General features: G+C 32.6%; 3 protein-coding genes and 1 pseudogene across 3 annotated transcripts; 2 read left to right on the top strand and 2 right to left on the bottom strand.

Annotated features, from left to right (window-relative positions):
- Positions 1-21406: 21406 nt before the first annotated feature.
- On the bottom strand, positions 21407-22192 carry LOC114406448 (putative invertase inhibitor). Its single transcript, XM_028369155.1, has one exon. It carries the CDS (start codon positions 22099-22101, stop codon positions 21538-21540), a length of 564 nt encoding a protein of 187 aa, XP_028224956.1. The 5' UTR covers positions 22102-22192; the 3' UTR covers positions 21407-21537.
- A 5172-nt stretch (positions 22193-27364) lies between these two features.
- LOC114406449 (protein TRIGALACTOSYLDIACYLGLYCEROL 4, chloroplastic-like) lies at positions 27365-33234 on the top strand. The gene is made up of 5 exons (XM_028369156.1): positions 27365-27736; positions 29600-29849; positions 30394-30754; positions 31619-31929; positions 32864-33234. Exons 1-5 carry the CDS (start codon positions 27462-27464, stop codon positions 33059-33061), a joined length of 1395 nt encoding a protein of 464 aa, XP_028224957.1. The 5' UTR covers positions 27365-27461; the 3' UTR covers positions 33062-33234.
- A 2208-nt stretch (positions 33235-35442) lies between these two features.
- Positions 35443-39135, bottom strand: LOC114406450 (10 kDa chaperonin 1, chloroplastic-like). The gene is made up of 7 exons (XM_028369157.1): positions 38885-39135; positions 38729-38787; positions 38538-38588; positions 37525-37590; positions 37366-37413; positions 36549-36578; positions 35443-35737 (listed from the first exon to the last, which is right to left on the bottom strand). Exons 1-7 carry the CDS (start codon positions 38964-38966, stop codon positions 35669-35671), a joined length of 405 nt encoding a protein of 134 aa, XP_028224958.1. The 5' UTR covers positions 38967-39135; the 3' UTR covers positions 35443-35668.
- A 3395-nt stretch (positions 39136-42530) lies between these two features.
- LOC114405135 lies at positions 42531-59223 on the top strand (annotated as a pseudogene).
- Positions 59224-60948: the final 1725 nt, after the last annotated feature.

Genomic DNA, 60948 nt, shown 5'->3' on the forward strand with positions numbered 1-60948 from the left:
TTATCAGGCAGTATAATCGATTACCAAAAGACAATTTTGCAAATCAGCTTTTCAAAAGGGTTTTGAAATTTGAATTTAAAAGCTGTAATCGATTACCAGATGTTTGTAATCGATTAAAAGTAACGAAACTCCTGAAATTCAAATTAAAAAGTCATAACCTTTCAAAATATAACTGTGTAATCGATTACCAGAAACCTGTAATCGATTGTCAGTGAAGAATTTCAGAAAAAACTTTTTGAAAAGACACATCTCTTCTAACCATTTTGAAAAGGCACGATGGGCCTATATATATGTGTCTCTGACTTCAAAAAGGAAGAGAGAGATATTTTAAGAGAACTTAATTGTCAAATGCTCTCTCAACAACTCTTGGGCAAACAATTGCAAATCTATTGAGAATTCATCTAGTAACTTCAAATTGTATTATCATCTCTAAAAGAGAGAAATTCCTCTAGGATCTTCAATTTGTATCATCCACTCTAAAGGAGAGAAATCTTTCTGTTCATTTAAGATAGTTAGTTGTAATTAAGAGACTGGTTGTCTCTTTGATTGTGAGAATTGTAATCAAGAGACTGGTTATCTCTTAGAGAATCTTAAACACAAGGGTGAGGGATCCCAAGGTATGTTCAAAGCCTGTAAAGGATTTACAGAGATAGTGGAAAATCTCAAGTGGGTTGCTTGAGGACTAGACGTAGGCACGGGAAGTGGTCGAACCAGTATAAATCGAGTTTGCAATTCTCTCTGCCCTTACCTCATTTATTTGATTACAATCAATTTTATCTTACACATTTAAAGAACATCGATTAAATTGATTGTTGCTTCTTCTTCTGCATTTTGAGTCTACCATTTAAAAAGGGGTTAAAAGTTTGTTAGTGGAAAATTTTGTAAGACTTAATTCAACCCCCCTCTTAAGTTATTGAAGCCACTTGTTCAACACACATACTATATATATATATATATATATATATATATATATATATATATATATATATATATATATATATATATATATATATATAATTTTCATTGATTTATCAATGAGATCCTTTGGTTGAATAATGGTCCCATTTTATGTCCTTACTATAGGTTGAAGGTAATGCTATCTTGATTCTTAGTGCATTTGTAATGGTGGAATGGATAGAACTAAATGTGATGGTCTCATTTTAAGCAATGATTTTCAAAATTTGTCTAGTACACCTATAGACTATAATGAATTTTTGTAGCTCAGTCTATGTTCTTAATTAATCGTTCTCTATCACCAAGGAAACTGTATTCTTGCGGATTCTGGTTAAAAGCAACTTGAATTTATTGCTTTCTCTCAAAGGACAAATGACCCCAAGTACAAGGAAAAGGTAACCTCTTATTGCTTTTTATGTGCTTCCTGACTATTTTTGACAATAAAAATTGTTAACTTTGTATGACTTTGCCTCTTATTGCAGATTCTAGTTTTTTCACATCACTAACCATATTGATTTTGAGAATTTTATGATTTTTCCTTTTGATTATTTCAGGCTGAAAAGGTCATTAAGGGCCTTTATGAAACTTTTCCAGAGGATGGGTTGCTTCCTATATACATTAATCCACTTACTGGAACTAAATCAAGTGGAGTAATTACATTTGGTGCCATGGGTGACAGGTAGTGATACTGATAACAAAATAAAGAATTAGGTTGCATCTTGTGGCTAAGCTGTAAATTCTCTTTCAGGCCTAACCACACAACATTCTAGTTTTATATTTGATATAATTTTATTTTATTTTTTTTCCAAAAAGGAAACGGTTTTGATGATAATTTCTAATTTGTGCTTGAAATATATTGGTTTCTATTGCTATTTTTCTTTCAAACTACACTAAATTCCAATGCATCCTATTCTGCAGCTTGCATGGACTTGCTACAATTTCTATCAGCTAACACCAACTAAATTGGCAAGAGAGAACTATTACTTAAGCAATGGGCAGGTTTGAATCTTTAATGCTCACATTGGTAGTCAAATCCCCCACAATGTTATGTGCTAAGGTTAGGAAAATTGTAGGATATGAGTGTTGGTATCTCATGGAATATCCAAAGGTTTGAAACAATTGAGTCTTTATTCTACTTTTGGAGTTTCACTGGAAACGAAACATACCGAGAATGGGGTTGAAATATTTTCCAAGCATTTGAAAACAATTCTCAGATTGAGACAGGATATGTTGGACTCAAAGATGTAAGAAATTCATAAGGTGCTTCAATATTTACTCCTGCATGATTTACTATGAACCCTAAAAAAGTTGTGCATGCATTTGTTAATTATTCTCATATTAGGGTGAAATAATCATAAATTATGAATGTTCAATCAAGAACTAATTGGATTCATAGATTTATTCTTGCTTTCTTTCTCTTTGTTCACTTCATATATCATAAATAAAATTGCACAATGAAACATTTTCCTGTTTTATACATTGTGCACTACTAAACAAAATTATGGCTAATTGCTCAGGTGAATACATGTGCAAAACACAATATGATGCAGAGCTGCTTCCTTTCAGAAACACTCAAGTACCTCTATCTCTTGTTTTCTCCTCCAACAATCATTTCTCATAATGAATGGGTGTTCAACACATAGGCACGCCTCTTAGGAATTATTACTAGAAGTGCGCATGAAGAGAGTGGTGACCAAGAAGAGGTGTTTCCACTATCTAGATTCTGGACTAGTAATTAATTATGCATCCAATAGTCAATGTGTTTTCTAGTAGTGCTTATTATCATTTTTAAAGTGAATGTAATTGCAATATGGTTATTAGGCTATCTATATCTTATTTATAATGTCATATAATGAATTAATTATGGTTTGATTTATAATATGGCTATTACTCTGGTATGTATGGACTATTGTATCGATTAAAATTATGGTTATTAGGCTATCTATATCTTAATTGGTTTGATTTATAATATGGAAAAAAATATAAATAAAGAAAGAAAATGAAACAAATTACTTTATAAAATAATTTATGAAGCAAAAGAAACAAATAGGCAGAGAGGAATTGGATATGCTGATCGGGTTTCTAAAATTTTTTAATTTTTTTTTTAAAATTCTTAGACGGTTCTCTGAAAAACCATCCTAGAATGTCTACATTCTAAGACAGGTTTTGAGACGATTTTTGGAAAAATCATATTAGAATTCTCAATTTTTTATTTTTTTATAAAAAAATATATTCTAAGATGATTTTCAGTGGATGTTTAAGAGAACCGTCTTAGAATGTGGTCATTCTAAGATGGTTATTTTCCGAAAAACCATCTTAGAATAATAGCTTTTCTAAGACGATTTTTTAAGATCTGTCGTAGAAAATTTTGACTTTCCACGATGTTGTTTATAAAGACGGTTCAAAATCGTCTTTGAAAGTGTTATAGAATCGACATAGAATCAACTTTTTGCAATAGTGACACAACTTAAAATCAAATAAAAGAAGAAAAAAATACTTTTAAATTTAACTATAGTTTTTTCTCAACTTATAAAACTTAGCATTTTAGTAGAAACAAAATAATAACATTTAATCACTAACAGTGATCTCATAAACTCAACTCATCATCAACACCACAGTTCAATTTCTAATTATCGTCATAAAGCATCAAACATTATGATTCACTCTTAAACATCCATTATCAAAAGTCTCATCGTAATTCAATCATCACAAACTATGATCACAATTGATATACACCAAAAGCCACTAGGCAACCTAAAACATCAAACTCTAACTCTACTCCATGATGTTTCAACACCATATGAGTGATGCCCATAGGCCTCATTCCTTATCATAGTCTCCTTTGACCATTCGAAGAGTCCCTTGGGCTGACCTTGTAAAAGAAGTGCAGTTTTGTTGGAATAGATGGGTATGGTATTGGCTCACCTTGGTCGAGCCCCAACCTATAAAGGGGTTCACCTACCCATTTATTTTATAGGCCTATTCCTTTAGCCTCGTAATTCCTCCAACACATAGTTGAGGTTCCATTTGACAAAATCTTAACCTACGTGTTTACTCTTGCCTATGAACCAACTGTGTATATACAACAATTGTGCACCCATAATGTAACAAAAAAAAACATATTTGGAACCCTTGTGATCCTAGTTACGACACATTTGTATTTGTCATCTTCAAATGTCTGACTTAATGGTCCAAATACATCTCATCATTATTCATCCCATCCTTTACCACTTAAATGAGTCCACAAGTCTTTTATGATTCAATTTTGTTACTTTGACACGCCAATCGAAGTTAAACACCTAGGGTGGGTACTTAGAGGATATCCATTAAGCGAGTCCCCCAAGTTGTTTTAGTGAATCAGAGTTCTGACGTATAACTTTCCCTCCTAAAACAACCTAACTTAAAATCTTATAAAAGAGCAATGTTAACTCATTTTGAAGTGCATAGGGATAGTCTTGACACCAAAGTTATTCACCAACACACATGTCAGTAAATTCAATAAATAGAAATCATATTTCCTCATATAAATATAAACACCTCGACATAACATAATCTTCTTATAATTCAACATATTACTTTTGTATACATGTTCATAGAATTCACATATCATTCATCCATCTCACAACATCATCAATTCTTAACAAATGTGGATTTCCTAATAGAGCACTAGGACCCATTTATGGCAATTCATTATCCTTATACAATAGAAAAAATTCCAATTGAAATTCATTTAGAACCCATTTATAAAGTGTTTTGTTAGAAACATCGCTTAAGTGCCACCTATATCTTCCTCAAGGAAGATTACTCCTAGGGATCATATTGATCTTTGCTTTGTTCTTGCTTAAGCGTTACTTAAGTCTCACTTAAGCAAGAATTTCAAAGACCAATTTAATCCTTTTTAGGTATTCTTGCTTAAGCTAGGATTTTTCCTCACTTAAGCTAGAATAGCATCTAAACTCACCCTTTGCCACTTGTCTCGCTTAATCTAGAATGACCCCTTGCTTAAGTGAAAGAGTTGCAGAACTTCAAAACTCTACAATAAACCTCTAATGGCAACCAAAACAATCCCATTCGAAATTCACTCCTCAAATATGATTTACATATCAATACAAATCAAATAAGCATCACAATCAATTCAAAACACATCACATAGAATCAAAGATAAAGTAAGCTTTCCTTACACTATATGTAGACCTGATTTATTGAGGAAGAACTAAAGGGGGGAACTCTATGATCCAAGAGAGAGAGATTTTCTCAAGTCCCTTTGCAACTCCAACTAGACAAATCCTATACCAAGATCAACACATGAACAACATACTCTATTTTATTTAGTAGTTCATTAAATAATATAATTTTAAATTTAATTCCTCTTGTGGTGTTAATTAAACACTTAACATACATTATGAAAAAACCACAATGTTACACCATTAACAAGTCTCCCTTGAGATATCTTTATTGACACTCTAAGGCTAAGTGGATTTGGCTCTCCAAAGTCTTGGACAGTTTGGCCTAAAATACAAGAATCAAAAGCTTAAGATATATATGTGCAATACAATTTCTTGATCTATATCATTTATATCCTAATTTCCTTTCTAGCAATGAGTTTCAACATCTCTTCGTCCTTATATATAGAGCTTTAAGAAGACAGTTTTTCCTTCTCTAAGAGGCTTGGAGGTTAAGAAAATCCGTTGAGTTTTCTCCATGAATACAAATGATTTCTCCTTCTTCCTTAGATGGAACGGCTTACACAGTTTAAATTTGCGGTCATTATTTGGCATTTGACTATATACATACATACACATTTCCTCCTTATACATTTGACTAATAATGTCTATAAAACCTTTACATAATTTTCACTTGATAAAAAGCTGAAGCTTGTGTCACCAGCAACAAAAGGAATCATGACCTTTACCTGCACATATAGTAAAAGGGAAGATATTGCCACCATCCCGTTTTGTCTATTATTTTGAATTGTCTATTCAATTCTCTCTAAATGAAATGTGCGCATTCCGTGTTGTTACTATCGCACAACCAATTAATAATTTAATATAACTACTTTAGCATTTTTAGAAGTTTTTTTTCAAAAAAAAAAATTAAAGCACTTAATCTCCCTGAATTTTATCTCTTTTGCAAAGAAATTAAATACCCTTATAAACTTTAATTTCTACTTAATTAATCTTTAAATTATACTCCTTTTACAAATTAATAGCTCAAACTTTAATTTTTTCCAATTTATCCTTAAAATTGATCTCTTTTTACATATAAAAACTTCATTTCAATTAATCCTAAAACTCCATCCATTTTATAAATAATCTTTTATATTAAACTAGTGCATGTGCCCACCCGATGCACAAGACAAATTATGTGTAGATGAGTAATTCTTTTTATTATTTTAAAAAATTAAAATTAAAACTTATGAAGAATAAAAAAAAGTATACTTTTATAATTAAAAATAAAACACCTATTTTCCCCTTACATTAAAAATATAATAGAAAATTTTACAATGACAGAATTAGTATAATTCATATTCAAATTTCAGCTAATATATATTTATCTGCTTAATGTTACATTCAATTATTAGAGGAATCAAAACAACTCTCGTCAAAATTTATATAAAACATAAGTAGTCTTGCTTCCTCTTTAGGTTAATTTCATTCCTCTTGCTTCCTCTGTCAGCATTCAATTTGCACTTACTAAGCAGTTGTATCAAATAAAAAATAGAGGTAACCAACGTTGTCCAATGTGGGAAAAAAAAACTCATATTCAGTACATTTGTTCTTTTATTTCGGTTTATGAAAAGAAGCAACGACAAAAATTAATAAAAGAAAAAAAAATTAGGTAAATTAACTTGTTTCTTCAAATTTATGGATAGGGTCAATAATAAATCGAACTAACTAAAAATTCCTAAAGTTTGTTTTCATTATATCCGATATCACTCTATCTTTTTACATTAATTAATTTGAGCCTCTTGGGGAATTGAGTTTGATTTAACATTTTTTTACGCCTAAGAGGGGTGCAAGCCCAAAATTAAGGAGTTTTTTTTTAGGTTTAAGAATGAATGAATATTCATTACTACAAAAAGAAATTTTAATGCCAGTTATTTTAGACTTTCAACATCGATTTTGAACTGATGCTAAAATGATCATTGTTAAAAGTAGGTTATTTTTAACATCAATTGTAAAAATCGATGTTGAAATCCCCTATACAATATCGGTTCTCCCCAGAACCAATGTGATATTGAAGTAGCAAATAGAAAAAATAAAGCATAAGCTACATCGATTTTGTCAAAAGTGTTGTTTTTGCATTTTTAAATAGTTTGTTTATTTATTAAATGAACCCAAACCTGCAAATTAAAAACAGAACCAATCCAGGCTAAAACCAAATCAATCCAGGCAATATATATTATATTCAAATTATTGTTGAATAAATATTATTAAATATAATAATGCCAATACATAAATATCATCTATAACATAAGAATTTACACAAGTCTAACATTTGCAAAATTTCTTAAACACTACTTAGTGCTTCATTTTTAACTCTTAGTAAACATCTTGTCCACTAAATGTAAATTGTCTTTATTCTCTTTGGTTCCAATGATCTTGGATCAATAAAACATTGTATGATATAATAAAATATAACTTAATCGATGTAAATAATAATAACTATAACAAATGAAATTAGTTTTGAAGTAAACAATTACTATTTCCTAATTATCCTTGAAACCTCCTAAGACTATGGCTGACATCCAATACATGACGTAATAGCTACACTTAGTGCTTCCTCTTTGCATATTACACTAAATTCAATAAGATGTTCAAAGTTATCCCAAAATTAGCGTACAAAGTAATAAAATGTCATTTTGAAGAGATCAAACATTGTTTAAATGACTTTTAACTGAAATCCATTTAGCAGTTGTCTTGGATTTACTTTTGCGATTATCATTGAATCCCTTCAAATCATTGGTTAAAAGAAATATGCATGTATATTGTACAATTAAAATATTGGTGTTAAATACCAATGATAAAGTAAATGTGTTACAAACTAGAACGGACATGTTAACCATTCATTTCAAGTAGTTGTCGAGATTATTATGCAAGAAATAGAACCAGGCGACAACATTGTCCTCAGGATATATAACCACCAGTTGCCAATGTCCACTGTATTGGAGAATATTAAGTTATTATAATGCATATATTATTTAAATTGATTTGTTCAGTTTTATTTACCCATTCAAGTAGGCTCCTAGGTAGACATCTCTCTATGAATTATGCATCAATTTCTTAATATAATCCTTTGATTCAAACTACGATTGCCCAAGTCTCTGTATGGATTGTGTCTCAAAGAATTCATACACAAAATGCATTCCCCAGTCACAGACTTAACTCATTCATATGTCTATTGTTGTTAAAACAAAGTAAATTTTGCATCAATTTAAAATAATCAATTAGGTAATGGACTGTAATTTAAATTTACTTACATGATCCACAATTGTATAAAGTGATGTTTAGACATTGACTACCATGCGCTATTTTCCTAAGATCTTCATGCTTTATGTACAAGGGGACATTATCATTCTACACCCCAAACATAGTTGCATCCCACACCACCTGCATAGGCTTGAGGAAAAGTTGTGAGATCATCTATGTCATCTGGTATATAGGATCATCATCAGGTTCTAGCCTATCAACAAGCCTTGCCTTGCCATTCCCTTTGGTACATGTTTATCCTACACAATTTATAAACACAAGTTAATGACAATCAACACTTTATTTATAACAAATCTTTTTTTAATAATAATAAACACAACAAAAAGAAAATACTTTTTCTGAAAAAGACTATACAAGATGTGTCAGCCAAGCAAGGAAGGTGTTAAGGGCTTGTCCCATTAACTGAACCACTTTAGTGGTATAGGGATTCTAGCATCAGCATCTCAAACTTCTTCAACACCCACCTTCACCAGATCATTGCCCAAAGGGACATGGTACACATGGCGCATGATTGTCGACCACTCATAAACTCTTCCAAAGGAAACCAGGCGAGGAGGATTGTCATCAACATACAACCCACGCCTGCCTAATGCATCTATGTTTGGGTCCTGCCCCGAGGGATCAACACAGCTTCCCTTTGTGCTGACATCAACACCCAAAGGATCTACTTCAGGCTCAATAGGAGGTACAATTCCCTGGGATTGCATTTGGCTGAAGGACAACATTAGTTGTCTCGTCACTTTTTCAATGATTGACTGCTCAAGCTCGTCCATGATATTCTATGTCATTTTTTCCTTAATATTTTGTTTGAGTCGATCCATCTCTTCTAGGCTAATCAACGTAGATGTGTGGGAGCCTGTTGAAGCTGGTCTAAAGTATTTCATGATTGTCACACCGGCTCCAGCAACACGGACACAACTAGGGTGCTCTAGTAGCCCAATGATAACAGTCAGTACATCCTGACGTCCATGAGCTTCAAAGCTACCCTGTGTGGATTGCTCTTCTAGGGAATCCTGCAATTAACAAAATATGAAATTGTTTATGGACTATTATTGTTATTATAAACAGAGTCAATTGAAACTAAAAATTATCTTACAATCCTATCAGCAATTTGGTGTGCTGCCTCAAATGTCATTTAACCCAATTTTTTTCGTGTGAGCCATTTTCCACTTCACATGTTGTCTAATGGGAGATGGAGGATCAAAGATTGTTTTAGTGCTCCCAGATTGAGCTGCTTGCCCCAATCATTTCTTTTGATTTTCCTCCATTAACTTTTGTTCAAGTACGGGAGGGGCAACATTTTGTTTCTGCATGGATTGCGCCTTCTTTCCAACATCCTGTGAGAAATAGACAATAAATAAAAAAAAATACTTAAATCAATTACAAATGTCAATGTCAAAAAGTTGAAGGATCACAACTAACCTCCCATAAAAGGTCGCTACGACTTTGAAAAAATTGGTTCCACTTCTCTTTGCTAAATTTGTACTTCTCATAGACTTTGTCATCGTCGTCCTCCTTGCCTTCTACTAGAGCCCATTTGAAGGTCAAATCAGACTTAAATTGCCTTCAACGTTCTCCTACAATTTGCAGGATTTTCTTCTTTGTCCTTTTATCGGACGCTTCAAGAATATCAAATTCAGCCTTAAATACAAAATGAATTGTAAGAGTTAGTGAATCACAAAAATGTACCGGTTTAATATATCAAATTCAGCCTTAAATACAAGTTTTAATTGAAATACCTGAATGTCCTCCCTAATCAAATCCTTCGAAGCTCCAGAAACCTATTTCTAGTTAACATATGTAACATCCACCTTGTCTTGAGAAATAAACCCTAAATAGGTCCTTAATTTGTTTTTGTATGGACCATCAACTTTCGTAGCGGTAAGATCCACATGAACTAGTGATCTCTCCACCCCCACGAGTTTGACAGACAATGATATAAGTTGTGTGGCTTTTCTAGCCCTCTTCGATGTAGTCAATGAAGGTACTGACTCAAGAGGGGGGAGCTCAGTGGTGTAACCATATGGCTGTTAAAAACCAACATTAATTAAAGTCAACTCAAAAGTATAGTAAGTTATGTAATTGTAAATATGGAAACAAGTATATATAAAAAATGATTACATTATACAATGTTAATTAATTCTCCTTCATCATGATCATTACGATTTGCATTGACGTCATCAACTTCTTCTTCTCCATTGACGTTAGGCACATGTGTGGAGAAAGGAGTGTGATAGGGTTGAATCATCATCTTCAATATTAACACCAATGAATTTTTCGTGTAGAACCATTGACCACCTTTCACCACAAGGATCTTGAACATAAAACACTTGTTCAACTTATTGTGTCATGATGAAAGACTCATTCTAACAAGCTATGTTCTTTAAATCTTACAAAGTAAATTCGAAATCATCGGTCCGCATACTGATATTGTTATCAACCCACTTACACTTAAAAATACATAGTGAATTTAACATAATTAAGCTCCCAGATTTTTTTCAATGACTCCAAAGTAAGGCATGGATGCTAAACGGGGATTGTCATTATTTACAGTAGCAAAGTGTTGGGATTCAGCCTTAAGACTAACCCAACTGTTTTACACTGTACTTTTGTCATCTTGTGATTTGGTGTAGAACAAATACTTGTTGATATCATATCCCTACCATTTCTAACATTTCTTTTAGGCACATATGCTAACTTTCTCAACATTTAAGAAGCATTATCGTCACCAAAGATTGTATCTTTAAACCAATTTAAGAAAGACTTATTATGCTCTTTCAACACCTTATTCTTGGTCATTTTTGGATTACTTTCTTTGACTAATGCTTTGTGACGAACTATGTATGTCACAACTTCATTACTGTTATTCAATATATACAAATGAGTTTGTTTCAATTCCTTCAGACATGAAGTTATTACATGCAGCCTTCGGAGTTATTACCTCACACTCTCTCGTCATGCCAAGACTCAGGAAGCTCAATAGGTTTTGCCTTTTCAATATACTTTGAACACAACTCAATAGCTTCTTCTACAATGTACCTTTCAACAATGGATGTTTCAGGACGATGTAGATTCTTTGTATATCCTTTTAAGATCTTCATGTATCGCTCAATCGGGTACATCCACCGTAAATAAAAGGGACCACACAATTTCATTTCCTTCACCAAATGAACAATTAAGTGAACCATGATGTCAAAAAGTGAAGGAGAAAAATATATCTATAATTGACACAAGATAATAACATCCTTATTTTCCAAGTCATCTAACTTTAGAGGGTTAATGACTTTGCTACATATGGCATTGAAGAAAAAGCACAGGCGAGATGTGGCATGCCTGACTTTGTTAGGCAAGATGTCTCGTATTGCCACGACCAAGAGTTATTGCATCAAAATGTGGCAATCATGAGGTTTTAAGCCAACTAATTTCAAATCCTTCACCTGCACAAGACTCTTAATATTTGAAGAGTATCCCTATGACACTTTCACACGTTACAGACACTGACAAAAACTTGTCTTGTCATTTCTAGACAAAGTATAACATGTTAGAGGCAAGTATATTTTCTTATCATCAGACATTGGATGTAACTGTATATTTTCTACCATTAGTTCTTGGATGTAACTGGTCATATATACCCATCTCAGCTAGATCTTGATGAGTATTTAAATCATGCTCTGTCTTGCCTTGAATGTTAAGAAGTGTATCGATGACACTATCACACACATTTTTCTTCACATTCATAACATCAATACAATGTCTAACATCTAGATCAGATCAGTGTGGAAGATCAAAGAATATCAACCTCTTCTTCCATATGCAAGTTTTAGTTGCCAACTTCTTTTAAGTCTTTCCAAATATAGTATTGATGTCCTCAACATGCTCAAGAACCTGCTGAATTAAAGGTATCAATGCAATTTCATGCTCTTGACTTTCATTAAAAGCTTTTTTCAATCGCCGATAAGGGTGATAAGATTTCAGAAAACATCGATGCCGAGTGTACATCATTTTTCTTCCATGATTCAGTTGTACGTAGTGTTGGACATTTTAGTGTAATTGATCTCTTTATTATGTTAAAATAAGAGTGCACGCTTGTTTTAATGTAATAACGAGATTTTCGGTTTAGGCAAATTTTGGAAATTACATGGAAGTGACTTTCAGGAAAAGACAGTTTTTAAAAAAGATAAAACTTCCATCAACCATAAAAAACCACCTGTTCTTTGATCATAAATAATCATTCTGGTTCAGAAAGCATTACGGGTGACAAAACATACAAGACCAAAACAAAACTCTTGAATTATAATCTTCTGATTTTATCCGATTGAACAATTTTGGTTGAACCCCAAAATTTGATTCAATCTGAAAGTGTTATACACGACTTCAGATTTATCCAGTATTATCTCGATTTTCAAATTAACCAACAAAAGATTGAATCGAATTTTTTCGAGATGACGAACGATAGTTCGAAGATGACAAGCAAGTTTGCGAAGTTGGACAAGTTTGAAGGGCAGGATTTTAGAAGATGGCAGAAGAAGATGCACTTTCTCTTGACAACATTGAAGGTGGTGTATGTGCTGAGTACACCAATGCCGGTGTTTATGGAAGACGAAACTCTGGATCAAACAAGGAAGCGTTCGAAATGGGAGAACGACGATTACATTTGTCGTGGACACATTCTGAACGGTATGTCTGACTCTCTCTTTAATATTTATCAAAATGTTGAGTCTGCTAAGGAATTATGGGACTCTCTTGAATCCAAGTATATGGCAGAAGATGCCTCAAGTAACAAATTCTTAGTTAGTAATTTCTTTAATTACAAAATGATTGATTCGAGGCCTGTTATGGAACAATATAATGAACTGCTGCGGATTTTGGGTCAGTTTACTCAACATGATTTGAAAATGGATGAATCCGTTGTAGTTTCATCTATAATTGATAAACTGCCTTCTTCTTGGAAAGACTTCAAGTATACCTTGAAACATAAGAAGGAAGAGTTGACTCTGGTTCAACTCGGTAGTCATTTCATGATTGAGGAGTCGCTGAGGGCTCAGGAAATTGACAAAGTCAATGATAAAAACGTAGCAGGTTCCTCTTCTGTTAATATGGTAGAGGAAAGTGGAACAGTTAAGCAAAATTACAATGCTAAAGGTAACAAACAAAAATTTCAAGGAAATAAGAACAAAGGTCCAAACAAACAGACAAAATTGTCATGTTGGAAGTGTGGAAAACCTGGTCATTTAAAGAGGAATTGCCGGGTGTTCAAAGGAAAGAACAAGGCTGGTCCAAGTGGGTCTAATGATCCTGAAAAGAAACAAGGTCAGATTGTAGTGAATAATTTTAATTCGAATACGAATTCAAATTATGTATCACTAATATCTGATGCATTCTATGTGCAGGATGATGACGTTGCTTGGTGGTTTGATTCGGGATCAACAAGCCATGTATGCAAAGATCGTCGTTGGTTCAAGGAATTTAGACCAATCGATGATGGCTCTATTGTGAAGATAGGCAATGTTGCAACTGAACCAATCCTAGGATTAGGTTGTGTGAATTTAGTTTTTACTTCCGGAAAAAGTTTGTATTTGGATAATGTCTTACTTGTACCTGGTATTCGTATTATTGTCTGGTATGGTTTTAAATAATTGTGGTTTCAAGCAAGTACTTGAAAGTGACAAGTACATCTTGTCAAGACATGGTTCGTTTGTTGGATTTGGTTATCGTTGTAATGGAATGTTTAAATTAAACATTGATGTTCCTTTTGTTCATGAATCTGTTTGTATGGCCTCGTGTAGTTCTATAACTAATATGACAAAATCAGAAATTTGGCATGCTAGATTAGGACATGTTCACTACAAAAGATTAAAAGATATGTCAAAAACAAGTATGATTCCTCCTTTTGATATGAACATTGAAAAATGCAAAACTTGCATGTTGACCAAGATCACTAGGAAACCTTTTAAGGATGTTAAAAGTGAGACTAAAGTCTTAGACCTTATTCATAGTGATTTGTGTGATTTGCATGCTACTCCATCATTAGGTCATAAAAAATATCTTGTTACTTTTATTGATGATGCATCAAGGTATTGTTATGTATATTTATTAAATACAAAAGATGAAGCTCTTGATAAATTTAAAATTTATAAGAAAGAGGTAGAACTTCATCAAAATGGGTTAATCAAAACTCTTCGTACGGATAGGGGAGGTGAGTATTATGATCCGGTTTATTTTCAATCTACTGGAATAATACATCAAACTACAGCTCCCTATACAGCACAACAGAATGGTGTAGCCGAAAGGAAGAATAGAACCTTGAAAGAAATGGTGAATTCCATGTTATCCTATTCGGGTTTAAGTGAAGGATTTTGGGGTGAGGCTATGTTGACAGCCTGTTACTTGTTGAACCGAATTCCTAACAAAAGGAATAAGGTTACCCCATATGAACTTTGGCACAAAAAGACACCAAATTTGAGTTATCTCAAAATTTGGGAATGTAGGGCTGTAGTCAGGCTTACAGAACCTAAAAGGAAAACCATAGGTGAAAGAGGTATAGATTGCATATTTATTGGATATACTGAACATTCTAAAGCATATAGATTCTATGTGCTAGAATCTAATGATTCTGTTGCTGTGAACTCGGTTATAGAGTCACGGGATGCTATCTATGATGAACAAAGGTTTACATCTATACCTAGGCTAAAGGATATGAATTCCATGTCGAAAGTCTCAGTTAATATTGAGGATATACCTTCAACTAGTACTGAAACTAGAAAGAGTACGAGAGTAAGAAAGGCTAAGTCATTTGGTGATGACTTTCAACTCTATTTGGTTGAAGGGTCAAGGAATGATATTGAATTTCAATATCAATATTGCCTTAAATGTTGAGGAAGACCCAAAGACTTTTAGTGAAGCAATGGATTCAAGGGATGTTGTATTCTGGAAAGAAGCAATCCAAAGTGAGATGGATTCCATCATGCAAAATAATACCTGGAAATTGGTTGACTTACCTCCTGGATGTAAGCCATTAGGATGTAAGATGATCTTTAGGAGAAAGATGAAAGTGGATGGTATTGTTGACAAGTACAAAGCCAGATTGGTTATCCAAGGCTTTAGGCAATAGGAGGGTATTGATTTTTTCGATACATATGCTCCTGTTGCTAGGATATCCACTATTAGACTGTTGTTAGCACTTGCTGCTATCCACAATCTGGTGATTCACCAAATGGATGTGAAAACTGCATTCTTAAATGGTGAATTGGATGAAGAGATATACATGAAACAACCTGAATGGTTTGTTATGCCAGGAAATGAAAATAAGGTGTGTAAACTGATGAAATCTCTTTATGGCTTGAAACAAGCGCCTAAACAATGGCATCAAAAATTTGATGAGGTTGTGTTGTCTAGTGGTTTTGTTCTAAACCAAGCATATAAATGTCTATACAGCAAGTTTGATACTCATGGCAAATGAGTTATCATTTGTCTGTATGTAGACAATGTGTTGATCTTTGGTACCGACCAAGATCAAGTTGATGAAACTAAGGCATTTTTGTCTTCTAAGTTTGATATGAAAGATATGGGGGAGGCGGATGTGATCTTAGGAATAAAGATCAAACGTGGAAACAATGGAATTTCCATCTATCAATCACATTATATTGAGAAGATATTGGAGAAATTTAATTTTAAAAAGTGTTCTCCGGTAAGTACTCCCATTGATCCTAACCTGAAGCTATTACCTAATAAAGGTGTAGCAGTGTCTCAACTTGAATACTCAAGGGCGATAGGATCACTCATGTATGAAATGATTAGTACTAGGCCTGATATAACTTATGTTGTTGCCAAACTTAGTAGGTTTACAAGTAATCCCAGTTCTCATCATTGGCAAGCTATGAATAGAGTATTCAAGTACTTAAAGGGAACCATTGACTATGGTTTGACATATATTGGATTTCCTTCAGTTATTGAAGGTTACTCTGATGCAAGTTGGATAACCAATATCGAAGATTATTCATCCACAAGTGGTTGGGTATTCCTCCTTGGAGGAGGTGCTATCTCTTGGGCATCCAAGAAACAGACCTGCATTACAAATTCAACAATGGAATCTGAATTTGTAGCTTTAGCAGCAGCTGGTAAAGAAGTTGAGTGGCTAAGAAATCTGATCTATGAGATTCCATTGTGGCCCAAACCTATACCTCCCATGTCTATCAGGTGCAATAGTCAGGCTACTTTGGCTAAGGCATATAGTCAAGTGTATAATGGGAAGTCTAGACACTTGGGTGTTAGACACAACATGGTTCGGGAGTTAATCATGCATGGTGTGATATCAGTGGAGTTTGTGAGAACTCAGCATAATTTGGCCGATCATTTAACCAAAGGGTTAAGTAGAGATCTCGTGAAAAGGTTGTCTGTGGGATTAGGATTAAAGTCCATCTGAAATCTCTTATGTTAAGATACCCAATTCCCATCTAATATGACATTAGGTGTTGAATTCAATGTGGAAAGCTTAACATGTAGAGATTGGAACACATCATCGAAAGTATCCCAAAAGGTATGTGTTAAGTTCTGTAAGTTAAGGAGGTTGAAGTATAACTCCTCAATGGTTCTTTTGAAAAATTGCATTTGCAGGTGCAAGAAAGAAAAGGACTACCTATTTAAGCATGAAGTTTAGCCGCTTCAAGAAGCTGGGACTTGGCTTTGATATGCTTATGAAGGATAGGAACACAGGCTAGTAAACTAGTGTCGAGCAAGAGTAATGTTATAAACTATTGTGCAGATTATCTTCATGTATTCATTATGAATAGAAAGGGTTCAATCCTTAGTGACACCCTGATATTCGAATATTTGAAACGTGTAATTTGCTAAGATGAAATTCAATCATCACGATATTTCATCTATGCAGTAGTTTGTGGTATGTTATGACTTTGGTGATTTGATCGGTAATTACACTAAAATGGGGGAGGTTTGTTGGACATTTTAGTGTAATTGATCTCTTTATTATGTTAAAATAAGAGTGCACGCTTGTTTTAATGTAATAATGAGATGTTCGGTTTAGGCAAATTTTGGAAATTACATGGAAGTGACTTTCAGGAAAAGGCAATTTTTAAAAAAGATAAAACTTCCATCAACCGCCAAAAACCACCTGTTCATCAACCGCCAAAAACCACCTGTTCTTTGATCATAAATAATCATTCTGGTTCAGAAAGCATTACGGGTGACAAAACATACAAGACCAAAATAAAACTCTTGAATTATAATCTTCTGATTTTATCCGATTGAACAATTTTGGTTGAACCCCGAAATTTGATTCAATCTGAAAGTGTTATACACGACTTCAGATTTATCCAGTATTATCTCGATTTTCAAATTAACCAACATGTAGCTTGTGTCTTCTTCATAGATAGGGCATGCATGATGGCCCTTAACATTATATCCACTCAAATTCTCATATGTTGAAAATTCATTAATGATACAAAATATCATTGCACGTAACTTGAATGTCTCATTTTGATTCCTATCAAACACATCAACCCCCTCGTCCCACAATTTTCTCAAGTCTTCAATCAAGGGACTTAGATAAGCATCGATATCATTTCTGATTGTCTTGGCCCTGATATCATCATAGACAACATCATGTATTTTTGTTTCATGCACAACCAAGGAGGCAAGCTGTAAATTACTAACAAAACAAGCCACGAACTGTGCTTAGTGCTTAAACTACCAAAGAGATTCATTCTCTCATCTACTTAAGTTTACTCTATAAACATATTTGGTGTAGCCAACCAATTCCTTTCGCTCATAATAAAGTTCCCAGGTTGTAAGAATAAAAGAAAAAAAAGTCCAAAAATCTTATGATGCTTTAAAATATGATCACACTTAAGCAATGAAATGCCAAAGCTTAGGGGAAAAAAGTGAATTTCAAGTCCAGATTACGAAATAAGTCATAAGAAAGGACTTGTTTCTTGAGAAAAGATGAATTAAAAGAGTCCTTTGACATTATGATACAAACTGGATCAAAACACATTCAGTTATGGTGAATCTACTGTGTTATTCTTCTTTGGATACTGATATATCAGTCTGAAATCAATACCTGTGTGAAGGCTTTACAAAGGAGTTCAACGAACTAAAACAAAAAATAGATAGCACAGTATTTGAGAGACCTTACACTCTCCCTCACTCTCCTCTATTTTTTCTTTATCCCTATTTAGAAAATAGATAGCACACTTTTCTCTCTTCTCTTCCTATTTAGAAAGTGTGTTGTGAGAATTTTGGTAAGTAAAACTAGTATTACACAAATGATTCTAATAGTCATTTTAGCTATTATTTAGAAAGATGAGGATAACAAGGACAGAACTTTAGACCACAAGGCCGTTAAAGTAGTTTAAAAATACTACTATTATAAACTAATTACTCCAAGAGCTTAAAATATATATGGTAAAATTACATAAAACAGTGTTATATCTAACAATTCACTGGTATTTTGGTTTTTGTATCTCAATTGGGAGGTCCATCATGGAATGTTGGGTTAAGCAAAAGAGATTCAACCACGGCAAGTAAAGATTCTGCCACTACGGATATCCCATCCCTACTAATGGATCTTAGTGCCCTTATATCTGCTTTTTCAAATAAGAGGTTTAACACCAAGGAAATGGTATCCCTCTCAGGTAAATATTAGAGGATCTCTCATATTACTCACTAAGACTTTAACTTATTAATTAATGGCATTAATATAAGTAAGATTATATATTATGTCAACAATATATATTATCACACATATATGAATCTTGTGTCATCTAATAATTTTTCATGCATAAATAGGAGCTCATACCACTAGGCAAGCCAGGTATCAGCTATTCAGAGGCAGGGTTTACAATGAAAGCAACATTGAGTCAAACTTTGCAACATCACTCAAGTCAAACTGTCCAAGCACTGGTGGAGACAACAACCTTTCCCCACTTGATGTCACCACAAGTGCTCTATTTGGCACTGCTTATTTCAAGAATCTCATCAACAAAAAGGGCATGTACATTCTGATTAGCAGTTATTTAGTGATGGTTCTACAGATTCTCAGATCACACTACCTATAGCAATGACCCTTCAGCTTAATTTCTATGCAGACTTTTCTAGTGCCATGGTCAAAATGGGAAACCTTAGCCCCTTAACAGGGAAAAGTGGCTTAATCGTACTAATTGCCGCAAGGTTAATTAATTAATATGAGCAAAAGACATGCTCATTCAGTCACAATATATATGTATGGCCTTTTATTTCCTAGTTTATGTTTTGTCATAATAGTCTAAGAATATTGAAGTGTACGGTGTTGTGGTTAGAAGCTTTAGTCCTCTTAAAATAGAGGGAAATAAAGAAAAGTTTATGTGGTTTGTTAAGTCTTGGATCAATGTATCATCCATTACCAACAACAAAATTTCAGCTCTGCATATTTAGATACTATATATTTACCAAATTTCTAAAAGAATATAACGACATGTCGATATGGACGTACATATAATACAAGAGATAATTGGACACAAGATATATAATATTTCTGTATACTTTGCTATAACTTTGTAGATCATTAAATACTTGCTATCACTATCCGAAAAGAGTACAAAAATAAATACTTTGAACAACGAGGGTTTAATATCTATGGACACATTGGAGTAGTGTCCAAGAGAATTCATCAGCCAACACATTTTAACTGAAGGAGTTGAAAAGTTTGAAAATGAAGTTATAACACAAGAAGCAATTTTCTCACCAACCCTAGTCAGCAATAATCAAACGACTCTCTGAACATCTAGACAAGAACCAACTTCCTCACAAAGCAGCATAACTATTGTAATTGTACAACTGGATCCTTCATAGCATCATCACCCTCACAAACCAACAATGGTCCTTCACCACAAACATCATCATCCTCATCAGAGTCATCACCAACCAACAATGATCCTAAACCAGCACAAGTCTCACTTCAACCAACATTACCATATAGACAACAACAATCCTCACAAACACAAAGCGTAACTATTGAACTTGTACAACTAGATCCTCCTCCACAACCCTCACCTCAACAAATTCCTTCACCATCACAAACCAACATTAATCCTGAACAAGGACAACCCTCAACTCAACAAACACCAACAAACAATAGTAATAGTACTCCACCAGCATCACCGAGCAATGGCCACGTCCAACCACTAACATCACAAAACATCATCACAAGTGAAAACCAAGGGCATGCTAATAGATGGAACAGGTTTGAGAGGTTCTGCAGAATGTATCTGCTAGACGACGGTAACTGGATGGTGGACATAAAGACAAGGGAGCAACTAAGGGAGTAAGTTTAAACCTGGTTTGAGACATGGTGGCGGTGACGCAGTGGCAGACACACTGCGACTCTTTTCTCCTGTTAGATCCGCTTACAGTAAAAAAAATTTTAAAAAAATTGTTATTCACTTAAACTATTAAACATTAGCTAGAATGTCTATTTGATTTTGCCAATTACTCTCCTTCGTAGAAGAAATTATTGGGTGATCCTTCTTCAGAGTCATAAAGCAATAACAAAAGTACGGGATAGAATAATTTACTAACAATAACGTACAATAATTTTTTATTTTATTAATTAGGATTGACTATATAAATCATATAAAATCATTTGACATGATTCAAAATTAATAAAGCTTTAAAATAAGATGTGTTAGTCCTATGTCTGTCAAAGTAAAACTATTGAAAATAATAATTTTCATTTAAAAAAATGTTTTGGAGTTCAACTTATAACTATGCTATCTTTCAAGCTAAAGACAATATGAGATCACTATTGCTTGAAGTCACGAACTCCAATAATCATTATTTTATACATTAGTTAGTCTTTCAAGAGAAGCAAACACAAGAGCCAACATATACAGTTTTAGAGTCCAAGGCAAACACATAGCAAAACAATTTATAAAAGTATATTATATAAATATTTGAGTCAGCCAGAATCATACACCACCACCAATAAGATTATTCTTTAATTGAGTAGATAGAAAAACACTCATGATCTTTGATTTAGGAAAAAAATATATTAAACACCCAAATTATTAACCATTACATGATGATCAGATATATACACCCTTTATTTATCCGTATTGATGAGCATGTTAACAATGGAAAGTGCTATAGCGGAAAGCTGAAAGGTATCCTTGTTTCTTTTCGTTAGTGGCGAAATGGCATAATTCTTTTGCTTGAATCCATCTTCACATGTCGTAGAGGCATCAATTATTGAGCTTAGCTTGACATTACAATCGGCATAACGTTTTGCCTTGTAATCTCTAATGGCTTCTCTAAATGTGGAAATGGTGTCGGAATAGACTTCAACGCAATCATCTAAGCATTCTTTGATAAATGGGTCCAAGCTCTTGTTTTTCTTCAAAAGCTCATTGATATGAGCATTAGTATCCGTCACGTTGTGCCTTGTTATCTTGATGGAGATTAGTCCTAGTTCTTGGAGGTTTTTGGCGTAGTGGCTCCTATGGTCTGATTGGAATGATGTAACGCAAAATTTGTAGCTTATGTTGGGGTCATTTTTTGAGCAATTCTTGCATGTTTGTTGGATGAGACGGTTGGCACAAACAAAAGAAAGGAAAGAACACAAGAGGATTGTGAGAGTGAATAAAAGGGAAGAAGAGGGAAGGATCATTTTTTTCTTTGCTTAGACTTTAGAGATTTTGGATTTGGCTATACTTAATTAGGGTTCCAATGTAGCGTGGTAATTTATAGATGGGAAAGTTGAATGTGCAGTGATTGGAAAGAATGTTCTTAATTTTTGTTTTATTTATTATTGGAGAAGAAATATTTATAACATGGGAATGAATTTAAGTTGGCGTCTAAACAAGAAGGAATTACAAGCTAAGTTAATTCGGCATGATTAAAGGTTGAAGAATTATTACGGCTAAAAAAGTAAAAGGAAGTACGACTTTTGTTTACGTGGAGATTTTGAAAGGATTAATTCTAGCACAAAATATTGAAGTGGGAGAGATGTGGAAAGAGCTACGCAAGCTTTATTCAATTACCTTGCCCTCTAAATGGTTTATAAAAATTATTTAAGGACAAAACACATTTCACTCCCTTTATGCATAATAAATTATTTTCTATAATAAACATTAGCTACTGACACCAATAAAATAAAAATATAATAAAATAACCGCTAATCAACTTGTTAACAAGCCAACTGACCTCCTATGATCAAGGGATTTTATGATTATCTGTTTGTTACTAATTTGAACTGTATTTGCTTTGAATAGTAGATAATATAGCATTATGTGCATCGCATGGGACACACGGAGACATGTAAAATTTATTGATAAATTATAAATATTATATTAATATTAATACTTAGTGATTATTAACATTAGTGTTATAAGTATTGATAATAATAATAATAATGATGTGATCCTGTAAAAAAATTATTAATGTAACTTTAAGTAAATTGTTTATTCGCGTGAATTATGTTAAAAAATTTCTACTTGTTTTTATGAAGAAAAAAAATCCTCATGGGTTTTATTTTATATATATTAAATTATCACAACAATAATAAAAAAATATAAAAAAAAAACTATAATAGAATATTTTTTTTTTTGCAGAAATTTGAATAACATGAATCTTATCTTATTGTAATCTTATTTTTGTACATATACACTTCCAAAGCAATAGAAAGATTCTACCATTATCATTTGATTCTCTACATATGGTATCAAAAAGCCAGATTCGACGGGACGACGTGTGGATTATTTATTGGTCCTCATCATATGCAAATTTAAGGACAAGCGTATGAAGTTTATGATCTCTAGAAGATACATCTTGATTGCCCACCAAGTTTAAGGAAAAATATATAAAGTGTAAATTAAGGTCAATAAAAATAAAAGTAAATATATTACCGATGCTTTGAAGATTGAAAGTAGAAAAATAATATTGAAAAAATGCATTTGTTGTATAAGTTATTCAATGTCTTCTTTAGTTAAAAGTTAACTAATAACAGAAGAATCAGGGTTGCTTACGCTAAAATGGGCCAAGTTGACGGGTTTATAATATAGATTGTTATTGCTTCCTGTACCAAAAACTTGCTTCCTGTACCCTTTCTTAGCTTCCAGATTTTTAACTAATATATGCTTTCGGAATGGTCAATTCTGAAGGGGAAAAGAACATTCTAGAAAAGTGTAGGAAAACTTTTTTGAGGTGCAAGAAGCAACAACCATAATACCCATTCCGTCCAACAAACACAATATTGGGCTTGACACCTTTTTGCTTGGTGTTCCGTATATCCTAAGAATAATGTTTCAAGATATTTTTTTAAAACAAACCGTAGACACATAGCATTAATATATTCCTAAATGCATATCAGAGTTTAATATCGGTTTGCAACTAATCTATTAGACACATATGTAATGTATTAGTCTAATGACATAATTTTTAAATTTTATAATTATTTACATTTAATCAAAATTATTAAGTCATGATTTCTCTTTATCACTTAACATAACCTTAATATTAATATTATATTAAAAAAATTAAACTAACACTTATTACACCTATTAGTTGAAAAAAATAAGGTTTAAATATATTTTAAGTCTTTCCAATTTAGTACTTTTTTGTTTTTCATTTTTGTAAAATTATTTTTTATTTTTAGTCCTTACAATTTATATTTATTTTGTTTTTAGTCCTTAAGACACTTTACATAACACTTTGAATAGTAAAAAATAATTTGCAAAGCATTATCTAAAGTGTCTTTAAGAACTAAAAACAAAACAAACATGATTTGCAAGGACTAAAAACAAAAATAATTTTGCATGAACAAAAAAGTATTAAATTGCATGGACTAAAAATGTATTTAAGTATAAAAAAATAATTAATATTACATTATAAAGTCAAATGGGACATTTATTTTGGAACGAGAGGAATATTTATTATTGACTTAAATTTATTGGAAAAGGAAAGTACAGAGACTTAAATTTATTGGGAAAGGGAAGTATAGAGACTTGGTGAGATATAATCATTAGGAAGGGCATTTTTTCCACATAAATAAAATGGGAGGTGCAAGATACAAATTCCATGTTATAATTATTCATATGTCCCCCCCCCCCCCCCTCTTTTTGTGTGCTTCAACATTCCCTTTAGCACCAACTTTCTCAATTCTCTTATCACGAATTGCTTAGAAAAAGTTATACCTTTTCAATAAATACTATTGTTTATATGTGTGTGTAATTCCTCAATAGTCTAACATCACATTACATCTATACTGATCAAAAAAGCATATATTTACCATGTCAACCAATTGCAAAATTTCATTTTTTTTAAAGTTTAAGTCTTATTTTACACATACCATGAATTGTAATTGGTTGGAAGTATAAAAAAATTTGCATTCACAATATATAACAATTAAACTCTTAAACTAATTGGCAATTTGAGAATATTAAAAACAAACTCTTTATTGATTGAAATTTATTCAAAATTATAAATTTTATAGATTTTATTTCTTATTTAATAATTAATATGTTGTTGGTCTAGTATTTGACTTGAATTCTTTAAATAAGGTATTGGGTTTTGGATGAGAAAAAAATGTGGTTAGGAAGGGGAGACTCGACCAAAGATGGTTAGTCTCATAGATTACTCATCAACAAAATTGATGGATATTCGCATCAATAACATGGTAAAAAAAAAAAGTGACACTTATATTTTTATTGTTTCCAAATTTAAGTCAATAATAAATACTCCTCTCATCCCAAAATAAGTGTCACATTTAACTTTTTAATGCAATATTAATTTTTTTTCCACTAATAGGCCTAATAGGTGTCAATTTAGTTTTTCAATATAATATTAATATTGATGTTATGTCAAGTCATAAGATGAATCAAGATTCTTAATAATTTTGATTAGATAAAAATAATTATAAAATTAAAGTTGTGTCTTATATACCATTAGACTAATACATTGCATTTGTGTCTGATAGATCAGACAAATGCAAACATAAGTTAATCTCTAATATTTATTTAAGACTACATTAATGTTATGTGTCTACGATTTGTTTTGCAAAGAATATGTTGAAACATTAGTCCTAGGATCTATCAAAAACCAAGGAAGTAAGAGAATAATCAAAGACTTAAAGATCAACATCTCTCTTATTCTTAAAAAAAAAAACGTGTTCGCTATACCTGTTGCGGACAATACCTTTTTTGAACAAAAGTGTGTTTTGAACTCTGTTGAAATGTGGCTCAAAAAAAGATAAAAGAGTGGTATTTCAACATGGACTGGGCGTACATTTAATGTTTGTATTGCACCAACAAACATCTCTTCATATGCAAGCTCAATGGAGGAAAAAAGATCATTTGGAGACAACAAACAATTTCTAAAAAATGACCATAAATACGAGAAGTGCTGGAGAGTTGAAGCCACAAACCTACAATTTAATGTTTCAAATCTATCTTTCCATCTTCTTTGATTTATCTTTATGAAATTTCTTAAATTGTAAAATACTTAACACTTTGTATATCTTGAGAGAAAAAAACTAAGTGTTTAATTTGTATATTCATTTGTAAGATGCTAACACTAGTTAGTGAGCAAATCATCATCAACAAACCTTTTTATTTGTTTAGAGGCAGAAGTGACTTGGTAGAACAATGAATAATGGAGTTATTTTAAGCTTGAGGATAAGCTTTGTTGTAAGAATTAGAAGTAATCGTGAATAATACTTATAATCATGTTAAAGTTAATGAAACTTTGTGAGTTATCAGTAACTGACATAATCTCAATGATAGAAACAAAACTAATATAAAATTTTGTGTCTAATTTGTTTATCTCTTTTGATTTAACTGACAAATAGTTTGAGTTTGATTTTGTTGTGAAAAGTGTTTTTACAAAATCTTTTGGATATCATTTGACTAAGTTTGTTTGTGAAGATCTTTTTATCTATCTTTTGGTTTTATCAAACGATAGTCTCTTTTACGAAAAAAGCTTACAAAAATCTTTAAGATCGTAATTCAACTCTATTCTTGTGATATTTGTCTTTACATATTAGTTTTATCAAACCATTATTCTCTTTTATCTATATATTTATTAGTTTTTGTTTGTTTATGTAAAACAACTTAAAATAAACACTTATTTTAAGACCATAAAGTAATATGTTAAGGAGACTCTATTTTTAATGCTCCTAAAATTTAGAATAAAAATAGTATGCATGTTTATAGTGTAAATGTTTTTTTTTAACATTATTAACTATTTACAAACTACCATTTGTGGTAAGTTTATTTAATAATATTCATACTAAAAGTCACACCAAGGAAAGATTTTTAATTGACTAAGGGTATAAAATGTTTTACACTGATAATGAATATTCATTAAAGTCAAAATTATATTTTTTTAAGAAAAAAATATAATTAAACATAGTTATTAAAATTTAAAAGATAAAGTTAATTAAATTTTTAGTCCTTAAACCTTTTTGAAATTCATTTTTTAATTTATAAATTTGTGTTTGATTGGTCAAGGTCCTTTAACTTTTTTTCATTGAAGTTTTTAGTTACTAAAATTTTGTTTAAGTGATCAACGTCTCTCAATATGTTTCATTAAGATTTTTAGTCCCTAAAATTTTAAAAATTTTGATTTTTAATCCTTGAAATTTCATTAAATAAATAAAAAAATAATGAATTCAAACTTTTGTTTAGAAATTACAAACTGAAATTTTTAAAAGTTTAAGGACCTTGACTAGTTAAACAAAAATTTAAGAAGTAAAAACTTTAATAAAAAAATAAAAAATTTTAACCAATCAAACAAAAAGTTAAGAACTAAAAATCAATTTTTCAAAAAATTTAGGAATAAAAATTAACCCAAAAGACAAAAGTAAAAACAAGATTTTACAATTTGAACCTTTTCTTTTTAAAAAAACATTAAAGTAAGTGGATAAGTTGCAGCAGAAAGGTTAAACCCCGAGACAAAAACCTCAAACTCAAACCCAACGAACGACCCACCTAACAATCTAAGCACAGAGACGAAATCATCATCTCATCATCAATGGCGAAGCTGAAGACGGGCATTGATTCTGCGTTCTGGGACTTGAACGTGGCGTCCCCTCAGCTGCACGACGGATGGGCCAAATCCGTTCCGGGCGACCCGTTTCCGTTGGACGGCTCCGTCGCCAGCAGAGTGCTCCGGCCACGGCAGCTCTCCGTCATCGGAAACGGCTTGCCTCTTCCCGTAATCATTCCCTCGCTCTCTCCTACTTCGCCCAAGGATTTGGGTTCCTTCTCTCTCCAGTCCCTCCTCCTCAAACTCGCCAATCCTCGCTGGTAGGTAACTAACTAACCTTTTTCCACACTCAAGGCTCCGTTCGGTAGAGTCAAATGAAAGTAAATTGAGATCAACGTTTCGAATCGGAGTAGAGTGTAAAAGTGTGGGTCCTATGTCATTTTACTGTGCATTTCACTTGGTCATGAACCATTTTTTTTTTTTTTATGGTTGTAACCGTTTATGTAATTTGGTTGATGTCAATGTCAAAGGAGTTTGGGTTGTTTTCATTGTTTTGTTTTGAAGGAAAAGAGTGTTGTTGTTGTTGTTATTATTATTCTGTTTGGGTAAAGTTATCCAGAATCACTTCTAAATGAAGAAAATAAGAAGAAAAGAATTAAATGAGCTTCTCCATAAGTTCAAATTAGGTTATACGTTGGGTTAGCTAATTGTAGAAGTTCTCTTATGTAGCTTCTTTAAAATACGATTTTTAGCCGTGGAGAAGTTCTTCTCATTATTTTTCTTCTTCTATAAGTGTTTCTGCATAAGCTTACCCAAACATACCCTATAATTTGAAGAATTAGAAGTGTTTACAAATTTAGAAAAGTAATACATGGACCCAATGTGCAAGGTTTTAAATTGTGGCTTGATATTGTGGGAAATTGTGAACAAATGTGACAGCATGAGCCTTGACTTTGCGTCCAAAATCTCAGTTGTGGACCGTTTTTTAAAACCTTCCCAATGTGCTATTAGATACCTAGAAATAGATAGAGATAGGACTGTTTATTTAATTTGGTAGTTTGAATCTTTTGTGGCTGTTTGGATTTTTAGTGATGAGAAGGGAAGCTGTTTCAATTTTGGGACTGGTTGTGCTTTGGGTTGAAAATGAGGTAGAAGGGGAAGAGTGGTTTTAACTTTCCAACTTCCAAGGGTATATTTAAAATGAAAATAGTTATTTTGAGGCACAGGAGAAAGCTATTTGTTTCTGCTGCTTCTTTTTTAAAATTTGAGTAATTAGGGTCTTTAGTGTTGGTTATAGTCTTCTTTTTTGAGTACTTATGTAGACAGGACTAAAATAAGAACTTTTATATGAAGTAGAGATTGTTTGATAATTCTCATTTGCTTTAGCTTAAAAGAGATGGTTTGATGATAAAGTAAGTACTTAAGGGGCGGTAGGTGTAGCATAGAAGCAAATTTGGCTCCTGTAAAGTAAATAAGGGTAAAATAATCTAAATCGTTGATGAAAAAGCCAATTAATATTCTAACATATTCATGATTTGTTATGAATGTGCATGTAATGTCAATCCTTGATTTTCTTACCAACAATTGAGATCACTTATTTTACCCTGTAAAATGAATTGCTCAATTTTGAGGAGTCAGATCCAATAGAAGCTGCCATATACATAATACATAATAGAAAAGAAAAATGGGGTTTCACTGCACCTAGTTGGATAGTAAGATTTTAGTGTAAAGGGTTCAGTTGAACTCTTTCTTTGGGTTCTCTTATACTTTATTCATGTATCTTTTGTTATTATTTTCTGATAAACACAAGGTAATATAAAGCAGTGCCTAAGTACTTGTCTTCACTCTTTATTCATGTGTCTAATTCCACTTAATATTCCAGAGAATTCACAAACCTACCTTTGAAATATATTTTCTACATTCCAAAGTGAGAAATTCAATGGACCTGACTAACTTTGCATCTTTGGTTTCATCCCTACACTTTGTTCAAAGACTAGTGGGTGTAATGAGACCCAATGACCATAAACTCATTAGCCATAGTTCTTCATTAGTAGAAATATGCTCAGAGACACAAATGGCAGCCAAAATTACATTATGAACTGATTATATTTTTACATAATATTAACATCATTTTAAATTCAACTCATCAATGTACTTATACAGCTTAATTATAACCAATACAGGTGGCTTACAATGACTGGACAGTTTCGTCCCAGGAAGCTGATTGCTGATGTTAAAAATGAGATCTCTAATGCTGAAGAATTCGATCTCTCCACAGTCAAGGATGTTGTGAAGCATTTCATTAACAAGTCACTTTATTCTTTTGGGTTAACCTCACAGTTCGCTTTTCCTCCTTCAACATCCTTGCTGCTTGCTATAGAAGGCCATGGTGAGAAAGAAAGATTGCGCCGCAAAGTGATGGTTTTTCACAAGGCATGGATTTACCTGCTTGCTATAATTTTTAATTATCTGATGTGAAAATATTTTCCTGTTTTAATCGAAAATCACAACACTTTTTTTTTATTAATTATTATAAAAATATCACCGTGTTTCCATTTGTTTCTTGTTTTCAAATATTTGAATAAGATATCATCATAAAGCTTATCATTATTCAGCTCATTTCATGGTTTCCTTTAGGTTCTCTCACTGACAATGCAGTGTGTTTAAAAAGCTTAATTGTATTTGTGAGTATGTCTGTCTTTGTTGTCATGTTGTGTTCTATCCTTTTAACGTAGTCTCATTGGTATGAAGTATTTATTTGCCTTGTCCTTTGTTTGTACTCCTTCATTCCTCTATTGAGCTGTCTTCATTCGGTAAAATGAGTTTGTTTCTACTTACTCTTTTATCTATTTTTCATTGGAACTCCTTCATTCACATGTGTATATAAGTATATTCCTCATCTCAATCTTGCTCTGTTATTGCGTGCCATGCTTTTCTTTCATCTATAATGAAGCTGAAAAGACAACATTCCTTGCAGCTTCATGATCATGATCTTACGTTGGAAGCAGCATGGCCTCAATTATTTGTTGACCACAAAGGAAAATATTGGGATGTCCCTGAGTCTTTATCTGTTGATTTGTCATCCCTTGTGTCTGAATCTGGATTGCGATATCACTTTGGGATACATAAAAATGGTGGTAATCCCCAGGCAATGAATGCAACCGATGGTAACCCGCCACTGTCTCTACTGCCAGGGTTATGTGCGAAGGTTGCTGTTAGTTATGAGAAGATCAAATACTTCTGGAGAGATAAAGGTGCTGCAGAACAAGAGAATGAAGAGGCGCTTCCATATGATGTGCGTCTTAAGGAACCTCACGCAGCAGTATCTGGAATTATTGGTAATTTCTCTAGATTGATGTAATTATTACTGTTTGAGATGAGAGCAAGTATGTTCGCATAGTGTGTCAGTCACTCTTTTTCATATTTGTGGTATTTGTTTTTACATGTTTTTCATAATTGCTTTCAGGCATACAACTTTGTTTTTTTTTCATTTCCCCTTTTTGTTTTCTTTCCTTTTTTCTTTCATTTTGTTGAAATTATATGGCTCAGGCTATGAAACACCGACACTGACACGGACACCAGACACGACACGGACACGGACACATGAACACCTGTCAAACACATCAAACTCAACCTGGACACGGGCGTCGTTGTCGTGTCGGTGTCGGTGTCGTGTCGGACACTGGACACGGCTAGGGGCTGGGGTGTCCGTGCTTCATAGGGCTCAGGCAGGGAAAAAAAAGAAAGAGGAAAGGATACTTGCGATACAATAAAATTATATTGATAAGCGTGTTATGGTGTGATACAAAATACAAATCATTAAGAAATATAATGAAATACAAAAGTTACTCCTTAGAGATCACTTTTAGATCCTCTAAATTATTCTAAAATGTGATCAAGAGTCAAGACATTATGAGATGTTTTCTATCAAATTTATTGTACAAGCAAAATCCAAACAGGTTGATAGCGAGTGCTTTGTGTGCATAAGTTACAAAAAGTAGGTAGTTTTCATATATGGATAGGAATGCATTATTGCATTTAAAGAATTCTTCACTGGATCATATAAATTTCCCTTGATTAATTGATTTCCTTACTAACATTTTTTCATAATTGGCGAATTGATGGATGATAGCTGGGTGGACAAGTTTGTGGAAATTATATTATATTAAATTGTTCTGTTGCTGGTTCATAACACAATGTAGGTAGCACCTTTGCTTCCTGGATTTGGAATGGAAGGAGCTTGTCTAGCGTCGATTCAAGAGAAGATCAAGTGGTGTCAACAAGCAAGAGATCTCGACATAATGCTGATTTGTTTGGCTCAGTTTGCTACTCCTTTCAGCATGGAAAATTCACAAAAAAATATGGGGACTTAACCAGGGTAGATGCTCGTCTAGATATATCTTCAGCTTCAGCATTTGCAAAGAAGATTCTGAATGGTTCCAGTAGTTCAACTGCTGATGTTAGCAAACAACCATCAGCCTCACCCCGGCTAAATTTAATCTTTCAACAGCAGGTAAACTTTTTCCTACTTGATAAGAACAAGTTTCTCCTTGTGTATATTAGTTTGAATGTCTTTTAAGTTTTATCAAGAACAAGTTTTAACTGCAAAGCTTGTTAATTGAGTAGGAAGAGTGTTACAAGAGTTTCCCTCTGAACTAGTGTATATATAGCTTATCCAATAAAAGAAAAACTCGAAGCTAGAATATCTATCTATTACAATGTATAAAAGTTGAGGCAAGCCTTTGCAATGCCGCTTAGACTTCTTGAACTTCTATCATTAGCCACCTACAGCAAATTTTACATATTCTATTCTTTGGTTGAGTACCTTTTTTAGCTTTCGTTGAACAACTCTTAACTTTGTATATGACTGTAAATTAATAACTTCAATAATTCTTTAACTTTATACATCAATGTCATTTTCAATAAGTTTCAATTATGTCAGTAATTCAATATCACTACATTGAAAGCCTATACTAAATTATAAACAAGTTCAAAACTAGTGTTTTAGGTTGCAGGATCAATTGTAATTTGTGCCCTCGAAGGTCTTACAAAAGATTATGTTTCTTACAAAGTCTTGCATATTTGTTGCATAACTTTCATACATTAATGCTTTCATTTATTTTTCCTTTAGTTCTACAACGTGTATTGTATGTGTCAAATATGAATCAAACCCCAATGCCTTGCCTTTTCTGCATTTTTCAAATTTAATTGATTTTTTATTTATTTATTTTGTAGAGTATAATGTTTGATCAAACAGGTATATATTTTGCTGAGTTAGTTATGATATTCATGATTCTCATAGTAGGAACCGGAATTGTACACACCTTGGCTATATTATTTATGAAAACATCATGTTCTGAATTGGCATATGGTAGCCTATTCACTATACCTATTATGACTCATTCATATAGGAAAAGAAAATAATTTTTTTAATTGTCCACTTGTAGGTTGCAGGGCCAGTTGTTTTTCGAGCTGATTCCCGGATTGCCCTTGAGTCTTTCGCCAGGAAAAACGGTGTGTCAGTAGAGGATTTTATTTGCAGCCTGAGTTACTCCTTGAAGGATCTTCAGTCTGGAAAGATCGTTGCTTGGTATTCTCCAAAAAGAAAAGAGGGAATGGTTGAATTTCGCATGTATGAGTTTTAGCAGAATGCAACAACCCTCACATTTTTGTAACTTACGCTTAGAGATCTTACAATGCAAGAAGCCCCACATGGTTGCTTTATAAGATTCATTTATTATTTAACATTTGATCTGCTAAAACTTAACATCACTGATTTTGTAATGCCAAAAGGTGTTTAGTTAGATGTTTTGTTTTTTATTCATCTTTACCATCAGGACTATCAAAGCCAAGTACATTTGACATATAAAATTCAAAGGTGAATCAAAATAGCACGCTTGAGAGAGGGTGGAACTGAATCAGACTCTTAACTCATGGTAGACTAACTGTGACCAAATTAAGTTGGAATAAAAAAAATGGATAAAAATTGATCAAAGGGCTGATTGGGGGTTATTCTTCTTATTTCTTTTACACTTAACATGTTTTTTTACTCTTTTTTACTTCTTCATTCCATCCTTTTTTTTTTTCTTTTCTTGTATAGCCTATGGATTGATAATTTGTAATAACACGACGTTCTAACTAATTGACGTAATAGGTCAATTATTTTAAAAAATAATTAGCATCGCTATATATAATACTAAAATTTTTAATGTATGTTTAATACACATATAAGTTTACATAATAAATTTTATAACAATTAATTTTGATCTAATAATATATTTTTTTTACGTATATAAATTTTAAATGAAAATCATAAGTTTAATAAAAATTTGTTATATATAACAATGCTAATTATTTTTTTTAACATAATTGACTTATTAATTTAGTTGATTAGAGTGTTACATTAATAATGTAAAAGTCACATGTTGGAGACCTACATGAACAATTAATTTTAGATTATTTCGTAAAATATATTTTAATATAATATGATTATTTTTGGGTTTTTCCTCTTGGTTGTATGAAGAAAATCTTGTATTAAAGAGCATTTGATAAGCGTCAAATTATTTAATATATCTTTATTTAATATAAAATGTAAATGTGGCTATTTTTTACTTGAAGTGTTTTTTTTAAATAAATTATAAATGCATTATTTTTCGGAAAGATTAAAAGTACTTATTTTAAATAGGAATATACATGTGAATATAAATTGAGTTAGCTTAGTTTGCATTTCGTTGCATTGTTAAGTTAATTCTCATCTTCTCCATAGATACATGTTAGAGAAGACAAAAGTTTGACTTCTGTTGACTTTATACTTGGTAAATGATCCTCCTAATCTCATAATGTCCAATGACTAATTGAATTAATGCGACTAGATAAAGCCACTTGATATTTAGGCTCATACAGCAATTCTTTAGATGAATGCTGACAATCCTGACATGCCATTAATACCATACTCAGTAGTATTAAAAAAATCTTATTTTATCTCTCTTTATACACACAAAAAAATGGTATTATAAGCAAGAGTTATAAGATTTTCTACATCAGCAGGTTATTCACATTAAAAAGGTTATCCTCTAGAGCAGTTATTTTTGTTGTCTCCATGCCTATTTGTAAAATAGGATTATTTTTATGACTTAAATATCTTTACTATCCTTTTAAGTTAATATTTTTTATTTTATTTTTTTTAGTTCTTATATGTTTTTTTTTTCTTTTTTTTATGAAACTTTAGATAACTTTTTTAACTTTTCAAAATATTATCTAAAATATTTTAAGAATTAAAAATAAAATAAACATAACTTAGAACTATAAAAAGAAAAATAATTTTACAAGCACAAAAAAAACACTGAAACTACAAGAGCAAAAACGTATTTAAACTTTTATTTAAACTAATGTAAATCATAATGTTTTGTGTGTTTTAATCATGATAATCGCTGGCGTAAGCTATGATGTTACCGTGTAACCTCTCTATATATAGCATAGGCTCTCGGATGTATCCGTTTAGCTTTAAAATAAACCTCTATTTGTAAAATACAAGTTCATCCTAAATTCATCTCTTCTCTTTGAAAACCAAGTAAAATGTTTCTATCATAGTTTCCTCTCAAAAGATGCAAGTACTACACTTACTCTGAGGGATGCTTCTATCTTAGAACACTGAGTAACTGGATTGCATTTTTATGCTTAGGTATTGCTTGAATATGACTCAAATGGTACAAAGCAAATACGTTTAGTTGAACTTAATTTTAAAAAATAATAGCTTAAAGTGCTTTAAAAAAAAATTGGTAAGCTTTTAAGTTAATTTTACCAAAGATGCATATCGTGCATTACTAGTGGTAGATATTCGTGGAACTTGGAGAAAGAGGTGGTTAGTTGTATTTTATTTTATTTTAAGGCTTAATTGAAAATTTTATCACTAAATTTTTATTATTTTATGAATTTTACCACTTAGCTTGGCGTTCGAAATTTTAAATTTATTTGATAAAAATAATAAATAATTATGTACTGTTAATGAAGGCCATTAGATTCGAAGTGAACGAAATTTAACCTTAGACTATTGGAAAGAGTAGATCGCAAAAGGCATCTTTATGAGTAGTGTTTTGAATCAGAAACTACCTGGTGGAAAGCAAGTTATTGTAACATAAAAGATAAAATTTTAACACCAATGAAAAAAAATGGTTTATTCTACTAAAAATACACTTATCAAAGATATCACAAAAAAGATTGCTCCCTTTTTGTCTCGTTCAATGGCCAAAACCCTACTCCACAACGGCCAATAAGTCACTTGCTTTACAGAAGCAGTGTTTTGCATCAGTCCCCAAATCCACCTGATTAATTATGATTGACAAAAGCATTCAATTAGTAATGGCATTAGAATGCTTAATGCTATCAATTTTAATCAGGTAAGCTATGTAACAATTTTGTTTCTTTTCTAGTGACCAAAAACTTGATCACATTGCTAACAAGGCAGTGTTTGAACAGAAAGATTCAATTCATCAATGCAATCCCTACTATTCACAAGAAAACAGTAATTTATAACTGGAAACAACAGTCCTAATAAGATGCCATTACCTTTCAGGAGACTGAAAGGAAAAGACATGACAAAAAGGAGTAGAAAAGGCAGCATCATAATATAATGAGGTCAAAAACCAATTCGTGAGTACAGCTTGTGCACATAATCTATACCGTGAAAATTTTGCATAAAATGGAGCTGGAGAAATAAGTGAGGATATCAATGTCCAATTAAGGAGCAGAAAGTAAAAAGACTGTTTCATAATTTGTCACCGGTCAAAGACAATTTCATCATATGTATCAGACAAATCACCGTAAAAATAAGATGAAGTTTTAAAACATTTTCCAGACAGGAACTCAAAGTTTAAACAAATATGAGATATACTGAAGACAAACAAGAACATAAAATGGTTTGGCATAGCATTTGTTCTAATCTTGGCTACCCCAATGTTTGAAGCATGTGGGCCAGAAGTATTTTCCCCATAAGTTGCCTTTCTGAATTCTGATATAAATATTTCCTCGGCCAGTGATTAATTCGCTAAAAACTTTCACCAGTTAATGTTACAACTTAGAATTATTCTATTAGATATATAACACCTGTAAAGTAAATATTTTAAAGTCCCTTACCTCATAAGCATTCATGTCAGTGAATAGTACCTGCACAAGAAAAATTGAAGTTTACATTTGGGACAAATTCCAACAAGCTCAAATGATTCAAGCAATGCTAGATTCTAATGTTATCTATAACCTTTGATTACTTGAAAAAAAGCAATGCATAAAAATCTTTATTACATTTATTGGAAATATCTCCTACTTTGGATTGTAAATATATTGATAATTGATGATTTTCACTTAAAACCTGATTTCATCTGTTCTTTTAGTCTTTTATTTTATTAGGATTCATATCCTATGTATGCATCTTGTCTATATAAATTCAGCTGCCGCCTGCCATCATCTGGTAATTCATAAACTGGTCTGGTCATTAAAAAGTTGATATCAAAGCCTCAATATGACTAAGTGGTTTTAGTTTGATCCTTGTCAAACCACAAGGTAAAGCTCAAAGGTCTCTCTTTCCATGACAGAGTGTGTTCGATATGAAAAAATAAAACCATTCATGAGCTTCACCTAAAAGCTATAGCTTTCGGGAGAGTTAGTCCTTAAAACATTAATTTATGATGCAGTTGTAAACTTGGAACTAGGATTTGTAGTTGGGATTTAAAGATTAATTATCAATAATTCAGGAACTAATGATTACATGTTTTGGATCTTGGGATGACCTAACCTGGTTAGATTCTGACTATATATTTGAATCACCTATACAAGCATATTACCAGCCTCAAGGATGTTAGTGCATCAATGAAATTGAATGTTGAGAAATGTTCATATTACTCTTGGTCATTTTCCCATTTCTATTTCACCTCCTTCACGGTAGTTAAACTAGTACCTTTGTTCCAGCCTTTAGTTCTCCAGCCTCAGCACCAACAGTTAGGATCTGAAACAAATATGAAAGAAAATGACCATATTATATCAAAAGCAGACAAAAAATACTAAAGAGAAAAAGTTTAAAGACCCAGAATACCAAAGGTTATCTATGTCTACTTACTTCTCCCACAAGATAGCGCTCAAATTTAACAGCTGATTTAGGCAGCAAAACTCCACCAACTGTTTTCTGCACCAAAAAACATTCACAAATTAGCTATGCAACATGGAAAGAGTACCATATACATTCAAACTTAACAGTTGCAGAAAACCTTATTCTAATTTCTAACCATATAACAAACTATTGCAAACCAGTAACCTAAATGATATCAAGCTAAATCATAACACAACAAAGCAACCGACTAGTTCTAATCATGCATTAGAATCCTACCAAATACCAATTGAATAAAAACAATGATACATACAAGATAAACCTTTCATCAAATTAAGTCACCCACATGGCATCACAGCACCAATCTGCATATCTTAAATAAGCTGTAGAACATATTTATACTCTATACCTTCTAGTTACATAATTCCTTTACTTCTAGCTACTATTACACATGTGCATAAAGACAGCAACTTATATTGACACATTTAAATAGCAATTACCTATCCTAAACAGCATCATTGGGTCTCACTAACAGATAAACATGAATGTTTTAGTTTTAAACGACACTGACACAACAGAAAACCAAGCTGAGAACATTGTATGAAGAAACCGCAGAATATCCTTTAAAGCACTTCACATGTGCACAAGTGGCACCAATATTCTGGAGCACATACAAAGGGATATTCCATTGGCAACATACATTAGCAACCCACCAACGGAACATAACTTGTTATTGTAATACAATAACAAAAAGTTCCATTTCATGGCACAATCTTGTCGAATTTCTCAAAATCACATGAAACTGCAAGTTAACCAAATAAAGAAGGCCCACAAACGAGTCCTACATTCAGCATTACTTTCAGATAAGGACAATAATAATATATATTAGCAATTCCAAATTTCCAAGACTTAAGGAAACAAATGGGAGAATAACCAATATTTTGAAACTGATATACTATAAGAATAAGAATGAACAACACCCCAAGTAAAAAAAGATTTGGTTTTTTGATAAGTATATAGCATACATCTGAAAGCTCCTCCAAACGAATAAGAACTCTATCAGCCTGAGGCACAACCTGCATGCAAAAATCATCAAAACTTAAAAGCAAAAAAAATCGAACATTTTGAAATTTAAAACATGGGAAATGAAAAGGGAATTAGTGGGGTGGTGTAGGCTAAAACTAAAACAAATTCGAAGAAAAGAACAGAAAAAAACCTTTGTGGGTTCCCATTTTTTGGTAATTGCATGAATCTTCAGAGAGCTCCTCTGCAAAACTGCATGAAACCCAGATGAGAAAAAGGTTAAGAAATTGTATAAGTTGTCGAATTTGGTGAACAAAACTGAAACTTTTGGTGAATTGAAGATACATACATGAGGGTCTCTTGTTAGAGAAATTGATGGCATTGGTTTTGTGTAGGAAGGGAGTTGGTAGGGTGAGAAACGTTGATGCCATGGATAAGAGAGAAGAGACCAAACAACAGTTCGAGGGAGCAATGAATGGATTAAGGAAAAGAGGTTAATCCCTCTTATTCTTAGGTTTATCTATAGTGTTGCTAAAGGCCAAAGAAAAGACAAAGTGGGTGCCAAAAAAAATGTATGTAGAAGATTTGAGAAACTACTGGAACCTGGAACCAGAAGAAGCTACCATTGATAATTATTAGGATTACACCTAAAAAAAGAATTAGTAGGATTAGGATTTTAACAGACTTAAATTTAAAAGAAATATTTTTCCTTTAATATTTTCCTCTTTAGTTTGGTTTAAGAGAGATATAAAAAAAGAAAATAATAGCAAAATAAATTAGATAGGAAAAGTGATAAGATAAAATAATAAGATTTTAACTTGTTTGAAATAAGAAAAATATGAAAGAAAGTTAGCAGAAGGACAATCTTTTTTTTATTTATTTAGTTAAAAACAAATATAAAATGATTTTTTCTTGAATAAATAATTACGTATTTGAATTAAATATGAATTATAAAATATAAGATTAACATTATTCTTGTACTTTATTTTATTTTAATATATTTCTTAAAAAAGTTGTAGATATGAATACAATATTATTTGATAAATAAAATTAAATAAATATTTATTTATGTAAGTATTATATGTTTTAAAATTTAATTTATATACATTATTAATATAAAATACTTTTACCTATACATTCAATAACTATTTATTCTATTAACATACTATATTAACGACAAGTATTGTGTCACAAAAGGATTATTAAATTTCGTTAAATATTTGTATAAAAATATTTCTTATTAGTAATGTATATAATTCTTATTCTTATTGGTGATGTGAAGTCATTACAAGAATATATCTATTATAAATAACAACAATAAAACTCTATGTTATTAGGTGAAGTAATTTACATGAATTGCGTGGTATTATATGATTTTAAAAAGATAAATTTTAGGAATATTAATAATCATGAATTTTTTCCTAACAACTTTCAATGCAATTTATTCTTATTCTTCTTTATTAATGATTCCAAAGAATTTTTTTATACATAATTAAATCATCATAATTGATTTGGATAAATGATTGATTTTATGTGAGAGCATCTATAATACAAATACATAAATGAGTTGTTTAAAGTTAAACAATGTTATTTAACAAAATTTTTTATTATAGTTGATGACTTGACAGTGAGTTGTTCTCATAAACAATCATCACTTAATTAGTTATTTTCAAAAAAAGAATAATTTTTTTGATCCAAAATTTAATGTGACTTAAGTTAAGTATTTACTCTAACAACTTTAACATTAAAATAAACTTTTGTGTAAAGTTATTTAATCCATGTGATATTGTAGGACTCATAAATTTAAAATAAACAACACATTTAAGCAATCATGCATTGTAAATACTTTAAAAGTATGAGCCATTATCAATTTAGTTTATGAAAGTAACAAAATAACAAAAAGATCCCTAACAAAATCCATGAGTGACAGGTCTTTTTATGGATCATTTTATTATTTTCAAAGACTAAATTGATAGCACCTTTCAAGAATGAGATCAATCATTTATCCTAATTAACTTTTTAGAATCTTCTTTTAAAATAATGCTACGACAATACATATAAGGTCACATCTTATATTTTCTTTTATAACTACTTATTTGTCTTAATATTCTCATTTTTTTTTTACTTTTACTTCTTTTTTGTCTATTTAAAGTCCAATATTAACTATAATAGAGTACACTCAATTGGATAAATAAAACTTTTCTTTGAGTTTGTGCCTTTATATATTTTAGTCATCTTGTTTGTATCATGTGCATGACATCATTGATAATTTTTCCATAATTTTTGTAATATGGATTGCAAAGCTAAATACATATAAAACATTTTCTCTTATTTTGACTTCTAAGCTCTAATCACTTTTCTCTTGTCTCTCGCTATAATTATAATGTATATATTCTTATTTTTACTTGAGCTGAAATCCTTTACTTAATTGGTATCCTTAATTCCTTTATCCAAACTATATCATAAAAAAAATATGCAATAAAAAATAATTAGGAGTCTAAATGAATCAAGTGGAACCAAACACTTGAAGTTTAAACTTGTGAAAAAAAAATATGTTTCTTGAACATAAATTAGAGCATCCTCTTTTTTTTTTGTAATTATTAGAAGAGAGGAATAAGTGCATGCTAGGAATGAGATGAGTGAGAAAAAGGTAGAGAGAGAAGGGGTGGTGAGAGGCGGGGAGTGTGAGGGTGGGGAAGGCTGAGTAATGATGAAAAATCATAGCAGGATTATGTGGAAGGAAAAGCATGGTAAGGAGGCAAATTTGACATATTTCTTCTTCTCTAACTTTCTAGAAGATCATGACAAGGAAAATATGTGTAGAAGCAGATAACACAAGAAAGGAGGTTGAATTATGATTTTAGAAATTGAAAAACCTTTTAAAGACTAAAATCATGTTTTGTCGTTTGATGCAGATAAAACCAAAACACTTAGACAAGTTTTGATTTAGACTTTATCAGACGATGGGGAAAACAATTTTCTTTGAAAAACAAAAAGAGATATAAGATCTAAAAATCAATTCAAACTATTTTCCAATTAAACAACAAGAAAGCACACAAAGAATTTATATTAGTTCGTCTCAACCCTGAGACTATGTCTAGTTTTTTGCAACCACTAAGTTTCCACCAACTTATCAAAGTTAAAAGTATTGTTCACTGTTACTTTTGCTTCTTACACTTGCAAGCTCTATCCTTAGCTTGACTTAAACCCCAATACTCTTTGTCCTACCAAGCCGTCTGGCTCTAAACTAATCAACAAGATTTTTTTGGAAGTTTGTTCATTTACTAAAGTAGGATAGTCTAACAGACAAATATATCACTTAACACTTTTAGTCTTTTCTCTCAAGGTATACAAGGTATTTTGAGAGCTTAATATCTTTATAAGAATATACAGAAAGCTTTATAGTAAAGAATGAAAGAATGATTCATGTCTTGTTTCTTCAAAGTTTTTTCTACATATAGCTTCATCTCCAAGTATCTATTGTCTCACGACAGTTGGATTTTTCATTGTGATATTTGTTTGAAGTCTTGAGTTCGTTGAAGTATTTAATGCTTGAATTAAATGCACATCACTTCTTCATATAAAGTCCATGCTCATAGGTTAGCATGCCTTGTACTTTAATACGGAAGTCACTTATTTCATCCTAGCAGGTCTGCAATGACAAAGCGCCCCTTTTGATGAGGATCAACGTCTTCTAGATTGTGGACATCATTTATTCTTCATAGGACTTTGATATATCCTAGGAGAATGTTTTCTGCATGAATGAATCTCAGATACAGAGTATAAATGAAAGTCTTAAATGAACTACTTAAATGTTACATCAGATTGTCTGAAAACTTCAGACACACAAATACAGATCATGATTTGATTGCGCATCAGACATAACTTTTATCATTTTTAATTATTTTCATCTAATCAAAATAATTAAGAGTCATAATTTGTCTTTAAGACATAAATTTATTTTGACTTAACAATATGATAAATATTTTTAAACTATGGGTGGATGCAAAGGAGGTGTTTATCTCTTGGAGAAGAACAAAGTTGGGGTTGAGATACGAGTTTGTCCACTTCCAAGGAGTTGAGAATCCATATCACATGGAAAGACAACTAGATAGTATTGTTATTGAAAATAGGAAGTTACACATCAATATACCGAGGTTTGGGAATAATCCAATCCCTGCTCAAACTGTTGAGCAACACTGAGTTAGCCATCAAACCCAACAAAAGAAGGATAATAAGCCAAAAAAGATGCCATGGAATCAAATGAGAAGGCCTAGACTCTCTTATGCGAAATCATTGCAATATCAAGGATGTAATGTGACCAAAGTGTGGCAAAGGAAGGAGTCACAGAGGATGAAGGATAATAGCTAGAAGGGCTGGGAGTTCAACATGGAAGAAATAAACCTTTCTTGGCTGAAGAAATGTATGGTGGGGAAGGTACACAATGCAAGTGGGTTCATGGATATTCAAGAGCCATTTTTTTATGAAGGGTTACAATACTATAAAGGTTCAGTACATAGGTGATAACATAGTTTTTCTTTCAGGAGAAAATGAGGATATTCTTGAAGATATATTCGAGGGAGAAACGAGTGGCTGGAAACCATGTTTGAACCTATAACATTATGGAATCCTTAGAAGAGTTGGGACCACAAAATTGCCTCGGTTCGATGCTATGGGTTACCTTTTCATCTTTGGATTGAAGAATGTTTCACTAAGGTCGTGATTTTGTATGTATCATTGCTACATATAGATGTTGAGACAATGTCTATGACTTGTTTGCATTATGCGAGGTTAACGACTAAAGTTCCTCTAACCACTTGCATCTCTTTTAAGTACAAAGTGCGCATTAATGGTAGCATTTTCACGATCAGAATAAAAGAGGAAGCTTCACTTTCAATGGATAAATGATGTAAATGTCTCCATGATGATCAGGAAGGTGTTGATGAAGCTTCCTCTACTGCAAGTTCGGAGCAAGAAGTAGATGATGTCTCGACATCAATGGAAAAAAGAAACAATGGGCATTGGGATGCAAATGGTGAAGGCGACAGTTGGGATTCTCCTATGGGAATTGTAAGTAGGTTTGCAAGGTTGTGACCTAGACAAACCCTGTCAGAATAGCTCAACCATGCCTTCTACTACAATACAAGAGCTATTTAATGCAAAAAAGGGACATTACCAAGGTAGTCAAAGACAATATGAAGGTTGGGGAATGCGTAAAGACTTTGGTGGATGACCCAATGGAGCATATACATAAAACATGAATGATTGAAAACATGGAGAATTTGAATAACGGGTGGCAGGAGGATTAGGTGTTAGAAAACCAGGTAGACTTGAAGGATGATCTAGAAGAAAGGAATACAAGAGTAGGGCCTTCCCATTATAAGGAGGATGGAATTAGGAACTTTATGGTTAGAGAGTAAGGAAGCTTGATTAATGATGGAATTAGGAACTTCATGTATAGATGTTCCTCCATTTAAGGATGTCCAAAGTGGCTTGGTGGGCGTATCCAACAGTTCTAAAAAAAACAACAATGCTTATCAAAAACCTAGATATCACTGGAGATGCGATAAAAAGAAGATGACTTTCAAAAGCCTTTTGAAGAGCTTTGAGACAATAGAGGAGAAAAAAAGGGGGAAGAAGATTATCTTAAAGGTGACATAAAAATCTTTATGGAAAGGGTGGATCTCTTTCTAGAAAAATGTTGAAGGTAAATGTAGAGGGGTATGTAGTGAAAGGGTGATTGTTATCAAGCCAAGGAAGTCAAAATTGGGAGCATTTCTGGGAACAAAATATGAATGTTGTTCCTTACAAAGGAATAAATTTCATAAAAGAAAAGAGCTTCACAAAGGGTTGGAATAGAGGGAGAGTTTTTATCGATGTTCCTAATCATCAAAGACCAAGAAAACAATATGGATTAGCAACTAGATACAGGAGGCATCCAAGCTAATAACCATTGGTACTTATTTGGGGGTGATCTTCGAGGAGGCTAACACTGAGCCAATTGGTTGTTTGGTGAGAATGGAGCACAAAGATAACTCAAAAGCGGCTAAAGATAAGAAATCAGCTGGGAAGGACAAACAATTAAGTTGTCTATGAAGGTAATGAGTTACAATGTAAGGGGGTTAGGGTGTAAGGTGGAGAGGAGGCTACTATAGAAGCTTATACAGAAGGAACAACCAAACCTAATTTGCTTGTAGGAAACCAAAATGCAAGATATTGATGATATTTTTTGTGCAACGACCTAGGGTAACCATTTGGTGGATTGGAAGGCTTTTCCTGCATTAAATTTTGTATGAGGCCTTCTCTATCTATGGGGGAAAGGCTTACTGGATGTTTCTGAGGTATTTTCTGATGTTTGGTACCTCAGAGTTAAATGATTATGGAATGATGATTTAGAATCTATTTTTATTGTCAATGTTTACTTTTCATGCAACTTTGAAGAAAAAAGGTTTTTGTGGGATAAATCGAGGAAGGTGAGATAGTATATGGCTTGTAAGCTATGGTGTGTGGACGACAATTTCAATGTGGTCAGAAATCTAGAGGAAAGACATGGTACTAGCATACCTTCTTTGCTAGATCATTTACAGGTAAGGGAATTTAATCATTTTATCGATGATATGGAACTTATTGATGTGCCAATAGTTGGTAGGAAGTTTACATGGTTTAGTGTGGGTGGAAAGGCAAGCAACATAATTGATATATGCTTAGTTTGTTTGCGGTGGCTAGCCAGGTGGCCCATGCGACATAGTATGTTCTTAAACGCAGCTTGTTCGATCACCATCCTTTGATCCTTAAGCATATTCATCAAGACTGGGGGTCCAAGTCCTTTCGGGTCATAAATACCTAGTTTTCCCATCCAGTGTTTCTAACTTTTGTTAAAGAATAGTACAATAGTTTCTATGTTGACGGGTGGGCAACATATGTTATTACGGAGAAATTCAAGATGCTTAAGAAAAGCTAAGGAGTTGGAATGTTGAAGTCTTTGACAACTTAGATGCAAAAAGGAGTAAGTTGGTAAAACAAATTGGTAACTTAGATGAGAAAGATAAGAGAGGGCATTATCAATTTAGGAGGTTCAACAAAAAGGAAAACATATAGAAGAATTTTGGGTGATTTCTAAGGGATATAAGTCCTTGATGCATAAAAAATAAAAATCTTGTGGTTGAAAGATGGTGACTCTAATTCAAGATTTTTTCACACTATGGTCAATTGGATTAAGAGAACTAGTTCCATGAAAGGAATTATAGTTGAGGGCAATGGGTGGAAGAACCAAAGGTAGTAAAGCTGGAAATTAAGAAGTACTTTGATGGTAGGTTTAAGAAGGAGGGGGGTCCACCAATGAGGTTATATGAAGTGCAGTTTAGACATTTGAATAAGCAGGACAACACTATGGTTATTTCTTCTTTTTCAAAGGAAGAAGTGAAAGGCACAATATGGGAGTGTGTTGGAAGTAAATGCCTAGGTCCAGATTGGTTCAATTTCCACTTCATAAAGAAGTGTTGGGGGATGATTAACGATGATATCACGGAGGTTATGCATGATTTTTACTCTCGCGAGGTTCCTCCAAAAGGTATTACTGCTTTTTTTATCCCTTATCCTTAAAAATGACAACCCTCAGTCCCTTGGAGAGTACAAACCTATATCTCTTGTGGGAAGCTTATACAAAATCATTGCCAAAGTTATGTTAATTAGGTTGAGGTGTATTCCGCACAAAGTCATTGATGAATCTTAGTCAACTTTTCTAGGATGGAGGAACATGTTGGATGATGTGGTGGTAGCGAATGAAGTCATTTAGGATGATAAAGTAAATAATAGCCCATGCATTATTTTTGAAGTAGATTTTGAAAAGGCATATGATTTCGTGAGATGCAACTTTCTGTACCGCATGCTTCAAAGGTTAGGCTTCTTCGAGTGTTGGATTCATTGGATCAAAGCTTGCTTGGAAACTTCCTCAATGTCGGTTTTGATTAATGGTAGTCCCACACAGGAGTTAAAAAATCAGAGGGGGTTGAGAAGGGGGACCCCTTAGCACAGTGTTATTTCTTATTGTGGTGGAAGGCTTGAGCGGCCTGGTGAGGGAAGCAATGATTAAAGGAATGTTTAAAGGATACAAGGTGGGCAATGAGAACCTTAAAGTTTCATTTTTAGAGTTTGCAGATGATGAATTATTTTTAGGGGGTTTCAAATGGTCAAAACATGTTGACCCTTAAGGCGATGCTGAGGTTTTTTGAAATGGTGTCTAGGTTAAAAATGAATTTTCACAAAATCAAAATGGTTGGGATTGAAACTTCAAACTCATGGGTGAGTAGGTTCACAAAGTCCTTAATTGTCAAATCATGACAATCCCATTTACCTACTTGGGCATGTCGGTTGCTGCAAATTATAAGTTATGAGGGACTTAGAGGCCAATGGTGGAAAAATTGAAGAGAAAGTTAGCTTCCTGGAGCCACAAGTATTTGTCCTTTGGTAGGAGAATCTGTTTAGTGAATTTTGTTCTCTCCTCTCCCCCTCTATTTTCTTATCTTTTTTCAAGGTACCTGTGAAGGAAGTGAAGGAAATAACTAGTCTTCAACGTAATATGCTTTGTGGGAGGAAAAAAAAGCTCTGATGGGTTAGCTGGGATGATATATGTAAATTGAAAAGTGATGGAGGTCTTGGTGTCAAGGAGGTGAACAAGTTTAATAAGGCACTGCTAGCTAAATGGATGTGGAAGTTTTTATTGGAAAAACGAGCGTTGCGGGTAAGGATTATCAAGGGAAAAGCAAGACCAGTAGAGAATGTCTTATAAAATCATTCTACTTTTAGGTGGTGGTCTGATATTTGTAAGGTATGTTCTTATAGGGATGAGGAATAATGATTCTAGAAACATGTTAAAAGGGAGCTTGGTAAGGTTGATGAGGTATTGTTCTAGAAAGATTGATGAATGGTAGATCAAAGTTTAGTGAGCAAGTATCCAAGGTTGTTTATGACATCTTAGTAGCAAGAGAGCATGGTAAGGGATGTAGGGAGTTGGTTCAATGGGGTATGGAGTTGGGTCTTTTGATGAGAAGGGAATTTTTTGTTTGGGAGAGGATCTTATTGGATAAATTCTTGGGTGATATCAATGCCTTAAAGTAGAAATTGTCACAAGAAGATTCATGGAGCTGGAAGAACAATATTTTTACTGTTAAGGATGCCTATTTGGAGTTGATTAATCCAACAATAAGAGCCAATATAGAATTATTTAAGGCTATTTGGTCCACTCCAATAGCATCAAATATAGTAGCTCTTGTTTGGAAGATGTCTTTAAACAAGCTACCAACTAAGGACAAGTTAATTAGAAAAAGGATCCAGCTTAGTAATAATGATAACAACTACATGTTTTTCCATCAAGTAAAGGAGTCAATCCTGCATCTCTTCTTTAGTAGTAAATTCTCGTCTTGAGTTTGGAATTCATGCTTCAAGTGGCCGGAGGTTCTTTCAGCTATGCAGGATCAGGTGGAGGCTAATTTTGGGCAACATGGTGGTTGGGTAATTGGGAAGAAACAAAAAAGGGTGTGGTGGGTGATTTGGTTTGTGATGTTATGGTTTGTGTGGACTCATCAGAATGACATTTTGTTTAACAATGTAGATTTTGATTTAGAGAAAATAGTGGATTCGATTCGATTAAAGAGAGATCATGGCAGCAACGAAAAACTAGAATGAAACTATTTCAATTTTCTTTCTAGGATTGGTCTAACATCCTTAATATTATATTGAAATTTAAAACTATGCCTTGACATTGGGTGTTTTGTTTATGTTGGTAGGTCCATTATGTTGGTAGTTTTACATTGAATAGATAGTGTTAATCTATATATTGTTATTCTAGTGAAATGCCTTTTGGGACATGCAGATTTGGGTCTGTGTATAAGATAACATATATACATTTTCTGGTTAGGCTAAGGACGTTTTTTAGTGGCTTAAGTTTATTAATTATACTTTATAGTCCCGAGGCTGTTTCCTGGTTTTTTTTTGCAAATCTACATTTGGTTTTGCATCCTTGGTGCCATCTTATGTGCGTGTGTGTGGGTGTGTGTGGGTGGGTGGGTGTGTGTGCGTGCTATTGTCTTTAGCTGACAAAAAAATTGCACGCTAGGATGGAACAATTTCAAATTTATGGTAATTTTAAGAAGGGAGAGAAAGTCGATTAAGAAATTGGTATCTTATTATGCTTAATTGGAATGCTTGTTTGAGGAAATAATTTTGCTTGAATGAATCTTCTTTTCTCCTTTATTTCAACTTTCAACTGGGAATGAAAGTGATTTTAATATGGTTAATTAGATAATTTGTGTGTGGAAAAAGTTAAATTGGGATTTGTGGTGGTTAATTTATATGGTTGTCTTTTGAAGAAAAAAAGGTTGAGACTTGAGACTATGTGAGATAGAGTATTTCTTCCGCAAAAGTGTTGTGCAAAAGTTAACATCTTTTTTACGTGTGAAAACTTCCCCTTTCCTTCTGAGAAATAGTCATATATAATGTGTAACTTATTATGAAATATAGTGGCCATAATCAACATTTTTCTTGCAATTGAATCATATCTTTGTGTGAGAATAAATGGTTCGTGGTGAATGGAGTTGTCATGTACCTAATTGATGAGAATCCTAAAACTGCCCAAATACAGGAACTTATGACCAAGGGTAGGACCAAACAGTTAGAGAATACTAGACAAGGCCTAAGTGGAGAAGGACGAAGGCCTAGAGGCACTCCCAAGAATCTTGATTGCTGAAGGCCCAAACTAATTTGAAGGTCCATATCCAATATTTTCTATTTGTAATTATAATTAAATAAATTGGTGGCTAAATCCTATGCCTTTTCAGCTGCACCAATTTTAGTTAATTTAGCAATTTAATGCTACATTATATGTATTCAACTCATTTTGAAGGAAGAGACTTTTTGGCATTTTTCAGAAAATACCTTGTGTATTCGTGAGAGCTTCTCTTTGGGTTCCTTGTCAAACCAATTCTGGACTTATCAAGGTTGAACTCTTGTGGCGTCTACCCCTAACTTATCTTCCATCTCTGGAAGTGGTGTCATTCAATTTCGTGAACAGTACCAAGCGATCTGTCCCTAATAAGGATCACATCATCGTTGGGTTGTGTGCGTACAAGACAAGTTCGTGGTTTTTGCTTTATGCACCTTATTTATTCTTCATCCACCCTATAGGACACAATAAAAAAAACCAAATGGACTAATATGTCTTTTATTAGTCTTATACTCAGTGGACACCCCACTTTCCCGGACAACCCTATGATGAGATCATGGATTCTGACAAAGAAGTGCTCGCGAAGCTCAATTCTCAAATTGGCCTATAAGACGTGCAAGACTACAAAAAAGAGTGGAGTCTTTAGCTTCCATGATGGAGCAAACAATAATGAGTTGGGTTACATTGCTAAGCAATTAAGGAACTTAAAGAAAAAGGTAATGAAGTGTTCATACTTGGGTAGAATAACTATTTTGGGTTGGAATTGAAGTATTTTGGAAGAAGACCAAAGGACAAATATGAAGGAGTGCATAGAGCATATTTTTATATAAATTGTTGAATTCATATCTCTAGTTTTAATTATGACAAACCATTAGCAATGCAAATTTAAAGGATAATGAAATTAAGTGATGGTTAACATTCTACTTAAGTGTTTCAATAATTATTACTTTGAGAAACAAAAATATTCTTTCATTCCGAGGTACTTAAAATGATGCTTAGAAAGGTTTAGAGAACTACTGTCAGAGTTTAGAACTCAGAAAAATTCTTGAAGTCCATTAGAATGACGAAGTCTACTTCCTTTTGAATACTTAGTTCTTAGAAAAATTCTCAACACCAAGGCCTTACATAGAAGAAAGGATACATGAAGAGTATCATGGTTCAGAATGAAGCTATACAAAGGCAACATCATAATGATGAAAATCAAGACTACTATGAGCTTCAAAAGATCATAATAGTTCAGAAAGACTCAAAATGCATCACTTAAACAAAATAACTAGGCAGTTTGAGTAGTTCTTCACTTTGCCACAATCATTGTGGGCACTTCATAAAGGAAGAACTGACTGCATCAGAAGATGCATAACAATGAGAAGCACTGATGAAAAGCATTAGATTGAAGGACTGAAGAAAGCAACTCAGCCTAACCATGGACAAAAACACCAACATCAAACTTTTACAAAAGTCTTTATAAAGTTGTCAAGCTTTAGAACGATTGAAGTTGTGAATAAGTGTTAAAAAAGATATGAAGCTACACTACATTAGAATGAAATATCAATTTGAACTTCATCAAGAGAGTTCAATAAGGTATATACTTAATATCAGCAAACATCAAAATGATATTCCGATGATTTTTCAGAATGCCCTTCAAAAAGGTTCCTCAAAATTGCAACCTCAGAAAGGTTCCCTACAATGGTTTAGTCAGCTATCACATAATGACATCTTGAAAGTGAAACTGCTTGCTCTAGAAGTGTGTCAATTATGTGGAGCCTACTCAAACGGTCTGCTTGGGAGTTTTTTAAGGCACTTTTAAAGGCTATGAAAAATGAAGTTAAAGCATTCCATTTCTGCAACATCTTGAACAAATTCTCCATGTGAGAAATTTGTGTTCTAGATTTAACCCTCTTTGTGAAAGTGACCCACTTCTATATTGGGCTCAATAACTTGTAGTAGTCTTAATTAAAACTGTGAAAACATATTCCTTAGTAGAATCCCTCTTGTGAGGAGAAGATCTGTTCTATGTGCACTAACATCACATACCTTTTTTTTTTGTAAAGCCCATAAGTGTCTAGCAAGAGTGAAATTCAATGGTATAGATGGTCTAGCAAAGGCTAGGTTTGAAGTCTAGTGGGGAACTAGCAAAGTTGTGAAATCTAATGGTTACTAGTCCAGCCGTGAATTGATTGTGTTAGTGAAAATCTCATCTTGAAGGGTAAGGACTAAAAGTAACCCAAAGTTCGGGTGAACCAGTATAAAAATATCTATGTGCACTCTTCTTTTCTACTTTTCTTATTTTTCTTTGCACAAATTTGAAAACAGGTTTTGTTCATAAACACTAAATATGTTATTTTACATCTAAACAACATAATTGATATTGGTTTATCAAGAGGTTTTTATTGAAGAACTATCCTTGAAACAAAAAGCTTTAAAGAATTGTTTTTTCAATATTGCTTGCATTTTCATTCTGAGTTGTTTGAATGTTCATTATAAGCTTAGAACAATTTTTGTGTTCTGAACTTCTTCATTCTGAACTATCTTCAAAAACCTTTGGTCTTCAAAGGAAAATAAAAGTGTTAAAAAATCCAATTCAACCCCATTCTTGATATTTTTGTCACTCCATAAACATGAAGCTTTAATTACTTTTAGTGGAACACTTTGTTTTTATTGTCATTTAGTGCATTTTGTTGTTTTACTAGCCCTCTAAGTCTGTCCACTACACTTGGCTTTTCTCCATATCTATGCGATGGAGGAGCTTCATCCTCCTAGCAAACTCTGACAGAGGGAGGAGGGGCAATCTAGTGGTGACATTAATTTCCTAGAAAAAACATTAAATGACAATCATAAGGCAAACAAGGACAATTATGATTTTATGGCATCTGTTTTTAGGAATTCAAAATTCCAATCTCCTACAATTAAGCAACTAGTTACATCTCCTATTATTGCCTATACAAAGTGGGAGTCAAAAGAGGGACAATGACAATCATGGGCTCATAATTAGTGATAAAAAAGAAGGTTGACATCTAATGCAATCAACAAGGATTTGAACATGAATTGAAAAGTCATTGATGAGCCAATCAATATGGATTTGAACGTGAATGCAAAAGGTATTGATGAGCCAATGCAAGAATCCAACAACAATGAGCCACACCCTTTTTCCTTTTTTAATGGTAGGCCTGAGTAGTCAGGCCTGCCAGGGACAATGAGCATCATCAGTTGGAACTGTCAATGTCTGGGCAACCTAAGCACAGTTCCAGTTCTCTAGGACCTTGTCCGGTCATATCATGTTGATGTGATTTTCTTGTGTGATACCTTGGTTCATACAATACATATTGAAGAAATAAAAACTTTACTTGGTTTTGATTCATGTTTTGTAGTGGATGCTAATGGCAGAAGTGGAGGTTTAGCTCCACTATAGAGGAAACCATTCAACTGTCATATTTCCAACTTCTCCCCTAATTTTATAAATGTCTGGATCCATCTTGATAATCAACCTTTTTGGAGACTAATTGGCTTTTATGGTTTTCCAAGCAAAAACCAAAGAAAGGACTCTTGGAACCTCTTGCAAACTTTGGTTCATGACTCTTCTCTCCCTTGGTGCATTCTCGGAGACTTCCATGACCTATCATTTAATGACTAAAAGATTGGTCTTGTAGATAATCCAAACTAGCTTCTCAACAAATTAAGGAGGCTCTCTCTGATTGTAGCCTTCATGACATTCCCATGGAAGAACATCAATATACATGGGCAAAGAGATGTAATGAGGGCAATGCAATTAAAGAAAAACTATACCACGGTTTGGCTATTGGGGGCTGGTTTGACCTATTTCCCAACTTCAAGATGATTAATGGTGTGCTCTCTAAATATGATTACTCCTCTATCATCATCACATTTGATGCCTTGAAAGGGAATTTTTTCTGAAAGCCTTTCAAGTTTGAAAATTCATGGCTTTTGGAGCTTAACTTAAATAACATCAAAATTGGCTGGGACAAATCTCTTCAAGGAGACTTCTTATCTAAAATCAATCTTTACTCTGCTAAAATTAACACGTGGGGAAGGCACATAAGAAGGAATTACTCTGATCAAATAGAAGCTTGCCGCAAGAAACTTGACCAGTTGCGCCAATCTACTAATCCCGAGGATGCCATCCATTACCAGCACACCAATACCAAACTCGGTAAGCTGATTGCCTAAGAAGACTCCTACTAGAGACAAAGGGCCAAAATTCTCTGGTTGAAGGATGGTGACACAAATTCAAAATTCTTTCATGCCTCTGCCAATGCAAGAAAGAAAAAATTCCATTTCCTCCTTGAACCTAGAAGATGGTACCACTATTTATGACTAAAAGGGCATATATGATATTGTTGTTTCTTATTTTAATAAGTTATTCCAATCTGAGAACAACTGTAATGATTTCCTCCATGTTAGCAATAAAATTCCCACATGTGTTTACAATTATGACAATGACTCTCTAATAGCTTCTTTTACTATGGAAGAATTCAAATGCACTCTTTTTGAAATGATTTGTAATAGATCTCCAGGACTAGATGGCCTAAATCCTGCTTTCTTCAAAAAAATTAAGACATCTTTGTGGGCTAAAACTATTCCAAGCTGGAGTCACCTAGCTTGAATCTGGATACCTCCCACCCCAGGTAAGCAAAACCCCTATTGTCCTAATCCCCAAGAAAAACAACCCATCCACCATGAAAGACTTTAGACTTATCTCCCTCTACAATGGCATCAACAAAATTATTTCCAAAGTCCTTGCCAATAGACTTAAACCCATCCTTCCCAAATGCATCTCCCAAAAACAATCAGGTTTTATAAAAAACCAGACTATCCTGGATAATGTCCGTTTATCCTCAAAAGTCATCCACCATATGAGATGTAAGAATAAGGGTAAGTCATGAGAGATTGAACTCAAAATTGATATATCCAAAGCCTTTTATCGTGTTGAGTGGACTTATCTTCTGAGTGTCTTAAGGAAAACAGGCTTCCATGACAAATAGATTTCTTAGGTATATATGTGTCTTCAATGTGTTAATCTCTCTATGGTGGTTAACGGGAATCTTGTTAGCTATATTTCTCTAGGGAGAGGACTAAGACAAGGTGATCCACTGTCACCCTATATATTCATTTTGTGCACAGGTGTTTCACCTTTTCTAAAGAATAATGAGGTGAAAGGAGATATTCATGGAGTGAAGGTGTGTAGAGGGGTTGCTCCCTTCTCACATGTCTTATTTGTTGATGCTTGTTTTCTTTTTTTCAAGTTAAGTGACAATGAGATTACCATTATAAAGGAGATCCTTGACAAGTATGGTGAGGTTTCAGGCCAAACCATCAATTACTAGAAATTTGAAATTTTCTTTAGCTTAAATATTCAACATCCACAAAGGAAAAATCATTTCTTCTTTTCTGGGTGTTTATGAAATCATTGGATCCAACAAATATCTGGGACTCCCATCCATCACAGGCAAGAGGAAAAGGTTTTTTCAATTGTATCATAGATTGCATTTGGAACTAATAAACCATTGGATGAGTAAGCATCTTTCTAAGGCAAGTAAAGAAATTCTTGTTACATCAGTTGCACAATCTATTCCTACCTTTTGCATGAGTGTTTATTTGCTTCATTCTACACTTGAAGATGAACGGCAGAGAATGTTGAATTCTTTTTTGTGGGGTTCAAACAATTAACAAAGAAAAGGCATTAATTGGCTCAATTGGGATAAAATATCCATGAAAAAAGAAAATGGAGGAATGGGATTCAGACAATTGCATGCTTTTAATCTAGCAATGCTAGGGAAGCATGGTTGGTGTTTGATGTCCAACCAAGATACTATGGTAGGAAAAGCTTTCAAAGGCAAATATTTTCCACCAGTGGATTTGTTAGGAGCTCAGTTAAGACACAATCCAAGCTTTATATGACATAGTATCCATGCTTCACGGTTAGTGGTGAAAGAAGGCTTGCAATGGAGAATTGGGGATGGAAACTCTATCAATGTTTGGACTCAACCTTGGCTCAAAAATTCAGAAAATCATTTCGTGACCTCCAATACCAACAGTGGGAAAATGGACTTATGTGTTGGTGACCTTATTGATCATAATTTGTGTGCTTGGAAGAATAATGAAGTGAATATCAATTTCCATTAGATTGATGTTCAACAAATTCAATCCCTTCCTATTCTCAATTTAGAGGTTAATGATAAACTTATTTGGAAATTTACATCAAATGGTGATTACTTTGTTCGTAGTTCCTATCATAACATAATGGAGAACATGTTGGATAACTCCAACTTAAAAGCTAAAGGAAATTGGATGCTTCTATGGAAATTATGTGTTCCTCACAATATCAAACACTTCCTTTGGAGATTGCTATGAGGCTACCTTCCCACCAGATTTAATCTTTGCAAGAAGCATGTCCTTTGTCCTTGTGTTTGTGTGTTATGTGAACCAAATATAGAAAACGAATGACATCTTTTATTGAGTTGTGATGTTGCTAAAGAAATCTGGTCAACAACAAATGTATGACACTTGATTGATAATTGTTGGACCATCAAGGATAACTTCCAAGACTTCATGTTTCAGTTACTGCAGGATTCCAATCAAGGATAACAAATGTATGTCAAATAATAGTCTTTCTTTGAACAAATCATTATTCATATAAAAATACTTTATAATTGTTACATATTTATCATCACATGTATGTTATTATTTGATCAAATTGCGTCTTCCTTTGGGCCCAACACAATTCGCATAAATAATCCCATACAAATATCTATGTTATTTTAATCAAATCAATTTTCACAATAAGAATTATTTTGACAATATATTGTGTAAATCAATTTAATTAAAAAATTACCAAACACACTAATAAATGGGAAGAATTCGTAACTACTAAATTTGCAACCAATCATGATAATAATAAATATAAAAATATTAATCACGTCAAGTAAATATTGTATCCTTAAATTATATTTAACACTATCATTGATTTATACTTAAATTATGACAAATAAATATCACATCCGTAAATAATGTTATCATGCTATATCAAATTTATTATAACATCACCGATTCATGTATCAAGGAAGTGCAAGACACTGATTCATCCAAAAAAAAAGACCATGTACGTAACATCAAGACAATGACATTCAAGGATTTTCAATGACACATAATGCTTTATATAGAAAAACTTGAATCCTAACAATCAAACAATGAAGACCTGCTTTGATACTACTTGTTGGAATATCTTTAATCTTTATTCTTTATGCGGAAGCTAAAAAAATTCACAGGTCTATAATCTAGGCCAATTAATCAAAAGTCCTAGGATCTACAACATGTTTGATTATCAAGGATTAAATAAAATACTTAGATCTATGGTTGGTTTCTAATCAAAGTGTTCTTCATATTTGTTGTAAGATCTTTGCGACTATATATTTATCATGATCATGAATAATGATATTATTGTTCTTCCTCAATCAGAGTCTCTTTATTTCTTAATGGGACATTCGTTAACTCTTTAGATGAGAAGAATAAAAATTATGTGTAAAAATTTGGTATATTGGAAACCATAATCTTCTTATAACGTGTTAACCTAATATGATTCTCATTATCCTCTAATGGACCAACATTAACATCTGCTCATTTAATTTCATATAATCTCATTTACTTGTCTAACGAGCTAACTTAATTTGACCATATAAAATAAAACTTACTAATAATAAATAATTAATATAATTATCTTATAATATTAATCCACATTAATAATTGGAATAAAAATTCCAACAAGACACTGGAGCCAAAAGAGAATTCTATTCAAGAGATAGATCAAAGTCCTTTCTGTATAATAGCAATTTTGATCTATATGACTCACAGCCAGCACTCAATTGGAGGGACACTTTTAGGTGTTGGTTGTATGCCCAAACCAGAAGAATTTCATATAGCATGCAGTACCTATATGATTCTCATTATCCTCTAATGGACTAACATTAACATCTGCTCATTTAATTTCATATAATCTCATTTACTTGTCTAACGAGCTCACTTAATTTGACCATATAAAATAAAACCTACTAATAATAAATAATTAATATAATTATATATATATATATATCTTTAATTATTTGTAACACTTTTCTATAACACTTACTTGCCAATAGAAGTAAATATTTTTGCTTCTTAGTTGCTGACGTTTTGTTGATTGGGCATGTGCTTGTCTAGATTTTAAGGAAATATGTTCACCTTATAAAAATTGTCTAGACGTAATTATTTTGCTTAGTAAGAGCATGCATGGCTGGGACTCTTTTTGTATTTCATGTAAAAATTAGGGTTGTGCATGATACGGTTTTTTCATAAAATTGAATTAAACTTAATCGAATCATCATTTTCATAAAGTGGTTCAGTTCGGGATTCAGTTCAAACCGAACCACTCCCATAAAGTGGTTGGATTATGTTTTTCCTTAAAACAGATCCAATTTTTTTTTTAGTTTGGTTTGGTTTTGTTCTTAACACCCATACACGGTTTAATTTTTTCAAATAACTGAACTGTTTGCACCGAACCATTTTCATAAAATAGGTTTGGTTTAGGTTTTGCTCAAAATGGTTCAGTTTTTATGGTTGGCTTCATATCTGTTTTGGAAATGTATGTTAACCCGTGACTTGTGTTCATACTCCATTTCCACATAATGTAAAATCAAAGTTAAAGAGATGAAGCTTGGAAAATCAAACTACTATAAAAGCTAACTGACAAATTGAAAAGGTCTAACATTGAATTTTCACTATAAACTACTATGTCTAACTAAAAATTGTTTGTTCTTGCAGAGATATACTGCTGGAACATGGGAAACACAGTGAAATTGGGGACTTTACTGTTTGAGTTGTTATCAGAAGCTCTTGGTCTGAATTCAAACTATCTAAAAGACATGGAATGTGCGGAGGGACTTTTTGCAGTTTGCCATTACTACCCTTCATGTCCTGAACCAGAATTGACTATAGGAACAGCCATGCACACTGACAATGATTTCTTCACAGTGCTTCTTCGGAACCATATTGGTGGCCTCTAAGTAAAATATGATGACAAGTGGATTGATATACCCCTGTGCCTGGTGCTTTTGTCATTAACATAGGTGATCTTTTGCAGGCAAGTTTTCTATTTCTCTTTTGTTATGTGATTATTTACTCTAACTTTTATTAGTTTATGGTGAATATAGCTACATTTTCTAAGCAAGACGTGAAAAGATAACAATTAGATAAATATTAGGAATATACTCTCTTAACCTTTGACTAGTTGAAATTTATTAAAAAAAAAAAAATTGTGAATCCCACATCCTAGTTTGCAAACCTCTTGTGATTTTATTGTTTTCAATAAGAAAGAATGTGTTGCTAGCACTCATCTAAAAATTAACTTAAAACAAATTATTATGGCACGACAATTATGAAGTGAACAAATAATAATATGATTTCACCTTCTTGTGCTAGGAATGCAAGGTATGAAATAGTTTGCATTTTGCCATTTTCTCATTAAAATTGAGTGATAGAGTTAGATCATGTCATTTGATCCATGTAGTTGATCACCCACCGAGTGAGACATGATTGTTTTTATCTATTGTTATTTGCATGAACATTATTAGATGTAAATCATAGCTAATGTTTGCTTGTTTGAATTATAGCTTATAACAAGTGATAGATTCAAGAGTGTTGAACACAGAGTACTTGCAAATCATGTTGGTCCAAGAATATCGATTGCAAGCTTTTTTCGCCCTCGTGGAAAAGCAGCCTTAAAGGTTTATGAACCTATAAAGGAACTATTATCTGAAGACAATCCTCCCAAATACAGGGAAACTACATTTGCTGACTATGAAGCATACTATGTTGCAAAAGGACGACTGGATGGTACTAGTGCTCACATTACAAGATTTGAATTTGGAAAAAGAAGGATTAGTGTAAAAATAAATTACTCTGATTGGCATGAAACATGACTTCATGCATGATTAGGCAGAGTAAAAGTTGTGTGTAGTATGTTTTATGAGTTTATGACTTTGTCAAATTCCCGAACATTGCCTTTTACCTCACTGCATTATAGTCCTTCTAACTTCAAAAAATATGTAATATGATTTGCGACTTGCCAAGTTGTGTACCAATGCAACAGGGAAAAGTTAAACTTGCTAAATAAACTTGTGGTAGTTTTCAGTAACGTTTGTAGGAAATTCTTTATTCCTTTTAGTCAACTCTTGTTTTAATTTTTTTATTTCTAATAATGTAAACAAGCTATGAAATGGTCATCTTAATTGCATATCACAATGAATAGGATTTTGGTGTAATTATAAAGTACTGTCACGACCAAAATCAAGACCAGTGAGTAACCAAAACAAATTCATGATCATGAATGATTACTAGTTTTATTTAAATTGGGAAAAAAATAGCCCTGGAAAGATTAGTCTACAAAGTAAAACCAAATTTATGTTATTATAATGCAAAACCAAGGTTGATTGGCTGCATAATGACCTCATTGTGATTTAAAAGAAAGTTTAATAAAAAAACATTAGTTATATCATGACTAATTACACATGATTTGCCACCTCTCTCCATGCTTGACCGAGATCCACATCAAGAGTTTAGCCACTTCAACTTTCTTATTTGCCAACACTTACTCAAATAGCATGTTCACATAAAGATATTAGGGTTTTGTTTGATAAAATTATTCAGGGTCTAACAATAAGTGAGACCTAAAATAAATTTTAAAAAAATTCACTTTAAATGTGTTGAACTTTTTTTACTAACATATGTGGTCTTTTAATCCACATGAGACACTTTTTATTTTACAAATATTAATAGAAAATATTTTTTTACTAGTGGGCCTAAAACTTTCCTAAAACTTAAGTTTTAGTTGTTTTATTTTTAAGTCGATCTTGAAATTAATTGAAAATTGAAAAATTAGTTAGTAGTTGAAAATTTAAAAAATTAACTTATTTAATCATAAGTGTTTGATAAAATTATCTATTATAGTAGCTGAAAAATATAAAATTAGATAATGAACATATTTATGTAATGTTTCTACATAAATTTTAATTTGATTTTCTTGATAAAAATATATTTTATAGAAATTTATAATTTTAGTATTAAATTAATTTTAAACGTTGGTAGCTTTTTATTTATAAAATATCCAAAAAAAAAACTACATAAACTTATTTTGAATTATCTAAGTTTTACTTTATTCTTGTGATCAGTTGTTAGCGTGAGAGTTGAGTTTTAAGTTTGTGGAAGCTATTCAATGAAGTTGAGCTAGGAATGGATGTGAAGCTTCGAAAATGAATCGAACTGCATCCATGGATTCTGTTCTCCATTTGTTGTTATTGTTTTGTTTTCTGTCTTTTTGTAATGATTAAAACTTTGTTTTGTAGTCTTAATTGCTTAATTATGTTTTGATTTCATGTTTTGAAATTCAATATTGTCTTCTTGTGTTTGTAGGGGTCTAATACAGTTAGTTAAGTAAGAGTGTGTAAGTTGTTGTAAGTCCGGTGACATCATATTTAATTTTCCATTGATAAAAAAAATAATATAGTCTTTTGTTAATGTTATTAGTATGATGAAATTCAAATAATTGAACTTAATTTGAGGTTAATTCATCTTAGGTTGAAATTTAGACACATAATTGCAAAGGCTTTAGGAATGAAGGTCCGTGGTCGTTTGCGCTCTCAAGAATC

The sequence above is a fragment of the Glycine soja genome, chromosome 3, assembly GCF_004193775.1.
Source record: "Glycine soja cultivar W05 chromosome 3, ASM419377v2, whole genome shotgun sequence".
Taxonomy (NCBI): Eukaryota; Viridiplantae; Streptophyta; class Magnoliopsida; order Fabales; family Fabaceae; genus Glycine; species Glycine soja.

Bases quoted from the DNA above. Each gene is read 5' to 3' on its own strand.
- LOC114406450 (XM_028369157.1), bottom strand. From the start codon at position 38,966: ATGGCATCAACGTTTCTCACCCTACCAACTCCCTTCCTACACAAAACC. The intron at 38,788-38,884 runs GTATGTATCTTC...GGTTTCATGCAG, and splicing joins CTCTAACAAGAGACCCTCAT to TTTTGCAGAGGAGCTCTCTG. The intron at 35,738-36,548 runs GTAAGGGACTTT...ATAATTAATCAG, and splicing joins CTGACATGAATGCTTATGAG to GTGGATTTGGGGACTGATGC.
- LOC114406449 (XM_028369156.1), top strand. From the start codon at position 27,462: ATGGCGAAGCTGAAGACGGGCATTGATTCTGCGTTCTGGGACTTGAAC. The intron at 29,850-30,393 runs GCATGGATTTAC...CATTCCTTGCAG, and splicing joins AAGTGATGGTTTTTCACAAG to CTTCATGATCATGATCTTAC. The intron at 31,930-32,863 runs GTAAACTTTTTC...GTCCACTTGTAG, and splicing joins ATTTAATCTTTCAACAGCAG to GTTGCAGGGCCAGTTGTTTT.
- LOC114406448 (XM_028369155.1), bottom strand. From the start codon at position 22,101: ATGATCCTTCCCTCTTCTTCCCTTTTATTCACTCTCACAATCCTCTTG.